The 62,165-nt window shown below is 32.4% G+C and overlaps 6 protein-coding genes and 2 non-coding genes across 8 annotated transcripts; 4 read left to right on the plus strand and 4 right to left on the minus strand.

Moving 5' to 3' along the window:
* The first annotated feature begins 1,693 nt into the window (after positions 1-1,693).
* On the plus strand, positions 1,694-2,513 carry LOC123909097. The gene has a single exon (XM_045959873.1). It carries the CDS (start codon positions 1,849-1,851, stop codon positions 2,425-2,427), a length of 579 nt encoding a protein of 192 aa, XP_045815829.1. The 5' UTR covers positions 1,694-1,848; the 3' UTR covers positions 2,428-2,513.
* A 2,478-nt stretch (positions 2,514-4,991) lies between these two features.
* Positions 4,992-5,946, plus strand: LOC123908993. Its single transcript, XM_045959758.1, has one exon. It carries the CDS (start codon positions 5,251-5,253, stop codon positions 5,836-5,838), a length of 588 nt encoding a protein of 195 aa, XP_045815714.1. The 5' UTR covers positions 4,992-5,250; the 3' UTR covers positions 5,839-5,946.
* Positions 5,947-6,971: 1,025 nt separating this feature from the next.
* On the minus strand, positions 6,972-20,281 carry LOC123909162 (ABC transporter D family member 1-like). The gene is made up of 27 exons (XM_045959938.1): positions 19,962-20,281; positions 19,651-19,809; positions 18,075-18,218; positions 17,061-17,337; positions 16,570-16,794; positions 15,578-15,775; positions 14,966-15,420; positions 14,676-14,814; positions 14,512-14,590; positions 13,850-14,088; positions 13,426-13,730; positions 13,215-13,320; positions 12,973-13,131; positions 12,258-12,357; positions 12,074-12,182; positions 11,786-11,876; positions 10,695-10,819; positions 10,245-10,394; positions 10,084-10,156; positions 9,455-9,635; positions 9,218-9,376; positions 8,909-9,067; positions 8,579-8,815; positions 8,063-8,226; positions 7,816-7,868; positions 7,634-7,712; positions 6,972-7,417 (listed from the first exon to the last, which is right to left on the minus strand). The coding sequence occupies exons 3-27, from the start codon at positions 18,134-18,136 to the stop codon at positions 7,331-7,333; spliced, it is 4,011 nt and encodes a 1,336-aa protein (XP_045815894.1). The 5' UTR covers positions 18,137-18,218; positions 19,651-19,809; positions 19,962-20,281; the 3' UTR covers positions 6,972-7,330.
* A 15,380-nt stretch (positions 20,282-35,661) lies between these two features.
* LOC123910298 lies at positions 35,662-37,962 on the minus strand. The gene has a single exon (XM_045961396.1). It carries the CDS (start codon positions 37,386-37,388, stop codon positions 36,069-36,071), a length of 1,320 nt encoding a protein of 439 aa, XP_045817352.1. The 5' UTR covers positions 37,389-37,962; the 3' UTR covers positions 35,662-36,068.
* A 10,444-nt stretch (positions 37,963-48,406) lies between these two features.
* Positions 48,407-48,478, minus strand: TRNAD-GUC. Its single transcript has one exon. It is a non-coding gene; the product is annotated as a tRNA-Asp (tRNA).
* Positions 48,479-49,074: 596 nt separating this feature from the next.
* TRNAM-CAU lies at positions 49,075-49,159 on the minus strand. Its single transcript is given in 2 exon segments — positions 49,075-49,110; positions 49,122-49,159. It is a non-coding gene; the product is annotated as a tRNA-Met (tRNA).
* Positions 49,160-55,593: 6,434 nt separating this feature from the next.
* LOC123904954 (uncharacterized mitochondrial protein AtMg00810-like) lies at positions 55,594-56,151 on the plus strand. The gene has a single exon (XM_045954557.1). It carries the CDS (start codon positions 55,594-55,596, stop codon positions 56,149-56,151), a length of 558 nt encoding a protein of 185 aa, XP_045810513.1.
* Positions 56,152-58,958: 2,807 nt separating this feature from the next.
* On the plus strand, positions 58,959-61,916 carry LOC123911445 (centrosomal protein of 128 kDa-like). The gene is made up of 2 exons (XM_045962859.1): positions 58,959-59,977; positions 61,614-61,916. Exon 1 carries the CDS (start codon positions 59,149-59,151, stop codon positions 59,911-59,913), a length of 765 nt encoding a protein of 254 aa, XP_045818815.1. The 5' UTR covers positions 58,959-59,148; the 3' UTR covers positions 59,914-59,977; positions 61,614-61,916.
* Positions 61,917-62,165: the final 249 nt, after the last annotated feature.

Here is a 62,165-nt window from a genome sequence, read left to right on the forward strand (position 1 = left end):
CCTTGTCTCATCAAGGTCTATCTTCGTCAAGGACTTAATATATCATAATGAATAAATTCATCTCCATGGAGCCCTCCTTCACAAATGCAGCTCCTTTGTTGAAGCATTTGATGTAATATCCAAAGGCTTCTCTTTCTTCTGCATGATTGTGGCCGATGGTGATAGTTGATTTGGAGGATTCCAGTGGCAATGTATCAAATGTTTATTAGAGAATGTATCATATTCTAGTAACCGACAGGGGAACTCCTAGGGTATTGGTGGTCGATCTACATCTCCACTCGAGTAAAGAGGTCCTTCTTTTGATTCTCATTCCGCTCAAGGCACTTGTTTTGTCTGCATCACCTGATACTGATTCAAAACAAGATCCTTGAGCTCATTGAGGAAGCATGTGGGAAAGGATGATAGATTGGTTTATGTAGTCATGATGGTCAGAGGAGGAACCATGACCATCGTGCCAAGTTGTAGAGGAGGAACTGTGGCCATCAGATCAGGTTGTTGAGGAGGAAGTGGGTACTGCGATTGGAGTCAACATGTGACATAAAATGTCTTACTTTATATAGTATATCTTATTGATAAAAGAGAATCTTTTGTACTTATTTTTCTAGCAAATGACTATTTTGTATGGTTAAATGTATATATGTACTAACATCAGAGAGTAGAATAGAGGGAATATTTTTTTTGGATTGGTGGAATAGCATATTTTCGTGTCTTCAATATATCTAAAACTATTTGTTTATAATGAGTTTTGAGTACTCATTGTACGCATTAAAATATTTTGCTTCTTGACAACATATATAGGTATTCCACCAATCGCACTACCATTGTAAACCAAAAACATATATAGGTAATCTTATCAGAGGCGCGTCAAACACTTAATATGAGTACTTATGTCAATCGAAATTCAAACATTGGTTTGTCGCATTTTGAGATTCTAATCCCTTCGGTTAGACTGTCATATAGTTCAATATTAGTTTATAATAGAAGAAACAAAAACGATACCATAATGATTTATGGTAAAGATATATCAAGTGTTACTTAAAGTCTCGCATTAGATAGAAAAATTTATATTAAGCAAAACATAGAGAACTCATACACGTAATGCCTTAATTTTTTTATGAAGATGTGGTGTCCAACCTGATGAGGATGATAATCAAAATAAAGAGTAATTCAAAATAACCCTATGATGGAATAACATGTCACAGATTACTTTTTGTAAGGTTAATGAGAGGTAGGAAAATTTTGCAATGTTTTTAATAATTGACACTACTACAACTAGCTACTGAGTTAGATAAGAATGCCTACTAGGTACCTAGCTTTTTAGATGGCTGATAGTTGAAGCCAGCAGCATTCAGGGCTTTTAGTTCAGTAAACTAAAAACCTTGTAATTAATTATTCTAATCTTACCTTTAGGTCCCTTATTACGGATTGCATTAAGATACTCTTTATTCTTAACCAATACCATATTGCGACTTGCAAGAGCCAAATTGGAAAATCTAGCCTTTTCAGATTCTAAATATTTTCTTAATAAGATATAATCTTCAACACAATCTCATGTGCCTGATTTAAGACTAAGTTGGTATTAATATATTCACAAAAAGCACAACTGAGAGATACTAGATCAATTATTATACAATACTATATCACATATGCTATATTAATATTCAAGGATAAGAGCAGCTTCATGGAAAGCATTTCCAATTTACTTTTTTCACAATATATAATACATCACATAGAATAGAACAACTCAAACTCAAACAAACACCTTCAATATAATTTTAGCCTTGATTTTCTCTCTAGCTACAAATACATAACAAGAAATAAACAACCTTTGCTAGTATCAATTTTTCAATGGATCCATCCCATATATCTGCTTATGCAAACTTCAGTTGTGAACTGAGAATAATACAAGCTCGAAACGTTGAATTCATCAAGTCTTCGGAAAATTTGTTTGCAAGATTGTATCTTCCAACAGGAAACAACAAAAGAATTCAACTCAACAGCAAAAATGTTTGGGACGAGTCTTTTAATCTAGATTGTTCGTGCCCTCAAGAATTCTTGGAAAACCTTAATGAACAAAAACTAGTGTTGGAGCTAAGGCAAAGGAAGATGTGGGGGTCAAAACTTATTGCGAAAAGTGAGATTCCATGGAAGGTGATTCTTGAATCACAAAACATGGAGTTAAAAAAATGGTTGAAGATGGATTTGGTGAGTGGAAGTGATTGCAAAGAGGGTATGTTTACAACACCAGAAGTGGAAGTGGAGATTAAAGTTAGAGTAGCTTCGGTTGCTGAGATGGAAAAACAGAATAAGAGAAGGTTGAATAATTGGAATGAGTGTGGATGCAAAAATGGACATGATCATCAAGCTTGGTGCAACACTGAAGATTGTGATATATTTGTGCTTGGTGCAGCTTTAGAAGCTTTTTGATTTTGATGCAAGATTATGTGATGCACATATGTACTAACATCAGCTAAATTAGCTTATGATTATAATGGATTGATTTTTTTGACAAATTTATAATGAATTTATTCTATATGATTAGAGTTTCCTTCTTTGTGCCTTGCCTGCTCTAAAATGATTTTGCAAACACGTTAAAACTTTTAATTTTATATGTTGGAATTGTATAAATGGTTTATAGTTTCTCTCATTCTGGTTTAACTTTGTGTCACAATAGTTAAATCTTCTCTTAATTGGAATTTCACAGACACATTTCGCATATCAAAATTGATAATTCATAGACTCGCAGTCACAATCAAGTTGAGGAATTCACAAGATTATAATTAAATCTTAAAGACAGCTGATACATACAAACTCACAGTCACTATAGATGAATCTTATCCATGAAGAATATGAGATAGAATAGATATGGTGTTTGACACGTTTGACCATTTGAGAGCTTCTCATGGCCAAAGGGTGATGAAACATTTATAGTGTTTATATGGTGTGAATTTGAGGGAATAGAAATTAGTGTAGGTTAAACATGAGTGAATAGTTATCTTGGCTTTTCAAAGCTTCACATAACTAAGGATGGATGAAGGGGAATGGTGGTGTCAATTGATAACAATGGTGTTAAAATGGAGGAAGAAAGTTAGAGTTTCGAGAGGAGAATTCGTGTAGAAATTCAGAATTAAGATGAATAGGTTGAATATGTCCCAACTCTTTAGAAAATTCAGTTTTCGTCGCTTCGTGTACGTGAATCCTCGACTTTGTACACACACGAAACCATGTAACACAAGGTTCTGAGACACGCTAAATGTGCGCGCACGAAATCAGAAACAAGGACATAGAAGTTACGTGTACGCGGGAGAACGATTCACGAAACGCGAGTGAGTCAAGAAGTGGAATTTCTCCAAAATTAAGGTACCTTAAGACCTATTAACCTTCTAATTACTAATTCTAAGACTCATAAAGGTAATTCCACACACCTAGGACTTACTCCACCTTTACAAAAATTCTAAGAACTCCAATGAGTTGATATCTGATTTGAGTTAGATATCACAGGAATTCTAAGTTCGAATTTCAGTCCATACATATACTGCAATGTTGCTATAAAAAATATTATGTCCACACACTGCACCTTACATTAATATATCTTTTATGAGTCTATCCGATTTGAGTTTGATATCATTAGTTGAGGCTGAATAAAAAAAATATAACACTTTTAGATAAAGTATTACTGATTCTAAGGTTTCTATCTTTTGCATGCATGCTTAACCAGTAAAAAGAATGTTTTGTATATTTAAATGTATCTTTTACTCATTACCGGGGTCTAATACAATACAAGTGGTCATGGTTTATTAATTGAGAGGTTAATTGAAAAACCGTGTGTTAGTATACAGATTGGTGGAATAACTCATCATCACATCTTCAATATGTTTGGAACTATATTTTGTAATGAGTTTTGAGTGTTCCGTATACACTTATGTGTTTGATTGTGAGTTTCAAAACTATGGCTACCCAAAAATCACGTCTCAATGCATTTTTTCTGCCGTGAAATGGAGAAGCTACGATTTCCAGCTTCACCCAAACATATGAATTTTAGCTCCATCCGTGGATCCAAACAGTCTATAAATGTAAATATTTCTTTTAGTCAAAATTCGAATATTAATTTGCCACAATTCAAATATTGGTTTGTCATGTTGTGAGAATCTAATCTCTTTCGATATATTTGTCACGAGTCGTTATCCTCAATATTAGTACTTTATAAAAGCCAAAAGAAAAAGATACCGCAAAAGTTTATTAGTGGCAATCAAAAAATTAAAGAGTAATTCAAAATGATATTCACATTATGATGGAATTACATGTCACAGACAAAGATTTTTGTAAGCTTATTAATGATAGGTATGAAATTTTTACAATGTTTTATAATAGACATACACTATTACAACTAGCCAAGTGAGTTAGATAGATAAGAATGCCTACTAGGTTCCTAGCTTTTTCGATGGCTGATAGTTGAGGCCAGCGTTCAAGGCTTTTAGTTTAGCATATACTAAAAACCTTCTTTATTCTAATCTTTGAGTATACTTTAAGGGTGTATTGATATGCTAAAACGCAAGGGACTACTAGACAATTATTGTTGTACTCTGTTTGATTTAGAAACTAGTTATGAATTGGACAAAATAAGTAGTAAGGGGCAGGATAAAAACAAATTTTCAAATATAAAAAATATTATCGTCATATCTCTCTCCAGTATAGCTTTGTCCTGTCATGTACTATTTTGTTTTGTCTTGTATTGTTATATTCAATACTTATTGTTTTGCGAATCAAACGCACCCGAATGATTCATGTTATGGATTGCATTAAGATACTCTAGATTCATAGTACAATACCATATTGCAACTTGCTAGAGCCAAATTGGAAAAACTAGCCTTTCGAAATTCTAAAGGGTTTCTTTAATAAGATATAATCTTCAACACAATCTAATGTGCATGACTTAAGATTAAGTTGGTATTAATATACTCACAAAAAGCACATATAAGATAATGGACGATCAATTTTATACAATACTGTGTAAGTGCTTTCAAATTTACTTAACAATACCAATACTATTATATTAGTGTTCAAGGATAAGGGCAGCTTCTTGGAAAGCATTTCCAATTTACTTTTTCCCCACTATATAATGCATCACATAGAACAACTCAAACATAAACAAACCCTTTCAAATAATAGATTTTTAGCCTTGGTTTCCTCTCTCTTTCTCTAGCTACAAATACATAACAAAAAGCAATCCTTGCTAGTATCAATTTTTCAATGGATCCATCCTATGTAAACTTCAGCTGCGAACTGAGAATAATACAAGCTCGAAACATCGAATTCATCAAGCCAACGAAAAACTTGTTTACAAGGTTGTATCTTCCTACGGGAAACAACAAAAGTATTCAACTCAATAGCAAAACTGTTTCCACCAAATCATTGCCGTTTTGGGACGAGTCTTTTAATCTAGATTGTTCTTGCCCTCAAGAATTCTTGGAAAACCTTAATGAACAAAACCTGGTGTTGGAGCTAAGGCAAAGGAAGATGTGGGGGTCAAAACTTATTGGGAAAAGTGAGATTCCATGGAAAGTGATTCTTGAATCACAAAATATGGAGTTAAAAAAATGGTTGAAAATGGATTTAGTAAGTGGAAGTGATTGCAAAGAGGGTATGTTCACAATACCAGAAGTGGAACTGGAGATTAAAGTTAGAGTTGCTTCGGTTGCTGAGATGGAGAAACAAAATAAGAGGAGATTGAATAATTGGAATGAGTGTGGATGCAAAAATGGACATGATCATCAAACTTGGTGCAAAACTGAAGATTATGATATATTTGCACTTGGTGCAGCTTTAGAAGCTTTTTGATTTTGATGCAAGATCATGTGATGTATATATATACACTAACATCAACTAAAATAGCTTATCATTATAATGAAATTATTTTTTGACAATTATAATAATGAATTGATTCTATGCCCACTCTAAAATTATTTTGGAAACGCGTTATTTTTAAATATTAAATGTTGGAATTGAATATATGGTCATGGTTTCTCTAGTTCTAGTAGAACCTTTTTTTCCATGTTTAAGTTTTACTTTTTAAGCAATATTAATGATATAGAAAACAAAATAATAAGATGTAATTCATAGATGAATTGCCACATGTGACTTGCAAACTCGTTATTTAACTTTACACATAATAAATAAATAAAAAATAGCCTATTGTAAGCAAATTTAAGTCAACTAGAAGTGTATTTTTAGACCATTATATTTTCCTAGGTTTTATGTTTCACCGGTCAAATTTTACATTGTTTACTATACAAATTTTGTTCTACGGCCTTTATTTTTGAATCTGGATCTTCTCGAGCATCTTAGCCATTCACTTATCTTTTTCTATCTCTTCTGCACTAATTTTTTTTCTTTATTGATCAACAACCGTTGGATTATAAAAATGAGAGGGCTAGACACAAAGCACATAAGATGATCAATTCCTTTTTTTTTTTTTAGGTTTTGAAGAAGCTAACAACCAAACTAAAGTGCATAGAAAATGGGTATTGCGTATTCTAATCCACGCAAAATTGCCATCAAAACATTTCCTAACACATTTTTCACAGTACACTCATTTGTTAAAATTTATATTAGTCTCACTAATTTAAAAATGAATATCACTAAATCATGTGAGTTCTACCTTTTCAACGTACACTCATTCTAAATAAATTTAAATCAGTCTTTCTTTATGACACCTCTTCAATGTGTCCAATGTTGGCCATGATTTTATTCACACCGGCAAAACTCGTCAACACAAGGGGGCTAAGCCCAAGGCGGTAGAGTGGCCGTTTAAAGTGAATCGAAAGGGGAGATGGGAGGATCTTTTTAAATTTGAAACAACCGACACTAAAAATTAATAAAAATTTGTAGATATGCGATCTCATAACAGCATAGTCCTGGCCATTGGGTGATATAAAAGCATTTCAGTTAACAAAATATCTCAAGGAGCTATATCTATTTCAAGCTATTTTTTTATTAATAAAACAATGGTTACAAAATATGAATAAATATCAACTACCTAGGAATATGAGGGGAGAGGCTGTACATGACTTATCTTTAATTTACTGCAGCGATCATGACATGGTTGTGTTTCGACTTCGTATCAACCATTTTGGTTGTTGCTGCTGTTTCAGTTTGTTTGCCCTAACAAGTCTATGGAGCAAAACTTGAAGCTTGGAGAATATAGTAAATGGTAAACCCAAAATGAAATAAAATAGGAATACCATCATTGGCAAACCTTATTATGTTCAAGACTCCACAATATCTCAAATAGTAACTATCAGAATCTGCTGCAACACTATTTACTGGAGAATCATTGCTTGATCGAACGGAGTTGCCAATTACCCTCACCATCAATCAGCCGCAATTCAGTGGAATGAAATGGTATTAAAGCAGGACGCTGAGGTCAATAGATAAGACAATTAGTTTGACCATATTTGGATTTGGATGGCTATTATTAATGTTTAATAACTGACTCAGCTAGAACTACATAAAAAATCACAAAAGGAATCCCATACCAAATGAGAGCAAATGAAAACTAACTAATGATCTTCTCTTAATACTGTATATATGGCTCAACAAAATTTTAAATTTGACATTTTAAGTAAAGTCTTACTTGTGAAGAAGTAATAAATGTGATATCCATTTCCTTCGCTAGCCCATATAGGTGTTCTTCCACATCAACACTCGTTGCACTGCAAATCATTTTTTTCAGGAAGACCGAAAAACAAGGTTAGCAACAAATATGAAAAAAAAACAATTCCTTAAAAGAAAAAGGCAGAGTTAAATTATACATACTTGGTACACTCGTCCAAGATACCAAATTTAGGCTTATGGAAGAACAAGCGTGCCTTATAGAACATAAGGTAAATGTTAAAATCCAAACAACAACAGAAGAACACCACAGATATATTATAATTATAATGTCCACTTTTGACTGAGTCAAGATCAAGACCGAGGTCTAGGACCTATATTAGTATATTATCGAAGAAACTAACTAAATCATTCTAAAATTACAAATTTATAATAGAATCAATCAACATACCATGCCTAATCTCTGCTGTTCTCCAAGAGAGAGAGTGTCTTCCCAATTTAGATTTGCATCCCAGCCCTTGTTGTCCCTTTCTAGAAGATAATTCAACCGAACATTCTCCAGGATACTTTCCAAGTGCTTGTCCAGCAACTTTACAGTGTCAGGATGTTTTTCACCTGAACTAGCAACATTACAACGATCAGAGCTAAAATGGGAAAAGCAAAATAAACTAAATGCATCTTTGAAATGATTACAAGAGAACAAATGAAATGATTACAAGAGAACAAAAGGAAGCTAAACAGTAATTTGAGCAACTAAATTTAAATGAAAGGAAATCTCAACGCTATCAATAACATATAATCAATTTCATGCATTATCACGTATCACAACTGCAGGGCAGCTCGGAAGAGAACATATTCTCAGGCGGTGGTGATTAATCAAAAGCAAAGCAGAAAGCATCATTTTAAACTAAAGTCAAATGAACCACTGGTGCTGAAGCCATTCATATTTTATGTGTGCTAAAGATACCTTTTCCATAAACCTTCAATGCTCTTAACTCTGCTTCCTCCCGGGATAGAGGGTATATAATTTGGTCCCTCAATGTTCCCAGGCATGTGTACGGCCGTTGAGGAACATAGAAGATGCCACAACCTGATCCAGCATCTAGATTCACATCTTCAGATGGTCTAGATAATCTTCCACTTGCAATTGGCCAAAGTCCTCGGAGAACTCTGAAAATGGAACTTTTCCCGCTTCCATTTGGACCTTTTAAAATATGATATGCAAGATTTAAATTCTATCAGAATAGAACTCCCTCTTCCAAATGGGAAAATATACTAAAATAGCAACTATACCAACCAGTAACAAGCAGGCTTCTCCCAAGCTCAACATCACATGTCAATTCCCTGGCCAACATCTTCTGTGTAGGGGTGACAATATTAACCTTAGAAAAAGAAATAACATCTTTAGAATGATAATCCGTTACTGCAGACATAGCACCGCCATTGATGAATTCCCCTGTACATAGAAGATATGATTAGCACATGATGACTATTATAAAGAATTACTGCTATACTAACAAGACATTTTGTTTTTTTTTGAACAGCACACAAACAAGACATTAAACGGCATTTTTGCATATAAAACAAAGTAATGATGATGAAGTACCAGACTGTGCTGCATCCAGCAGCTCTTCAAGCTCAAAAATCCGATTAATACCCCCAGAAAGCTCTACAAGCTTCCTATTCAATTCAAGAATGTCGCCGAAAGCTAAAAAGCTTTGAGAAACGACAGATGCTAAGAACCTCAATGCATGTGCCAGCTCACCTGTAATATAGTATTGTGTATATCAGTGGCGTACGAGAGAAATAAAGAGAGTAACTGAGAACGGTTCAACAATCCTACCCTGGGTACTTATCGCTGCACGGTCTCCTTTGTGTTCCATAGCATACAACAAGCTCAACAACCAAGTCACATTATGAGGTAGTTGTTTTGTGATGAAATCGTCTAGTATACCAAACAGCCACTTCTTTTTCAGAAGATACTGGGAGTGTGTGAGAAGGTCGCTGAATCTTGATTCAACCATCTGCACAATGTTAAGAAAGTAAATTTACAATCTACAATGATCAAAATGCATAAACTGCAAGTTGAAGAAAAAACAACAAGCCATACATTTCCTTTTGAACCTCTAAACTAGTCACATGCCCCGTATTAGAGCCTAAGATCATACAATTTTATAAAACAAAAACTCATGCAACAAGTTGTACATTTAGGGTTTGTTTGACTTAAATAAGGGGTAAATGAGAACGTGAGAATTTATGAAACAGACTGGAAATCACTCCTTATTGCTTGTTAAAAGGGTCACATGATGGTGTGTCCGATATTTGAGGAGTGGAGTGTAAATGAGTTGCACTTCATTCCACTTTCAATTGTTCCCCATTTGATTGTGTAATTAACTTTCAATCTTAATTTAACACACTCAAATAAGCACACCAAAAAGAGAAGACATTAAATATTGTAGTTGGGATGCTCACCGCTTTTTCTCGAGCACCGCCTCCGAAGAAAGCAACAGATTCAGCATGAGTACAGAGTCTTTCATGCATGAACCTAGCAGATGAGTAGGATTAAAAAAGGTCAGTATCATTTTCACAACACTCGTGCCATGATTGAGGCAGCCAAACAGTTATTGCTTTACCTAAAAATTCCTTCAAGTTGTTGTTCTTGGCTTATCAAATCACCAAAATCAGGAGTAACAGCTCTTAAAAACCCAAGGCCAAGTAACATGTAAACATAGAGGATGGCAACTCCCCTTTGACCAGTTAAAAGCTTCATTCTCCACGTGAACCTTGAAAGGTGAAGTCATAAATGAAAAGAAAAAAGCATCAAATATGTTGATTCAGGGAATGGATTCTCTCAAGTGTAATTTACACTTGAGAGAATAAAGTGTGGTTTGTTACCATTGATCAAGAGAGAGAAACATATAAAAATTTAGAGAAAATGAATTTAGATGGTGTTAAATTACACTTTATTCTCTCAAGTGTAAATCACACTTGAGAGAATCCATTCCCGTTGATTCAAGTGCTAGTAAAATGCATACCACTATACTAGTAATATAATAATTCAAATTTATGAATGGGTCACTCACCACAAAATATCTACAGTTGGCTTTACCAGTCCAGTTACCAGTCCAGACAAGTCTGTTGTTAACTTCTCCAAATCTTGAGTTATCCTCTGATCTGCATCAACACTTTTGCTTGCCATGTGGAAGACCTACAAAAATATGCATATAACAGAAATTTAAAACCAAATCCCAAAGTTCTTCCTGAAGAGCTTCAAAGCCAAAATGAAATACTAATACTATTAATTTGTAACATAATGACAGCAACAAGTCATAATTCCTATCCTAAAATTTAAACATAAGCAATGATGTTCTCAAACTGTTGGCTTAGGTACCAATGGGTATGTGACATCTTTTAAGATTCCTATGAATGAACCTTTTGAGAATTTTGAACTCTTGCATTTAAGAAACTCAATACAATGTATTCATGCCTTATTTTTCCACATTTTGTGGGAATATGAATCCTGCATAAACTAATATTTAACTATCAACCTACCAAGCTACCCCCATCAAAACTCTTATACTCACACTCTTTGCCTCCAAAAGAGTCCCTTTAGAGAAAAATGTACCATGTATTATCTGGTAAGTCGATAGCTTTTTAAAAAGCATCCATCTCCTTCAAAACTACCCAACTGTGGTCTGTAGTTCCTTATATTGACAAAAAAAAAAAAAAAGTATTTTACTCCATTTTGGAGAGTAACAAATTCCTCAACAGTTCAATTGTTAAGTGTTAACCAAAAGCAACAATAAATTGTTTATGAATACTAATGTATATTCCCATGAAAAAACAAACAACTGACATGCTTTCCAGTTTCCAGCTATTGTTATACACATGGCTCAGGATATAAATTTCAGATTCTGCATACCCATTGGTCAAGGTAAACTGAAGAGGTCAAGGAACCAAGATTAAAATGAGTTAAATTTGAAGTGGAAAAGTATAGAGCAATCATAACTACATAATAAACTGATCTGCAAAATTAGTCCAAGCAAAATGTTCACATTAAATAGTACAAATGGTACTTATCCGTGAGTTATCAAATAACAACTAATCATCATGCTTGTAATATTTAAAAAATAGAGGAAGGAACAAAACTAATGAAAAGTTCATATTAAGTTACCTTGTAAAACACATTGCTTCTCAAATAGTTCTTGAGTAGATGTTGTGTCAGACGAATCCGCCACCCAAGGGCCAGCCGTGCTGTCAAATGTCTGAGGAGCAACATAAATTCACTTAAATTTGCTATATGAAAGGCTTGTTAGACTATCTATTCAACTTTCTTTTCATTTTTACATAAATCAGAAAATTTTCCAGAAACGGATATGGACTTCTTCAGATATTTGAATGTTTCGTCGGCAACCATATGAAAAAAGAAACACAGATTCCAGATGGATTTGTACCCATTTACCTTATAGAAGGTGCAATGAAAGAAGATGCGGCACTTTGAAGTACACTTATACCAATTAACCGAATAAAGGCAACTTTATCCTGCTCCAAAACAAACTTCACAGTGGTACCTAAGAACATAAATTTTATTTAACATTACATACATGGATTCTCAGAATCATGAGTAGTCAAAGATGAGAAAATACCATTTAGAGATGCAATACGATCTGAGACCCATGTTCTTGAAACAACAAGAAGAGCAACGGCAAGCAGTTGTGCGCCTTGTTTATCGAATACAGTGGGTACCTGAACACAGCAGCAACAGTCCGCACATAAATTATATTGTAGCTATATACCAATCATCATAGTACATACATTATAATCTATATAAGAATGGGTGGCTCATCTTAAGATAATGCACAAACATGTATTTGCATCTATTTAATCCCAATAGCATTGTGTGATTGCAAATGCATTACTGAAGGTAAGTTCAAATATAATGCAGAGTCTGGTTTAAGTAGCACTATTATAATTTATTAGAAATATAATAAGTGATGGTCCCCATGAGCTTAGCTCAGTTAGTAGTTGGTAGGGACAACTGACTGTAAGTTAGTCAACCTAACAACAATTCTCCTATTAATGGCCAGTACATAAGTCAAGAGTTGTAGGTTCCAGGTGTGAACTTGAGTATATATTAAGTTGGTTAAGCAAATGTTTGTTATAATGCCTGGACTTATGATTACAACGGCCTAATATCAATACCTAAATTTTTTATAAATAATAAACCAAAAATGAATATAGAATTAAGCACTAATTTGCTACTATGGAAATCTCCAACTATACAGTTTATGCATACACACGCACAATGGAGGGAAAAAAAACTAAAAGCATTGTAAGATCGTATCTACAGAAGGTACTCACCAATACTTTGCACATGGCGGCTACTCTCAGTGGCAATATCCTTGTATTACCACGAAGTTGGGGAACAGTAGATGGCAAAATAGTCTGATTAGTAGATGGGGATGAATGTATCACATCTGCAATATACGACTCTGCTTTTGAATTTGAGAATGCAGAGTCCTGGAGAAGTGTTGAAATCTTTAAAACCAATGTAAAAGAAGAACAATGAAGACATAACAATCAGAATCAGAAAATATCAGCACCTTTTTATTCATGGCAAATGCTCGTTGAACTGCTTTTGCATCATTCTGTCGTTTTGTTTCTGACACCTTCATTGTATCAATCCCCATTTCAGTAGAAGAGTCCTCCCTGGAGTTTAAATCTTAATCCCATCAAACATAACTAGAGTTTTTTTTTATTAATAACATAATTATATAGTGGAACAATGATATACAACATAGCTAAGTCCCAAACCTTCTATAATGAACACTCCATCCTCCTTCACCATCTAAGGATAAAACCACATCATGGAATGCAACCAATGCTGGACGATGTGATATGGTAATGCATGATGTTCCCATGGCCCGAACTTTAGCACAAAATCGTTCTTCCATGTCAGTAGTGACAGCACTTGTGCACTCATCAAGAATTGCAAATTTAGGTTTGTGGTAGAAAAGTCTAGCCATGCCCAATCTCTGTTGCTCACCCAATGAAAGTTCATCACCCCAGTTTACTTCCTTTTCAGGCGGGTAACGGTCCAACAGGTATTCAAGGTCAACCTTGAACACATACACAAGCAATTTTAGTGAACGATAACAACACATCAACAAAATTATCAATAAACTGCTACATATGTATGTGGCATTGAGAAAGACATGGGGTTAGCTGTGAACTTTACATTTTTCAATAGCTCCACCATCCCATGCTTTGTGAGCGGTTCAACCTCTTGACTGGCAGTAAGAGGATAAATCAACTGATCGCGAAGTGTTCCCACAGCAGTGTATGGTCTTTGTGGCACATAGAAAATCTCCTTATTAAGATCAGAGCCAATACCAGGTTTCACAATATGTCCAGATATCAACGGCCAAAGACCGCCTAAAACCCGGAAAAGCGAGCTTTTTCCACTTCCATTTGGACCTACAACCAAAGAATCGTCAATAACATGTCAAACTGCCAACCCACTTGGGGTTGGTCGAGTGGTGTTGGTTTGGGCCCTTGGAGTATGCTCCTCTCAAGGTCTCAGGTTCGATTCCCACTGGTGCCAATTTCGGTGGGCTAAGTCCATACAGAGAAAAAAATAAAAAAAACTCTGGCTTTAAATGGGGCCCCCGCAAGTGGGCGGTGGGATTGGTCCCCTTGGATTAGTCGGTCCTAAGGCCGGATACCAAGTTTTAAAAAAAAAAACATGTCAAACAGCCAACAGTTACACATAATAGTTTACAGATTTTTGCAGCATAAGAAATGAATAATAAAATAACATCAATCATCAAGGCTGAATCATCCAAGGAGAAAGCAAAAAACATTAGAAAGTAATGCCATCAAGAGAGTTCAGATGACTACCTGTAATCAAAAGATTAGATCCTGGCTCAACTCTGAGAGTCAGATCATCCACCAGGACATTACCAGTGGGGGTCACAACCTGAATTTGGGAGCAACATTGCTATTAAAACATAAAAAATAAAAAACACACATGAATTCATGGATGATAGATGGTTGGGACTTGCCTTGACATTCGAAAATTCAATGTAGTTAGCTTCGCTTATGCAATTTCTACTTCCATTTCTTTGCAGGGATGATTTCTCATCCACCAAACTTAGCTCCCTTGATACAGCCATTAATTCGTAAATGCGATCAGCATACCCACTGTAATACATCATATAGGTCAGAACTTCTAGGCAGACAACATGAATCTAATGAAGAAATTGCATATAAGCCACGCTTAGTGAGTAGTGACCAATAAAAGCCTCTAATATCAATTTATAAAGACAGAAGAAAAGAAAGATCAAATATATACCTAAGACGATTGAGCCGTCTTGCACTGATAGAAAGAGTTCCTAGAGACTGAAATAAGGAAATTATGACACTTGTGTGATATCTTAGATTGCTTAACATCTCGGCACGCCCTAAAGTTGAACTATCCGGCCTTAGATGACCAGAAAAGAAAGGTTCAATAATCAAAATAACAGCAAAAGTTGCACCAAGGTATTTCAACAAAAAGTCCTGAATCATGCCAAACCACCAATGGTCATGTAGCACTCTACTCATGTGCCCAACCAAGGTTTTAAATTTCTGTTGAATATGAGATTCTTCTCTCCTCTCTCCACCGTAAAATGCTATACTTTCTGAGTGAGTCCTTAATCGTGAGTGAAGCTGTCGATACTCTCCTTCCAGTTGCTGTTCTCTGGACATAAGTTTCCCAAACGAAGGAGAGAAGTTTCTGATTGCAGCCCCAGCTCCAAGCACATAGGCCTGAAAAGGCCAAAACATTAGATTAAGAGGAAAATCATTGATTCTAACATCAGATCTAAGCTGAAATAGCCTATAGCAATCAGCAAAAACTCAAAAAGTACGAGCAGAAGCTTCTATGAGAAATCTATTTAACAGTATAGTTCAATTGCTGAGATACCAATATCCAGAAGACATATTTTGGGCTAGCATATGAACACAGCCGCCAAGTATATAGAAGTCCATCAGTCACTGCTGTTAGATCATCTTGAACAATTTCACTCAACTCTGAACAGAACTTTGGTACATCACTAGCAATTCTTTGCTCTGGGTTTGTTATCCGACCATCGACGTGTGATATTTTGTAATATACCATGTTCTGAAAAGCAAAATAAACAATAAATATACAAGCCACAACAACTAAATTGAATAATACTGTAACGCACTCATTAGAAATTACTCAGACGTTTCATTTCTTTTGGGCGTTAGCCCTCTACTATACCCAAAAAAAAAAAGAAATTACTCAGACAATTGTGACTATAAAAAATATGAATGCTGCCATTGCATACTCAAAATTTTAAAGTATCTATTGGATAATGGAAAATTATTCTGCTTTGAGAGGGTAGAATGTCTGCTCACAGTCGGAACATTCCCATCAAAGCAAGAAGATGTTGAAAAGCATCTAGAATGATTCTGGTCAGGACCATTCCAAGATCCTAAAGTTATGCCAGATGATAACTAGCTGGACAATCAAGCCCTGTTTCCTTTTTTTAATTATATTATTAATAAGATCATATTCCAGCAGACCAACTGTGGACTGTTAACCGAGCTAAAAGTCCATAACCATATACTATAAGCAAAAGAAGACAGCAACAGACTTTAAGGTTCTAAGAGGCAATTTCCAAAAATATTTTACAAGTGCATTTTCAAACATCAGACATAGAGATGACAACAGACTTATCATATAAATATGAAAGTGAAAAGAAAAAAAAAAAAAAAAAAAAAAAAAACAGAGTGAGGAAGGATAAAAGTTGATAACTAAATATAATTAAAAAAAAAATTCATAACTAAATACAGACACTTCATAGGGCAGTAGGAACTAGGAATACATAAATTAATTTATAGTTCAACACAAATAATCTAAACAGATGTATGCAATTCAACTATTTATACCTCAAAATAGTGGGAATGGATAAGTTTTGTCAATATTTTTCTGAAATGTAGACTCAGAGTGCCTGTTATATACTTTGATGTAGAATGAATGGTTGACAAGAGGAAGCACAAAATAATATTTTCTGAAATTAACCGAAAAAACAATGGTGCACGCCGAAGAAAAGCAGCACGAAATAGGAAGCCTTGCACTTTAGCTAGCCTGTTGCTTAAAGCAGTTCGCAGCACCTGTGAAAAACGTGAAAATTTAAATGTCATTGGTTTAAACTTTTTATTATTCAATTATTTTTTAGGTGGGGGTCAACTAAAATATTGCTTAATATGGCAAGCGAGGCCTCACTAAACCATGACTAGATTATACAATTGCAAAGATAAATAGAAGGAATCAAATACCATGATGCATACTTCAAAATGTATTAAATTATGGCTCATCTGAAAGGGAAAAAAAAAAAAGCAAGCACAAAGCATAATTACCACGGAAAAAACAGCCTTACCACTGTGGCAACTAAAGATAAAAGATTCTTCACACCTAATTGGCCCATCTCGGATAGAAGAATTGCAGTAAGGACTTTAAGTGATTTCAAGCCCCCTTTCTTTTGTTTATTTTTTGGTGCAGTGGAGTCATTCATAACCTCCTCCTTTGTTACTTCTTTATCATGGCTTTGCTCATTGCAATTGCCAAAATCATGTTTATTAACTCTAAACCTTGATTGCATATATGCAGCTGTTCCGCCAGCAATTAAGATACCAGATGTAAGTAGTATGGCTTTCCTGTCGGTAACCACGTGAAGAAAGCATCAACAATAATACAGCATACATGAAAACAAGTTACAAACCTAATGATTTTATTGGTAACATGAGCAACCCAATTATGAAATGAGTAATTAATACAAGGAAACATGGCAAGAATCAATGCAGAGGATAATACAATATTTCATGCAGAATCAACCCAAAAACAAGATGTGTTTCAGCCTCGGCCAGATTTTTCTCTTTCCTGAACCCACCTTATTGCAACTAAGCCTTATTGCAACTAAGTTTCTCTAAGCGTGACGAACAAAGCATATTAGAGAGAGAGTGCTGTTTGCATTTCTCTTATTCACAATTACTAGTTTCTAGTAGTTTCAACTATATAGCATCGAAAAGTCTTGAGATTGCAGCAGATGGATTTCGAAATAGTAGAACCGTTATGCTGCTGTCCAATCTTTTCTTTTTGGATGAAATATTTATCAGTCTACAGTTCTGTTGCAATTCCATTTTTATGTTTATTAACCTTTTTTCCCCCCATTTTCATTATGAGAATGTAATAAAATGAAAAACTTACAACTAAATGGAAACCATGCACAAATCAGAACTTACTACACATTATGAAAAAATAGCTGATAAAAGTAAAACAGTAAACTTGATATTTAGTAAGTCAACATGAAAACAAATTTAAGAAAATGATAAGGCAAACTTGATGCTACATATGAGATTAAGAATCACCAAATGAAACATGTATAGTTCAATACCTCCTCGAAGCCAGAAAACTCTGGCCATGCCGAGTTAGGTTCAACAGCTGAAGGGAAGGCATGGCAGAAGTTCAACCTCTCCCTTATTTACCAAAGAATAAAATAGTTGCAGTTGCTCCTCTTACAGTCAGGAGCACGAAAAATCTAGCTTACATGAAAATCAAACAAAAAAAAAATGATAGATAAGTAAATAAAATTGCAAGAATTATAAATCTTTAAGCAAAGTAACAAGCTATAAGGACATCATGCTCTCCACATTAATGAGGGTTCCATTTTCGTGTCAAACTATGTGAATATAATATTGTTATACAAAATCCCAATAACTATGGATCATAGTGCTCTACGCCTCTAAGGGCACATAAAACATAAGCTCACCAAATCAAAAGCTTAATTATAGAATCAAAAGTTTGCAATTAGAAACAAAAGGGCAAGTGTTGCAACTTGAAAGAGCTTTTTCTTTAGACATAATAGCACTTATAGACTTTCACTGTTTCACCTATAGAGAACATAATGTTTGTGAATCCAAAATCAAGCACTTATAGAGCTTTATCTTTATTCTCCTTTTTCCCCAATCTGTTTTCTTCTTGGTGGAAACAATTCAGTTGGGTTGTCATTTTCCACCATTACCAACTGTAAATGATCATCCTACCCCTAAGTGGATAACATATGCAAAAAAAGTTATTACGGGGAAGGGGGGAGAGGGTCAAAAGTAAATAATATGTTTGAGAACGTGATAAATATTTGTTAACCGTAAGATCAACACATTGTCCCAGTCTAAATAACACACTCAATCAATGCCCTGTCGCTGTTTATTTCACAGCTCAATTAACATTAGAGCAAACATACAACTGAATTAACAACCGGCGTGGGTGGGATGGGTAGCTCAATTGGTTAAGCTAATTGAGCTAAGGGTTAAGGAGTTGGAGGTCCAGGATTCAAGTCCTAGAACATAACATTGTAATATACTAACAATTAACTTGTATGCCTATCAAGACAGTGAAGTAAAATACCACACATGTGGCATGGTTATTCTTAACCAGTTGCCAAACTAATAACCCAATACTCAAGTACAAGCCAGTCCATGTAAAATACCAAACTATTCCACTAGGCGGTTTGGTTTGGTTTGGTTTGCTTCTAGAGGAAACAAACTATTACTTGTGCCTACTTCACTCCTTCAAAAACTTGTCCTACCATGTTTTAATATTTCTTATGATTTGGGACCTGGGAATCTGCTCCTCCTTAAGGTCCCAGGTTCGATTCTCTCTGGTGCCAATTTGGGTGGGCTAATTTAGCTTCTTCAAAAAAAATTATTTCTTATGATTTCAATTAATTTATTGTTTATACTTTTCGATAGTACAATATATCATGTTGTAACTTGTACCCACATACCCTAAGTTTTAGAAATTTTACAATACCCCTGTTGGTAGGTAATATTTTTTTTTTTTACGAATAAATTAAGTACTTAATTTCTATTGGTAGGTAATCATACCCGTGTACAACCAAACAAAACAAATTATAAATAAATCATCTAGGAACACTAAACCACCGTATTAATCATTAATCATATAGCACTAACCTTCAAAGCTGGATAGTGTTAACCATGCCCCATCACATAATAGGCTTTGAATTCAACCTTAAAGAATATAAAATCCAATCTCAGTACGTGGTGCAAACATTTGTAAGCATTGAAAATTGAGGATTATTTTCAAAACCGATCCGAATCAGGACTCAGAATCTGCAACAAATTATTCGATTAATCAACTAAAAAACCCTCGATTAACAAATCAGATACAGAACAACAAAAAAATGATTAAACAAAATTAGAGTACGAAGCTATGAAATCAATCAGCAACAAGTGAAAGAAAATAAGAGATTTGAATTTGATACCTATTGAAATGAAAATTGAGAAGCACACGAGGTGTTTGAAAAAAATCCGCAAGGGAAATGAGAAGATATATATTATACGATACGAGTGATGCAAGATAATAATAACGAGTTTAGTTCTAGTTTATGATCGGGTCGGTTTGTGAACGGGTCGGGTTTTCGGTGTTGGTAATGGATCGCATTGAATATTTATAGTTGAACGCTGACGGGTTTGGTATGGAATCAAAGTGACGTATGGGTACGGATATCTTCGGTGACGATTATTTTAACGACACCCGGATGATTTTATTTTTACCCATTTTTGGATGTAACGTGTAATCATTATCATAAATGGGTGTATTTCTTTTTAAGTAATCTCTTATTTTTTTCTTTTTAAGTACTACTACAGTAATGTTGATAGTAGTAGATATCTATATACATCTTTCATTAATGATGTCTTCAAGTTTGGATAAGTGGTAACTAGGGACGGATCTAGACCCGATTTATTGTTGTGGCTAAAAAAATATGTTCGCTAATTTTATAGCTGAAAAAAAAAATATTCACCTTTGCAGATTAGCTAAAAAAGTAGCTTTATCTCTCGAAAGTATAGAAAAAAAAATAACGGAGTAAAGAAATCATATTTGTAATTGTAGAGTTAAGAGGAGAAATGAAAGTCAAGGAATCAAATTAGTATAGGAGAGGATGCACCGCCGATGTCGGGCTGGGTGCAGTGGCGGCGGAGCTAGACTAAAAATATAAATTCAATTTGAAAATTCATAGATCATTTACATTCAAATAATATTGCAATGTTCAATAGCTTCTAAATTCATCCAAAATAATGTTGCATCGTTCAATAACGTCTAAAATAATTTAATATGTTATTGAGATTCATTAAAATTAACGATGTTCAATAAAAATGTATAAATCCTTAATATTTATGAATTTCAATAACATATCAAATAATTTTAAATTTATGTAAAATTCTACATTATATGAATATTAAATTTAACGGTAAATTTTATGAATTCTATACTAGTTAAAATGTTACTAGTATAATTTGATTTCTCTAATCTATTATTTATATGTTTAAGAGTTTTTTCTCAAGGAAACAAATCTACGTGTCACTTTTTTATGAACTTTAATTTTTATTAATCAAATGTGGCATCCTCTCATTCATCATAATCTACGTGGCAACAATTGATAACATATTTTCTATATGACAATTTAGAGAGCATCTTCAATAAAATTTATGTGCGGTACTCATATAAGGAATATTTTTTCTTTAGTGTTTTTCTGAATCAAAATTTAATGCTAATTTACAAATAATCATTCAAAATGAAACAATCGAATACGTTTTAATTTTTTTTAACAACATTACCAATTCTCTTTACAATCATTATGAATTCTTATTATTTATTTTTTTACCAATCCATTTTATTTTTTTAGAAAAAAAACTCATTTCATATTATTAAGCACACTTGAAAGACACAAAATAAAATAAAAAAAATAACGATCGTCAATATAAACTTCAAATATATATTTTTTAGAGAAATAATGTTAACATATTATTATTATTAATACATGTATACAGGTTGCTTTCACCGTAAAATAAATAAACATTAAAAAAAAATCAATTCCACAAATCAATCAAATGATTTCAACTAAATCAAATCAAGTAGTAATTCAAAATCATTAATACACGATCTCTCAATTAATGTGAATTCAAAATTTCAAATCATTTGTTACCAAAAAATAAATTCAAATCATTCCCCATTATTTATATTTATAGGCATGTTCTCACACAAAAAGAAATCTATATATTATATGTGGAATTGAGAAATTGATATGCTTAAAAAAAATGTGGAATTGAGAAATTGATATGCTTAAAAAAAAATTCTATTTCATTTTATTATTCTATTAATTATGGTTTACCTTAACGTGATTTTTCTAATAAAAAAAATACATAGTGATTTGTACCAAACAAAATATTAAAATATGGGGGTATTGATAAAAAAAAAAGAACCTACACGGAGTGAGACATACATTTGTAGATTTTATTATATAAAAAATACGATATCAATTGAAAGCAAGGAAAGTAACAATGATTTTATATATATAAAAAAAGAATTAAAAGCAATAATGAGAGAAGTTATTATACATAAGTGTAATCCTTATGCATGGTACATAAGTCAATAACATCCATTAGATTGAGCATCCACATGTAATAATCCTAGCCAATCTCAACTCACACACTCACACCTAATCTCACACCCCCCAAATTACTCGCGCACCCCCAAATTTCTCGTGCACCCCCCCAAATTTCTCATGCACCCCCCAATTTCTCGCGCACCCCCCAAATTTCTAGCGCACCCCCCAAAATTTTTCACGCACCCCCCAGATGACTTGTGCGCCCAATTTTTTTTTAACCCCCATATTTCAAGCCTAAACCATTTTGCTGTGGGAATGGTTTCAAAAATATACACTCCAAAACCATTAAGTGCATAAGATGGTTTTGAAGTACAACCTATAATTAGAATCATAATTGTTTTTTTTTGGTACAATTATAATCATTATTTAAAACCAGTTAAATGGTTTCAGATAGTTATACACTAAAACCATTTGTATTGTAAAATGGTTTTATGTGTGTTTTTATGGTTTCAAAAATTCTGGAAACCATTATGCTGGTTAAATGGTTTCAGATAGTTATACACTGAAACCATTTGTATTGTAAAATGGTTTTATGTGTGTTTTTATGGTTTTAAAAATTCTGGAAACCATTATGTTGGTTAAATGGTTTCAGATAATTATACACTGAAACCATTTGTATTGTAAAATGGTTTTATGTGTGTTTATATGGTTTTAAAAATTCTGGAAACCATTATGTTGGTTAAATGGTTTCAAATCACAATTATTGTTTGTATTCTAATTATAGGGTTGTACTCTAAAACCATCTTATACACTTAATGGTTTTGGAGTGCATATCTCTGAAACCATTCCCACAACAAAATGGTTTAGGCTAGAAATGTGGAGGGGACCAAAAAAATAAAATTGGGGGGCAAAAGTCATATTGGGGGGTGTGCGAGAAATTTGGGGGTGCATGAGAAATTTGGGGGTGCACAAGTAATTTGGGGGGTGCATGAGAAATTTGGAGGGTGTGCTAGTAATTTGGGGGGTGCACAAGTAATTTGGGGAGTGCACTAAGTAACTTATGCATGGTGCATAAGGATAGCTTATGTATAATAACCAATCCCAGCAATAATATCATGTATTACTTTATTTTTATTCTCCATACATCACTGTAAAATAAACAAATAAAAATAAAAACAAATAGATACATTTTTTAAAATTTGCACATTAACAAATGAGATATGCTTAAAAAAATTATATAATTTTTTTTTGTGTCAAGCAAATGACAAACAATTCTACTGTTCATTACTTTTATATAAATAATATTAAAATTAAAATCGCTCCATTTTGCTTCTCAAATGTGAGATTTTTTCACACGGGGACATGAGATAAAATACTCCTGAAGAAAACAAATGTCTAAAGGAGAGAGGTGACGATTAAGAACAAATATATTAACCGTTAGATTAGTTTTTGCATAATGACATTTTTTTTATGAAAATAAAAGAACAAATATATGAACATGTGAGTTGGGAACGGGGAGTGGAGTATCACTCTCCATTATGTCATTTCTCCTTAAAATCTCCAAAATTTGGATCTTTTATCATATTTAAATAAACTATTACATTAAATATAAAATTAATTTTACAAATAATTAAAAAAATCACAATATTAAAATTTTAATAATCCATATTTTTCATGTGTGAAAAAAAATGATCTATATTTTTCATAAAACATTAACCCGGGCGATAGCACGGGTAAGTTATACTAGTATATGTATATATGCAAATATATATTATTCTTGATCACTCCTTTGAAAAAAAAATTGACTAACCACTACACCAGGAACCGAATACAATTAAAAGCCAAAACAATACCCTGCAGGAACCAAACACACAACCATTGTGTATAAGGGGTGCTGCTTATAACCACTACAATAGAAACAAACTTGTGACAAAATTTGCTGGTAATAAGTAACAAAAATATGTATATATATCTAAAAATTGAAAATTCTGGTGTGCACACTAAGCCCTACCTAGATCCGTCCCCGGTGGTAACCATCCTAACCTCAAGGATTTTCTCTAGCAGCCATGTATACCTATTTTCTTTTGTTGTTAAGCATATACCGTTTGGCCTAACTTTTATTCATCTTTTTTTTAAAGTAAGAAGTTAAGCTAAATAATAATTTTTAGGGCCTGTTTGACCTAGCTTTTTTTAGATGTAGAAGCTCTTTTAATCATAAAGCTAGAAATAATAGTTTTTTAACTAAAGTTAAAATTGTTTGATAAATCTTAATTTTTTTATAAAAAAAATGTAAAAGTTGTTTTTTATTATAATAGGGTTAAAACATATATTTGATAATATATTATTATTTTTTCTAAAATATAGAAACTGTTTTTTTTTTACTATAGCTTTTAGAAATTGTTGTTTGGTCTAGCTTCTTACTTTTAAGTAAAAAGAAGAGGAAAAAAAAGTTAGGTCAAACGAACTCAGTAAGAAAAAAGGAGTTTCTATATTTTAAGAAAAATTAAACTTAAAAAAAAAAATAATAAGTAGTAGTAGTAGTCTTTCTTTTGTTGATTAAAAAAAACTATTAAAAAAAAGTAGTAATTGTTAAGTAGTTTGGTGTTTAAAAATTCATCTTTTCAAGTGAATAGGTATGAAATATTATGTTCGAATTCCAACCTCTGCACCTAAGAGTGGTTATGATGAGTCACTTCTAAGTTTCAACCCCGAAAAATGAGAAATTATTTAAATACACCCTTAAATTTTTTATAAAATTACAACGTACTACATATATTTGTTTGGCCGTTAAAATAATACTCCTAGTTTGAAAGGATAGTCTAATGGTTAGTGATCCACACATTTTGTCTAAGGTTGCATGTCATTGTGATTTTTACTTTAATGATATGTATTTGCTATTTTTACTTTAATGATATGTATTATGAAGTAAGTAATAGCAAAATGAGAAATTAATATGTCATTGTGATTTTTACTTTAATGATATATATTTGCAAAGGGTATTCCCTGAATGACAATGAATTTTTCAAAGAGAATTCTTTTAAACGTCAATGAGTATTCGTTTTAACAACATAGTGGTGATACTTGTACTATGTTCATAATGGATTGTGAGAATTGAGTCCAACTAATAACGTCCAACTATTTCGTAACGGATTGGGAGAATTGAGTCCCACTAATAATGTCCCACCATTTCGCGTTCTTGAAACCCATGTCATAGACCAATACCAATAAATCGAACACATTTTTCTAAAAATAGTTGCTTCCATATGTATATATCTACAATTAAAGTCCTCACCAAATTTTTGTGTGAATAGTTCAGAGTTCGACAACGAGGTAAGTAAAGTCTTACCACTAGAAATCAAAATCAAGTTCTTTCGAATGATCCGTCGTAAGAGAAATTCACTAATTACTTGAGCCCAAAATTTTAGTTAGATAGATAAATATTTAAAAGACATGAGTTCGATAAATAAATGTTTTAATATTGATATCTTACTCAAAAACAATAGCAATAAACTTGTCAAACAAAAATAGAGTATGGAAGAAAAAAAGCAACGGAGAAAAAAATTTTGTGTCTAAGTTTGTAAGATCTAGCTAACTCATAATGTCGATAATATGTTGGATATTTGACTTCCTTTCTACGTAGAAAATGTTCAAATATATTAGTTTGTCATGTCTCACTTATTTAACATAAGAGGGGAGATAGTGCCATATATGGTTACAAGAAGATAGTATTTTGGTGAGGAGAGCAACCAACCACCAAAGGAATAAGATAAATTGATTATTGTTTTTCTCAAATCTATCAATGTAAAATTATAATGCAAATTCGTTTACTGTTGAATCAACCTCATTTTAGTACAATAGGTTTCTGATGTGTGCATTTTTATTTCTAACTCTTACTCCAAGTATGGAGTGAGAGTTGGCTTCACATTGTAGTTGTGAATTTGGTATTTTTTTTTACGTTTTTTTTTATTTTAATATTCTTATATGTATGTAAGATTTTATGTTTTATTATATTAGTCGGTTGGTGCATTGTTCTTATTTGTAGGCAATATGCAAATGAAATTAATTATATTAAATAGGATAAATGATCATTTACCCCCTGCAAAATAAGGAAATTTTCGTTTACCCCCTGCACAAATTTTTTTTCTGTTTACCCCCTGCAAAAAATAGATTCTCTCATTTCGCCCCCTGGGTGTACAGCAGGACAAGTGACTGTGCAAATTTGCTGACGTGGCTTGTACACATGGAAAAAAATCATTTATATTTATTTTTAAATTCCACGTCAGATAATATTTTTTTCAAAAAATAAAAATAAAATATTTTTTTTCCTACAAAATTTAAAAAACGAATTTTGTTTTTTTTAAAAAAAATTTTAAAAAAATTTCCTAGAAATAACTTTTTTTTTCGTACAAAATTATTGAGTATTTTTTTCCTAAAATAAAATAAAAAACGAATTTTCTTATTTTACTCCAAAAATAAAGATTTATTTTCAAATCTTTTTGAATTAAAAAAACAAAATATTCACCGTAATCGTTTACTTCCACCGTCATGATTGTATTCGTCGTCGTCTTCTTCAATCGCCGAAATCATCTTCTACTTCATTATTGTCTTCTGCTTCTTTATATTTTTTTAGTTTTAGGGCAAATGGTTTTGATAGAAGAGGAAAACACCAATAAAACTTGTTTTTCTATTTTATTTTTTTTTTGAAAATCTTTTTCTATTTTTTTTAATTCAAAGAGAATAACAAAAAATAAAGTTTTATTTTTAAAAAATAAAGATTATGTTTTTTTTAATTCAAAAAGTTTGAAAATAAATCTTTAAAATTTTTATTTCGGAAATAAACTTTATTTCGGAGTAAATCTTTATTTTGGGAGGAATTTTTTTTTTGTTGGAAATTTTTTTAAAATCATTTATATGAAAAAAATAATAATTTTTTTTGTAGGAATTTTTTAAAAAAATTTTGGGGAAAAAAACAGAATTTTTTTTTATTTTGTAGGAAAAAAATTATTTTTTATTTTTTTAAAAAAATATTATCTGACGTGGAATTTAAAAGATAAATATAAATGATTTTTTCCACATGTACAAGCCACGTCAACAGGTTTGCATAGTCACCTGTCCTACTGTACACCCAGGGGGCGAAATGAGGTAATCTATTTTTTGCAAGGGGGTAAACAGAAAAAAAATCTGTGCAGGGGGGTAAACGAAAATTTACTTATTTTGCAGGGGGTAAATAATCATTTACCCTATTAAATAATGGCACAATATGTGCCTCAAACATAAAAGAAATTCACCCCATTTAAAACATAGCTTAAATGTAAAGCCAAAGTCATCTCAATGCCAAACTTAACCCATCAACACTTGTGACAAAGCAGATTGGCACCTATCCCTGATATATCCATACATAAAAATATTTTTAGCTAAATAGACTTATAAAAAAACATTAATTTGCTCTATTTTTGACCCGACTCTATGTAGACTGGGCATAGCCCCATGCAGGCCGATCTAGCCTATTTCCATCCCTAGACACTACTGACTATTGGATATTTGGAGAAAATGAGAACAAACATTTAAGCTATATTTTAAATGAACATTGAATTTTAAAATACGATACAACCAAGACACCCAAAATTAATTCAAAAAGTCTTTGATTCCAAAATCACTATTCTCTCTCTCAGCTCCCCAAACTCCTTCCCAACCACATACACAAGTCAAGTTAGCTAGCTTAAAATTAACCTCAATTGCTTCAAGGGTAAAGAACCTACTCTCATTGTTTGCAAAAATATAGTTGCTCCTTTAATGCTAAGCACCAAAGGACAACAATGACAACCTCCAGAAAAAAGATGAAGGACATCATCCCTACTAATAATAATCCAAATTCCACTCAACACAACAACTCTCATTATGCACAACATTTAAACCAATTCAATTTATAACCCAACGTTCCTCTCTCAATATGCTTTGCAAGTTGTTTCTAGAAATGGAGAAAAGATGAAAATGTTTCTAGAAAAAAATATAGGAGATAAATGTAAATTGTGTGCGGAAAATTAATTAAAGAGGTAGTAATAAAATTGGGGGTGTTAGTATAATTTATGTAATACTTCGAAACTTCGTTTTTATCGGGCCTCAATAGAGGTTAGCTACAAGCTCAACAGGCCTTTCAACTTATTTTTCTTTTGAAAGATTTTTTTTTTATACCCCATATATGCTCCTCTCACTCTCATATATTTTTCATTATATTCCAACAATTTCCATATTCCAAGACTTAAATGGAGGTTACAGTAGGGATGACAACGGACGCCCATGGGTGCGGGTTTGACACTTACCAAACCCACACTCGAAATCATCACCCAAACCCAAAGGCTGTTCGGGTGGCAAAACAACACCCACACCCATTGGGTTTGAGTTTTTTCCACCCAAACCCAAACCCGCAACACATTTGAAAATAATTTGCAAATTTAAGAAATTAAATTCCAACATAGACTTTGAATTAAATTACAACTAAAATTAAGGTATTCCAAGAAAATTCAAACATAGACTTTCAAGAAATTACAACATAGACTTTCAAGAAATTAAATTACAACTAAAATTAAGGTCTTCCAAGGAAATTGAGGGAGACTATGGGGGGTAATTAGGTAATTATAAAATATTTCGGGTGGGTGTTTGAGTTTCTGGTGTGGGTTTGACTGATACCAAAACCACACCCATATTATCGGGTGTCACCCGAACCCAATCCCAAACCCAGCCAAATCGGATTTCGCCCGTTAACTTGGGTTTGGGTTCGAATGAGTCTCTCGGGTTTGGGTTTTTTTGCCATCCCTAGGTTACAAATTATATGGTGTATACTTTGTAAATCTCAAATTTTAAGTATTGCGGGATGTATTAAATCCCATTAAAACTCAAATGGAGGTTTAACTGAATATTGTAAAACAGAAGAGCATGATAAATTTTACTTAAACATTACTCAATAGTAATTCACAAGAATTGTGTTAAGAAGTCTCACATCGGTTGTAAGATGACCTGAATGTGTATTTATAAGTGAGGATAATCCCCAACTTACAAGCTGGTTTTGTAGATATGGATTAGGCTTATCTCCCAATTCTAAGATGTTATCAAAGCCTCTGCAAGATCCGTTGGACCGTATTTTATCAAATTTACGCTATCGAGCCATCCACCATTTATATCCACACACCAAGCTCAATAATGGCGAAATAATAACCCTCGTAGGGTTGATGAACCTGCCTTTTTTGTTGGTGTGGGGTGAAAGACCTAGCAGAGAAAAGGCCGCTACTCCTCGCAAACTATGCCATGCTCTATATATTCGCTTGCTTGCTACTCACTGTAATTCACATTAATTGGCTTAAAAAAGGATGCGGTCATCGCGAGTCTCATTCCAACTCGGATAAGTTAGGCGATCTCCGAATTCTAAAAAATTGCCTAATGTTGTGAAGGTGCCTAATTTCACACGATAGTGACTTCTGGTAGTAATCTGATACCATAGCAATCATCACTTACCCAGATGGAGACTTTGCAACTAATTTAATGGCGATCGATAAGTCAAGTCACCATTATCATCAGTACACAAACACAGGACCAAAATTTAACGCTGATTTTTATAACATAATTAATACCCATTTGTTTTGCACATGAGGAAGTTTGTTTGAGGTTACTTGAGGTTCTGTTATGCTGCTGCAGACATACAGCCATATGGCCAAAGACACATGCCTACGTTACATTGCACCGACACATATGGTGTGTGTAAATTGTAATGTCATGTCGGTGCTCCTTTTCAATTACTATCATAGTCTCTCCTAGTACCTTCAATCATGTATCTTCAATTTATGTCTTAAAGAATTACTGACACATTATACACGCGAACAAAAATGCCAAGTTTTTAATTTTTACTCATGTTTAAAAATATTACGAGTCGAGATCAAATATAAATTGATCTAATTTGTAAGAGTCTGGGGTCTCTTACACTGTATTTGTTTATTTGATTTAGAAAATGTTGTATATTTTGGTAATATAATTTATTTTAAAGAAGTAATATTATTTATTATTAATTGTGATAAACATGTTTTAATACTTGGTCAATATGCACGTTACTTTACGTAGTTTTCATTCCTAATTACTAGCATTTATGGTTAGGAATGTGGAGATTAATTTGGGTGGCTCAATGCACACATATATGTGTCGAACAGAATAAAAAAAAAAAAAAGAGAATCACGTTTTGAAAAAAGGGCTCATCTCTCTTCATGCTTTGCACCAAAAACCCCACAATTAAAATAGAGAAAATATTTTTCTTTCCTGGTCAAATTGGAGTGTTATCTTCCTGGATTACATCACCGGTATCTATTAACTCTTGTCAGTTCTGTTACCTCTCATGGAGAAGGACCTGTTGAATCCTGGAGGATTTGCGCTTATGAGGCGGATAAATCCTTAAGGACAGTGCGCCTCAGGTATTATTATTTCATGGTTTACCATTCTCCTATTAGAGACTCGGTGGTTGCTTGCTTACTTCGTGGTGGTGCAGACAACAATATAAAACAACCATCAGATAAGTTTTGCTAATCTCTATTTTCAATTATTCTAATTAGAACCTATTTAAATACTCATATTTACACGTTGTTTATTATTGTGATTAGGTCCAATTTTTACAACAATCTTAAGGATTTATGCTCTTAAATTATGTTCAGAAGATTATAGAACACTAAAACCCCAATTTTGCAGCGAGAGAAGAATTACATGTTGAATACCTAAGTACAGTGCGTGATAAAGAATTGTGTGGATAGCTGGAATTTCCAATCCACGAAATGATGCTCAAATTCGATAGCGCATAGCATTGGGAGATATTATGGAGAATCTGTATCGTACAGTAGTCAAATTCATTGGACTCCTCACTGCTAGCATTCACTACGGGTAATCAATAATTTACCATATCTTTCTTCAAGTAAAGATCAATATAATCAATATAATGCATTCACATGGATTAAGTTGTGTTTAGTGTCTTTTGAGCAAGTAAAGATAACAACTTGATTACCATAATTCCTTTCTTCAAGCGGTTCAAGCATTTTTTGTTGATTATAATCACATTACTTTTGCTTGTTCGTGATCTATTATTTGCCTTGCCATAAGAACTCATCGTTTTGATTTTGTGTATGAGTGTACCACTCCTTTTGGAATAAATTTATTTGAAGTAAATTGACAACTATGGTTTTGATCAATAAGGGTTCAATTTTCTCTTCGGTGAAATTTTTTAACGGAACAATGAATATATAAATTTGAGATGTGAAGCTTATATATATGCTATAACAAAGATTTATTAGCTTGTTTATTTTGTGGCCTTCAAAAGTGAAGTTTCCTTTAACTGGTTTTAGCATGGAAGTGCAGTATGTTTACTACTACAAGCTTCATAGATTTGTAACGTGATATATATCTTTGACTCTAAACTGTGATTTTTAAATTCGGTGGTTAATATTTTGTTGTGTTAATTAAACATTCAATATTTATATTGTTCACTAATGTTATTCAAGTGAAGGGATGCAGTGATATTTGTTGCCACCGAAGCATGAAAACTTGTAGAGTTGAAAGAAAATTGAGGAGATGTCTTATTGAAAAATTTCATGACATTGAAGTATTCATAGAGATACCTATAAGCTATGCGAAAGAAAAATTGTCGCTTAGAAATATTATAAGTAGAACTGTATATGATTGTGATTTATGAAATATTTTTGAGATACTAATAATTATATACTATGGTATATTGTATTGTGGAGTATCCATTGTATTGAAATAATACAATGATGATGATTAATATATTGTGGAGTATCCATTGTATTGAAATAATACAATGATGATGATTAATATATTGTGGATTATCCATTGTATTAAAATAATACAATGATGTATGTGAAATTGTGGATTATCCATTGTATTAAAATTAATACAATGATGTTTAGTGAAATTTGTTTATGAGAAAATATATCTCAGTGTGCGGAATTATAAATTGTCCTTATTGAGGGGGCACCGTCACTTGAAATAATTAAAGTAGACCTGAATAAAAATTCACCTATGTTATCAAATGTGGGGGTGTCATCGCTTGAAATCTTTCAAGTAGACCTCTGTAATAAATCTAATTATAGATTTATTTTTCCCTTTGTGGAGATGTTGTCGCTTAGAATTTATCTAAGCAAACCTGGTGAATTATATTATAAATGTCGATTCGACAATATGTGATATGTTGTTTATAGTGGATGAGCCATTGTATTAAAATAATACAATGATGTTAATCGGATAAGAGCCGGTGAGAATAAATTAATAAGTGAATTTAACTGTTCTAAGTGAGAATGTTGTCGCTTAGTTAACTAAGCAAATATGTAAAGTTTTATCGCGGAGAACAAGTTATTATAGACTTGGATAAACTTATGAGATTAAACGACTTAGAGACGTCTTAGTCAATATTATATTGGTGAAAGAATTATGTTTTCATCAATTGTGTATAAAGTAGCTACTAAAACAAGCCCCTAGGAAGAAATAATTTTGTGACACACCGAGGGGAATTGGACTTAGCCAATTGAAATCAACAAGTGATAGGAACCCAACCTTTGTGATTGGAGATCCCATGAATAAGGTTCATATGGGTAAAAACAAGTTACTTGCTAGATCTGCTAGCACACAAAAATTAGTTAATTAATTTTTGTCTTAGTCCTTTTCCTATGGTGTGAGTGAGAAAGTGCTAGACACTGCATTATTGAGAGGGTAAGCAATAAAGCTTTTAATGATTTTCATATCCCTTATGGGTGGTGTATGATTTGCAGCATACACTTGATGAAATCACCTATGTGAGTGTTAAGTGGGGCCGCTTGTATGAGATCTTGGCGAAATCTCTAGAGCACTCATGAATAAAACCAGGCACGCGCACGGCCTATTCGCGCACCACAGCGTCAACAGCAAGAATGTGGGGTGTAATGCGATTGGTAGACCACTAACATACACCAAGTTTCATTGGTTCATATAGCTTGCTACACCAATGTTATTGTGTGTTAAGTACTATCAGTCTAGGACTAGTTCATATAGCTTGCTACACCAGTTTGATGCATTACATCAATGATGTTAATCCAGGAAATGATTTTTTGAGTATTCTTTTATACTTTAAAATAAATTGTGGGGGATTGTTGTATATTTTGGTAATATAATTTATTTTAAAGAAGTAATATTATTTATTATTAATTGTGATAAACATGTTTTAATACTTGGTCAATATGCACGTTACTTTACGTAGTTTTCATTCCTAATTACTAGCATTTATGGTTAGGAATGTGGAGATTAATTTGTGTGGCTCAATGCACACATATATGTGTCGAACAGAATAAAAAAAAAAAAAAAAGAGAATCACGTTTTGAAAAAAGGGCTCATCTCTCTTCATGCTTTGCACCAAAAACCCCACAATTAAAATAGAGAAAATATTTTTCTTTCCTGGTCAAATTGGAGTGTTATCTTCCTGGATTACATCACCGGTATCTATTAACTCTTGTCAGTTCTGTTACCTCTCATGGAGAAGGACCTGTTGAATCCTGGAGGATTTGCGCTTATGAGGCGGATAAATCCTTAAGGACAGTGCGATCAGCACGCCTCAGGTATTATTATTTCATGGTTTACCATTCTCCTATTAGAAACTCGGTGGTTGCTTGCTTACTTCGTGGTGGTGCAGACAACAATATAAAACAACCATCAGATAAGTTTTGCTAATCTCTATTTTCAATTATTCTAATTAGAACCTATTTAAATACTCATATTTACACGTTGTTTATTATTGTGATTAGGTCCAATTTTTACAACAGAAAATAGAGAAATAAGAAAGAGATAAATAGCAAAGAAATTAGCTATTTCTATAGTTTGGATGAGGAGAAAATTAAGGAAAGAGAGAAATATAATGGTTAGTAACTGTCAAAAACAAACCTCTCCATATTAAGAGAGATTTGTGTGACAAGAAGTGAAATAAACAATTTTACAACAATACACTTATTCAACTAATTAATTTTCTAAAACCACTAGGTTTGGTCTAGTGGTGAGGGGTTTGAGTAGTTCGCTATAGGTCCTGAGTTCGATCTTCAACTCATTGTAAACCAAAAAAACTAGTTAATTTTCTTGTAAAAAAAAAAAATGTTATTTTCCCATATGGACAACCATACTTTTGTTAAGCTTTATGTGTATTAATTATATGTTTGAAATCCTTTAGAATCCTGGGTCGTCAAGAGGGACAGTCGAGGAATCATCGATTTGATTTAAAAATAACTATACAAGTGAGTTGAACACCACACATTAACCAAAAATCTTAGGGTGCGTTTGATCTGCTAAAAAATAAGGGACTGGACAGGACAACTTCTGCTGTACTGTGTTTGATTTTAAAACTGTTCCCGATACTGGACAAACTGGGGGCCAAGGGACAGGACAAAACTTGAAATTCTTGTCCCCACAGAACCACGGGACAACTTTTTGTCCTCAGCACAAGTTGTCTAAAATACCAAAATAACATTTTATCCACCAAACATCGTACAACACAAAGTTTGTTTAATACCTTAAACGTTTGTCCTGTGCTGTTCTGTCTTGTACTGTCATGTACTGTTCTGTCCAGTATTTATATTTTGCAGATCAAACGGACCCTTAAGGTGTTAGATTTATGGTCCTCTCACCTATAAAGTGTTCAGCCTCCATTTTTTAAATAGTGTAGAATTTAACTCAAACAGTTAGCAACATCTTATTTAATTTATATGACTTAACCTGAATATATTTTGGAATTTATATGCAAAGATATACTACTTAATCTGGTCTAATAAGTAAGTAAAAGAAGAGGAGACCAATTAATTACACACATTCATCTGATAATTTATAGAAAGGGAGACAGATAAGATAACAACATTAGTGGACTGGAGACCACTGAGTAGCAACACGACCAGTAGTGTGTACTGCCGCCTCCACCCACCATGTTGTCATGTTGACATTCCTGACTCTTATTGCTAGAGGACAAATTAGAGTTACTACTTGTGATCATATAATAGACGTTTTTATATTTTAGAAGGAAATTCTTAAAATAGTAAATAAATAACGAATGTACAAATCACTATACAACGCGGCAACAGCTGAAACAATACTGAAAGACACACAAATGATATCCAAAAGGACCAAAACCATGTTAAGGAAAAGTAGAAATAGATTCAGCACTTTTCATTAACAACAAATGAAAAAAGTAGAGTCACATTCCACATAGGACATAACAAATTTAACTTTTTAATTCAAATCTTAACAAGGTAGGTAATGCTAGCTTGTGTGAGAAATATATTACGACTAGTAATAATGCACTCATGCACTAAAGTTTTAGTTTGACACTAAATTAAGATACGAATTAAGAAACGAGTATATTGATACGATATAAATATTTCTTTTGCGCAAATAAAAGATATTACGATGACCTCAACTTCATGGTTGTAGCTAGAGACCGTCTACCCAGAACGACTCTCTATGCGATGTAACGATGTTACATACTTAAATTATCATAATCAAATTAGAAGAGATTCGTATCATCTCATTTAAACACTCTTAAATACAATATAATTTTTTTTAATATGATGAATTGTAAAATTATAATCATATAACACTACAACCTATAAATGCAACGAACCTTAATGTTGGCTTAACTAATAAGCCAAAGCCTTGCGGCATTACATTAAATCACATTTTCCAATAAGATTGATACTCCATTCTATCATTATTATAAGAAAATTTTATTTTTTAAATTTATTAAATAATTATTATATCTAATTTATAATATTTTATAAATTAGATATACATGAAATTATTCAATCAATCTAAAGAATAGAAATTTACATATAATAGTATCCAAAAAAAGTAAATTACTCTTAAATAATCCGAATTCTTAATCCAAATGATGTAGGAAAAAAAGTAACAACATTGTAATTTTTGTAAGTATAGCTAATTTTTCTTCCCTTCTTCTCCACCTTCTTCCAAATAAGTCTTTTTCCTTCTCTCAGCAGTAGCAAGTAAACAAATAAGAAAAAAACACGTGGCATAAATCCCGTGAATTTTCCAATTAGTCTTAGGAGGTTGCCGCAACACCACTTTATGAAACACCGTCATATAGTAATGTAGCCCAACAGCAAAGCCCACAAAAGTTTGGGCCAGGCCCAATAACTTCGATCCCAAACCACAATCAGTTGAAAACACCAAAAGAAGATACATTACAAGCAATAGAAGATAGAGAAAATAAGCAAGTGTTTGAATAACCTGCAGGATAAGATAGGTGGACTGCGAAGTAGAGTAGAAAAACCTCAAAGGCTCAAGACCAGTGATTAAAGAAGAGAAACAAAGAATAGAAAAATAGATTGATAAATAAGCTTGAATGAAAATTAAGAGCTTTTGAAGAGAGAAATAAGCTTTAATTTTGTTGAAAAGAAGTGATGCTAAAAGTAAAGGAATTAAAACACATGCAAAAGAGAGTAAAGTTGCTATGGTTGGTGCGTATTTATTTCCAACGTAAGGTTTGAAATTTTTTGTGATTTCTTTGTTGGCTTTTGTGATGTAAGCTTTTGAAGTTGTTGAGATTTTTTCTAAATCTGGGAGAAGTGTTTGTTGGAATTTTATTGGTAGATCTTTAAACTCTGAAACGAAATCAGTGTCTTCTTCATCGAAGAACCAGTTACTAGGTTGTGTTTGTTTCTTGTTACTCTGTTTGCTGCTCTGTTCTGTTTTTGTGGCGGTGGGTTTTGTTGTTTTGTTCTTGTTGCCACCGCCACCGCCACCACCACCGCCACTTGTTTTCTTGACATGATCTAATGAAGTTGATTTTGTTGAGTTTTTGTTGTTGTTGGAAGAGGATTTTGATGTTGAATTTAGTTTCTTGGTTTTGAAGTTTGTGGAGTTGAGTTTTTTGAGTGAAACAGTAGTGTCGGTGGGTTTTGAATCTTTTGATGATTTTGTTTGGTTTTTGGAGATAACGTTGTTGGTATTGGATTTGATGGTTTTGGTTTGGTTTTTTGAGGAAATCAGGTTATTGTTTGGTTTGATCAACTTGGTTTGGTTTTTGGTACTACTGGATTTCTTTTTTTCAACTTGAAACTCTTGTTCTTCTTGTTCAGCTTCAAACTCTAACATTGTTCTTGTAGAACTTGTTAACTGTTTTCTATTGAGTTGTTGAGATTGAGAGGTGGCAGTGAAAGAAAGAATGGAAAGAGAGAGGAAGAAAAGAAGAGAGAGGAGAAGTTTAGTGCGACCAAAGTACAGTAGTGGAGCCATTGTTTGTGAAATGGTGCTACACACTGGTTGGTTTGTTTTGTATAGTGTAAGACTTAAAGATCTAAATGTATATTATGTACATATGAATGATGGGGAGAGAGGGAAAAAGGGTCGGCAGAGTGAAGAATCAGAGATTAATGGTAGTGATGAATGGTTTTATAGTTTGTTGAGTGAGATTGGAAATATTTATTGCGAAAGTGGGAAGATGGAGAAAGGTGAGACCCATCACATGGTGCATGGAGACAGTGAATGTATTACAGTAGTAGAATTGCTTACTCACACAAACGCGCTTTTACATGTGCTTAAATCCTTCTTATATATCTTACTCCCATTTTCTGTGCTAATCAAGTGTGCTTACTCACAAACTCTGTTCTCACTACTAAGTGTAAGTGCTAATTAAGTCGGCATATTTGTTCCATAAATCTTAGCTAAACTCAAATAAAATGTCAAAATTGTTAGGTCGGACGTCGTGACCCGGATTCGGACCCGGAATCAGTGGCGTCTACACATGTGCCACATGTGCTGGGTAGTAGTATTAATAAATGAGAGGTATAAAATTAGGGATTGTAGTCTTTTAAATGAGAGATTGTGTTGTCATGATATTTGAGATTATCAAGATTCTAAAACGAGAGATTTATTAGTTACTGCCTCCGGTGTTATATATAAGAAAAATTTTGCTTTTTAGGTTAATTGTAAAATGAATGTATCTAGACTATATTTAGATACATTCATTTTACAATGAACCTGAAAAGCAAATTTTTTCTTATATATAGGATTGAAGGGAGTACAAAATATCCTAAAAGATATTTTTCTATTGTGAATAATTTTTTTAGACGTTTTATAGCTAATTGTTATATTATAGTTTTATCAAATGGATAAAACTATAGTATAATAGAGATTGCCCTATTTATCAAATATTTTTTATAGTAGTGAAAAAATGATTATTTTTTAGTATTATCGATGTTATTTGTAATTTAAATCGATGATAATTCTTTTGATTTTTTTTTACATTTTTTCTCTTATTAGGGCCTATTTTTAATAATGCACAGGATCTCCAAAAAGTTGGAGACGCCCCTGCCCGGAATCTCACAATTATGTGAATTTAATTTCAGCAGATTTACCACTTCATCTGAGAAAAAAAATAAGTGGGCATATTTTAACACAAACTAGTCTTATTATATTTTGACACGCAACAATTTTTATTTATTTATTTAGAATGTTAATATGTGTCTGGAACACATAAAGAAGATAAAATAAAACTATGCATATCAATGATTCCGAGATTTTATTTAGTTTTTGACAAATTCACATATGTAATGGTTATTAAAATTTAGAATATATTTTGAGACACCATCGACACTTCATTTAAGTTGTTAGACTCATGAAACTCTTCAAGTTTGTAGATTCACATAATTATGTGTATAAAAAAATTTAGTTGAGAAGGGAGAATATGTCTTACTTTTATAAAAAATGACTATAAAAACTTCACAGAGAGTAATTATATTTTTAGGTTCCAAGATTGCACCAAACAACTCCTTGTTAGTTGTTAGTTAGCGGCATTCTCATTAATACCAGACAAATTACTTTCATAGGTCAATAATTTCGACAAGTTTGGTACCAAGTGACAAAATATTATGGGATTCTGCCTACCAACGTTAAGGGAATTAAAAAAAAATATCCATGCTTTCCTTTAATTCAAACAATGATTTTTTGTTTTTTTTTTTAATCTTCATGATTTCAACTAAATTTGACCATTTACCTAAACCATGGATCAATAGTAGTAAATTAATTTCTCAATATCTAAAGAACCAACCCAACAGACCTAAAAATCTATTTATTCAAAAATAGAAGAATGTTTTCTATAACATATATATAATAGTATTTCAATAAAACTACTAATATTTTAAAATTATTTTTATGTGTCTTAAAATACAAAATAATCAAATTAATGTAATTTAATTTAATATTTTATTATTTAATGATAAAATAAATTAATTTACTTTTTTAATGAGACAATATTAATTTTAATAATACTTTTATCAACTAAGTTAAACTTACATAACTACTCCCTCCGGTCCTTTTTATAAGAAACACTTTGAAATTTTTATTTGGTCCTTTTTATAAGAAACACTTTGACACAATTCCATTTGTACCCTTATTAAATACAATCAAATAATTCATTCTAATGTTAGTGCATTAATTAGAGAGGCATATTTCTCATGCTAGTCAAAAGTTAGTTTTGGAATATAACATAAAATGTTAGAATCATTAATGAGAAAATTTACCTTCCTTGGTCTGTGTGATTTTGTCAAAGTGTTTCTTATAAAAAGGACCGAAGGGAGTATTCACTTAAAACTTGATAAGATTCAACTAATTCTTTTTAATTTGACCGATCTCTCATTCAATTATCTGAATTCTGATTCATCCTTAATTTAGCTATATGCTCCTTTTTATAACTATTTTACATTCAACTTCTTTTTTATAAATAAAAAATGAATTTACTCAAAATTATTTTTTTATTGATCAAAACAGAATCAAATACTTCATCCGAACACAATTATAAAAAAACTACATTTTAGATTCATTAACAAAGTAATGTATATGATCAATAATATAGACTGAATACATTATTTTTTCAATGAATCTAAGTAAATATTTTTTTTGCTTATAATTATGTCTGGAGGGAATATACATTTGAGTCGTGGAAAATTTGAAATCTAGATCGAAAGTGATCCAATAAATGCAAAAACTATCGGACACCGACATTTGACAATATATGTGTCATTGACTTTCCTATAGTGTGAATCAGCATGTATTTCTGAGCCAGTAGCTCCAATCCTTTTTCGTGTTTTTAATTTGGCCTTGTATCTCTATTATGCTAAACTTATCCTAATAAAAATATGAGTACTATTTAAGATTTGATAATGGTCTTATCTATGTTAATAATTGTACGAAAACCTTCACTGACTTAATTAGAAGAAACAAACAACATCACAATTTTCAACTGCCGACGAATTCTTATGTCACGAAATAAATGTGAATTTAATATTGTCCCTGTTGGAGAATGGATCAGTGTCACCATTTTGTTTTCTTTGTTAACGATTATAGTTTGGTAAAGATTCTTTGTTTTTATATGACTAGCTAGGAAAATATATATACCCTTTTTGTTGTACAAAATATATACACCTTTTATTCCATAATGAGTAATTCACTTGACTTTTCACACCGTGGCGGATCCAGGACCCTGGGTTAGGGGTGCAAGTTTTTTCGTTCTACAAAATTTTTATTTTTTCCCTAATTTTTTTTTGCACATTTTAGTTATTTAAAACATCTCCATCTACATAAACGATCGTTTGCTATTAGGTTAATGTTGCTTCAATTTTTTTTTTAAAAAACTTGGTATCCGGCCCTCTGACTAACTAATTTAAGGGGACCAATCCTACCGTCCACTTGCTTTTATTTTAACTTTTTTGAATGTATTATATAATCATGTTTAAAAATTACTATGTTTTACAAAAGACAATTTATTTTTTAAATTTATTCAATAATTGATCTATATTATGATTCAGATATATCAATTATTGAATGAATATAAAATATTAATAATTCTTATAAAAAGCATCAAATAGTGTAACTACTAAAAAAATTATTTAACTCATTCTAACATTTACCAATTGGAATTTGAAAAAAAAATGCAGTATAGTATTATGGATAGTAGAGTCTATAGAGAGAGATAAGATGGGAAAAAACAAAAGAGAATAAAATATATGGTCAATATTATGAGGTGTTTTTTGAGGTATACTAATATTATGAGGAGTATTAAACTTACGATCCCATAGTATTTTTCTAAATTTATAAGCAAGTGATACTGTGACACTACAATCAATTTTTCAATGGCAGTAGCTTTTGCCTTTTGGCTGAGATGTGATGCATTTGAACCATGAGATGAGATAAATGAAATTTAAAATTATGTTTGTAGAACAATGAAAGCTCAGACGTGTTAGAAAAGATGATGTTTTCCGATGCAAAATGTCCGGTTGCGTTAGTTGATGGAGTTCTTTTGGGTCAAATTAAAAAATATTTGGGTCCAAGGTGCAAAAGAAAAAATTCAGGGTGGTCAAAATTCAAAAATATAAGATTATTAGTGCAATTTTTCAAAGTTCAGAGGGTGCAGGTGCACCCCCTCGTAACACACTGGATCCGCCCCTATTTTCACATATATGTGTATAATTTTGAGTATTAATTTCTTTAATTTTATATAGGAAAAGTTATAGAAAGAATAATATTTTAAAAATATTCATTGAAACAAATTCAATAATATCTTATACACCCTCCGTTCCAAAATAATTGTCACAATTTTACTGTGTGCACTATTCATACAAGCTACTTTGACCATATTTTTTTACTAATGTATAAAAATAAATATTAGCATATGAGATCTTGTTAGATTTGTCTCGATGAGTACTATCAAAATATCAAATTTTCATAATTTTTAACAATACACAACTTAAGATATTAATGAGCAAAATTATGCATCGACAAGTGTGCAGTAGTAAAATGTGACAATTTTTTGGGACGGATATGCTAATAAATAATAATACACATAATTAAACTGGATCACTTATTTTAGAAGTGAGGGAGTATTATATTAGTAAACATCTCCACTATGATTTATTCTAATTGAAACTTCCAACTTGGGATTAGAAAGTGTATATATATAGTAGCATTAATAATCTCTAATTGGATCATGTTAATTTCATCTTGAATAGATTGTATATTACAAGAATTAATGCACTAAATGCCTAGTCTAGCATCATGTTTTGAAAAAAATTGTGTATGTGTGAACATGTATTAGATTTTTATCTAGCTGGATTAATGAATTGCAAGAAGATTCGTAATCAGAATAATGTTATACTAATAGTCCACGATATATAGCTGGTTTTAATAATGTTGAAGAAGCTTCTACATCTAGTTTAATGTTTTTGTTCATTAGTACTAGTATGTATATGTATATACTATATAAGAAAGAATAAAAAGGAAGGGACAATCAAGTCCTGGACCCAGTGTCCCATACTTCATTAGTAGTAGTAGGGAGTTGGATTTTCCGTAGTAACAGTCGGATGTTGTAACTGATCCGGATCGTCCGATTTTTAATCAATAATTGAGATTTTTTATAATATAAAATAGATATTTAAATTTGAACTGTCTGATCTGCAATTAATGGTTGTGATTGCTTACAACGTCCAACTGTGTGGTTATGCTACATTAGTGAATATGTATCTAGCTAATAGTATTTTTATACAAGTACTAATTCATAGAGTATAGTATAATATAGTGCTGACTTCAAATAAATGTAGCTGATCACCATATTTTAAGAAATTAAATGAAAAGAGTCAAACATTTGAGATTCTTTTCGCACAAGGTAGTCACAAGCAAAATGGTATTAGATTTTCCTTAAATTAATTCATTTGGTACTGAAAATATGGGCAAACCATGATTTTGACTTCAATGTTTTTTGTTTCTATTCATTAAAAAAATGTCACTTGTTGTATGGTTGGTGTCTTGGTAAAATTAATAAACAAAAAATAAATACTACAACTAAAAACAATTTTCTAAACATAATTGCATTTCCAATGCATGTACTCTCTCCATTCCAAAATATAAGTAAAAGTGGGTCAAAGAAACTTGATGTATTTGGTTAAAGATTTGGAACAAATACATCCACTTTTGTTGACCAACTTTTACTTATATTTTGGGACGGAGGGAGTAATGTAAAAAAATATTAGTAGTACTAATTCATGTGATCAGTTTCGAATTAATGGAATTATGTGCTTGATCTGGCCCCAATGTTTGCTCAAAATTAATTGAATCTCAAGAAAACAGTGGCTCCTGATCCTGTAGCAAGGGAACATGAGAAGCCAATAATTTAATGAAACAATGAAAAGAAAGAAAGAAAGGAAGGAACAATAAGCCAATTATTGCGCAAACACGTTTGTTTGCTTAGATTTTACGAAGTCACAAGTTGATGATACTACAGATCAGTAGGTCCAACCTCTTCATATCACTCTTTCATCCTATGGTATGAGAGTGTGCAATGCAACCTTTTTTTTTAAACAAAGGGAAAAGGTGCCATTTTAGATATGGGACTAGAACAAAACCCATAGTAAACACTCAACGGTTTAAACATCATCTACCTTATTAAAAATCCTACAAAGAAAATTAAATGGGATAAAACTTTAGTGAAAAAAAAAAAGAGTGCAGAGAAAACAAAATATTGAGCCCTTAAAAAACAACAAAAACGATAATCAGATAGTCCTAATTTATTAGGATAAATAAATCTGAAACACTAAAAGGGATAGAATCCCACCAAATAAAACTAATACACCGGAGACCAATCGAAGCGATTTTATTTACACAACAATTGCCTTCTCTGAAAATATGAGAAATAATAAATCGTATGTTCTTGGTTAACTCAATGAAATTCAGCCATATGTTTCTTAACATCCAAGGAACAAGACCATGATTCTTAAAAGCCATATTAACCAATTGATAATCTGTTTCCAACTAAAGATATATTCAACCCTTTTTAGAAGCTAACCCAATTGCTAGCATAGCCCCAATGAGCTCAGTATGAAAAGCAGTAGATATGTGCAAGTTTTGAGCAAAACAACCCAAAACAACAACATTGTTATCTCTGAAAATACCACCACACGCATCTGGACCAGGGCAACCTTTTGTTGTGCCATCAATGTTGCATTTGATCCAAGAAACAATGTGAGGATGAATTATTATAGAAAAAGCTTTAAGAATCACAAATTCATGCATATTCGAGAAAGAGGATGCAACTTATCTTAGGTGAAATTTCGGACATTATTTAATCTTTAAAGGGTATTGTTCAATTTATTTTAAAAAAAAATGATGGTGGAGATCTAAATTGGAATGTCTCCGGTATAAATTGCACCGCAGAGGATCTATCTCATGTAGTTATCAAGCACTGTTGTATTTGGTTATAATTGAGTTTATTTTAACTTAGATGGTCTTCACCTAATCTAATCCTAACTAACTTTGGTCTTTCACGACCCACTTGAAATTTTTCCATAAAAATGAGATTGGAAATGTAATTCCAATCGTTAAATTGAGTTTTGTGAAATGGATGTAACATGGGGATGTGTAGTTGTGTACTAATGTAAAAGTAGTATTATTTTTTTTAGGGAAATGCTAAACAGTGTCTCCGGGGTACTGTTTAAGGAACCAAATATAATAATATCATATTGAAGTTTGTGCAGTCAACGCCTCAAAAGTCTAAAAAGTGTTATTTTCAATTTTAAATTTTTTTTTTTTGGTTTCCTTAACCAGTGTCCCGGCCACCGATTAACATGCTTTTTTTTATACTTTTTTTTTAATTGGTGTAAAATGGTTAAATATGCCACATATCATCATGGGACGGATGAGTAAATATGTACAGTAGGGTGTTGGCAATGCACACAGGTCAATAGTATAATGTAATGCCACATATAACATTATACTACTATGGCTAATACTATATATAAAAATGCTACACAATATTAGTGGTTCTTTACTGGCTGGTGATTTATTGGATTTTACGTGGGGTTGGTCTACTCCAATTTTATTGAATACCATAAAGCCTATCATTAGTGAACCATTATGGTAACAAAGTTTAAGTAATTGGGAAGATGATGGTATTATTTGGACTTCTGAGGCATAAAAGCCGTTTGAAAGGAGGGTTTTAAGGATTAGTCTTGACCAAAAAAATAAAATATTAAAGGATTTGTTATACGCACATTTTTTATTTTTTTTTTGATAAGCAAATATTGAATTATAAGGAGTACAAGGGGTACCCAACCCTTACAATTCTAAAAACAACCATTACATGCTAATAATGCAATTTAAAGGATCCTTACACCAATCTGAAAAAACACAAGAAGACTTACTAGCTATTTTACCTATAAACCAAAACCATGAAATATAAATAATCTTGTCTTCTAAGGCTTTCCAATTAATAGCTTCTCCTCTAAAAACCACATTGTTACGCGCACGCCATATACACCAAGTGATGGCCAACCAAATAACGTGACGAGCTTTTTCATATTTCTTATTTTTCAATAAAGCTCCAAAAGAGGAAAAATGTTTCCACCCGTCATCAAAAGAGATGAAATCCACATTCATCCATTTAAAAATCCTCTTCCACAACTTTTGAGAAAAAGAGCAATTAAAGAGCACATGAGATAATTCCTCTTGTTCTTCAAAACAAAAAATGCAACATAGCTCATGCGGATTAACAAGGATAGATTTTCTTGCCAAGACCATTCGAGTTGGAAGTCTTGATAATAATAACCTCCATCCAAAAATGCTTACTTTGGATGGAACATCATTTAACCATAATTGTTATACGCACATTAGTTGAATTTGTGTGTTGTACAAATTTTTTACAAAGATTAGTTACCGTTAAGCAGTAAAAATTATGTACCTACGTATATAATAAAAGTGTATTGCAAAATTTAAAGTATATTTGATAATACAAATGTTGGAAATGCAAGTGTCGAGTAATCCTGAGCAAGGGCAACACGGCCCTTTACCTAGCCTCATAAAATGGAGGGTGAGGATTGTCTTCCGTGACAATTTCACTGGATATGGTCCAGTGTTAATCCAACCTTCCATTCCTTTTTCTTTATGATTGTATCATGTGGAAACAAAAAAATTGAACGGCCAAAATTTCAATGGAAAAACTTTATAAGGGAGAGAATCCCTTCCATAAAATAGAGGACCTCAAATTTTTGATTTGCTGTATATATTTAAAATATTTGTTGAAAATAAATAATCTTAGTTAACTGTAAAATATAAAAACAATGTAGTTAATAACCTAATGGTTGATTAAAAAAAAAAAGCCTAATGGTTGAATAATTTGTGTTAAATGTTGCGTGGATTTATGGGTTTGATTCCTAATTGCATGTTTTGTATTTATTTTTATTAAGTGTACCATGTGTTTGCATTTTTTTGTATATTTTTTTATCAAAAGTTCTATTTTTAATTATCGAAGGAAGAATAGAATTTTGCCACAAAATTATAAAAGTTAAAAAAAATCGTCCGAGGCTTCAAAATGTGTCGAGACGACCTATTGATGGTTGAGTCATTTCATTAGCGTCATTTTCATTGGAGACTCTTATGAGAATTTATTGATGCTTAATTGTGAAAGTGTAGTGTCTCATCTTGCCACAAGTGCAGCATGAAGCAGAATGTTACACAATCTTGAAAATAATATCATCTTTGACATTCTGATACTCTAGTGATGTTGGTATTTATTAGATTGTTGTTGCATATATAGTTATGGACTATCTTTAAAGGGAGAATGAATTTTTTGCAAATTTTTTTCCTTATGATTTTCAATTGTTTCAATCTTGACCTTTAAATTCACCTTTCTTCATTTTTTTTTCCTTTTCTCTCCTCTCAAATTAATGGCTAAAAAAAACTTGAGCATAATGTGACATGAAAGAATTCTCTCTCCTTTAAAGCTCATTGTTGAGTTTCTGATCGATAAGGGAAGTAACAAAACGATGATTGTTTCAGATTCCCTTACACAAGCTATTATGAAGAAAAAAACAAAAACTAATTTATATAGTCAATATTGTTTGTTTGCCATGATTCTTTGACCCCATTAATCTGAATGTTGTTGTTCCTCCTGGGCATCACCATCATGCTCCATTAATAATTAATATAATGTATCTACCAACTGAGATAATATCTCACCATTAGGGATGAAGTTAAGTGTTGACAACAAATTAATCAAAGGAAAAACGAGACAATAAAGGAGGCTATATTTCATAATATTACAATGACATTACTTGTTAAATGGTTACAAGATAATATATAATAAGCATAAAATGCTAAATTATCCTTAGCCCAAATATTACAAAAGGTTGGTTACATCATTATAATCTCACTAATATAACATATTATCTAATGGTTAGAAGAGAGACTAACAGAGGCCATGGTGGATGTTAGAAAAGAATTATACTAATATGCTATCATATCTTTTAGGTTTTATTTGGATTGATGGAATGAAATGGAGTGGTATATAGTGGTATGAAGTGAGGTTCCATTGTTTGAATTCTTTAAAAATGAGCGGAATAGAGTAGTATATGATGGTATTCATTCCATCTAATTTCATCATTTTCTTTCATTTTTCTTCCCCTCCAATTTGGGGTGTATGACTATGAGATGAGATACAACATCTCCATAAAATGTCCAAACAATGGAATAAAATTTAAGTTTCATTCCATCCTATTCCGTACCATTCCATTTTATTTCATTCCGTTCTGTTGTGTACCATCAATCCAAATATAGCTTTAATATATTTTGTATTTGTCAACTTTAATGCTTTTAGAGGAGATTGAGTGAGATTATAGAAATTGAAGAAATTTTCTTCAATTGATAAAGATTTTGGCTTCTTATAATAAAGAAGACAAAGTAGTCATTGAAAATTTCTCTCAAAATGCAAAATACATTTCCCCAACTATTAAAAAAAAATTATATATATATATATATATATATATATATATATATATATATATATATATATATATATATATATATATATATATATATATATATATATATATATTTTATATAGGAAGGTACAAAATGAAATTAGAGAAGAGATTGACAATGAAAAGTTTTGTTTAACTTGTTGATAAAGCTCGTGATGAAATCTATAAAATACCAAATGATACTAGTTGTTAGATTTGTTGATAAAAATATACTATATGTCAAAGAAGGATCGTCTCACCATAGTCTTAATTTTAAGTATTCTTAACATTCAAAATGTTTCAGATCAAGAATATGACGAAGCTAGTAGTATACATGGAAAGTTAAACGGTTGTTTTCCCATGTAAGATCTAAATCAGTCCTTGATCACCATGATTCTCGATGTTAATGGCTTTGCCAAAACAAAATTTGTCGTATTTGTTGCTAGCAATAAACCACACAAAAAAAAATTTAAACGCCGTTGCCGGGGATCGAACCCGGGTCACCCGCGTGACAGGCGGGAATACTTACCACTATACTACAACGACAAGTTGTTGGTCTTTGAAATCTAATTAAGAAGACATCTTACTAAATGATTGCTGAATATAACAATTTTCATAAGGACCTGCTTGAGCAACTGTGTGCATATTACTACAAAAAACAAGCCATTAGGTTTGGTCTAGTGGTGAGGAGTTTGGGTTGTAATGTTGTAGGTCATGGATTTGATTCCCACTCATTGTAAATCAAAAAATATTACTACCAAAAACCGAAATTCATACATTCTAGAACAATTGTTTTGGAAGTAAACAATTGCTTAAAAACAAGATGGTCTGTAATTGTAAGAGAACTTGAACCATCCAATTGTTAATTTTACGAAATTAGATAAAGACCACTTGCATTTCCATAACAAACATATGTTTGGAAAGAAATGAACAGAAAACTGTGTTCCAATTTCTGAAAGAAATGTGGCACATGTATGATATATCTCAGTCACATGGCAAATTGTACATAAAAATGTAGATTGTTTTATGTTAGATTCATTTGTTTATAATTGAATAGAATGCAGAAAGCAGCAACTAATTCTAAAAATAAAAGGTACAGTAACTGGAAGTTCCAAGAACTAATTCTAAAAATTAAAATATTTTGGGGTGAGAGAGGCTCGAACTCTCGACCTCAGGATTACTCAGAAGCTATGAGACCTACGCGCTAGCCAACTGCGCCACCACCCCTTCGTGATGCTTGTTTTCAACTAATGGTAAATATAAACAACGGCTATAGAAAAGAAACAAACAGTTCCTATTTTGGGCTTTTGGGGCGTATAAATGCATGTCAATCACCTGATCTGGTTCGGGATCAATTCTACCATCAAGTAGCTCTAATCACTTTTCGATTATAATTGCGAAGATCGAACTGTGATCCTTTCTACTAGGTTCAGCGTCAATCACCACTGAGTCAACTAACGATCGGTATTCATGCCATTTTTTTTTTCACTTTACTATATATCTTTTTAATAGTTAAAGAGAATATAGGAAAAATTGTTCATGCGATACTTTTAATTAATTTTATATAGCGATTAAGTTTTTTGTATATTTTTAATTTGATCCTTTATGTTATAAAATGATAACAATGTTGTTCTTTTTTACATTAAAAATCTAAAAACTGGTAAAAAAAATCTAGAAAACTTATTGAAAATCTCATATCTTCATGCTAGAAGTAGGATTGGATTTAATTCTTGTTTCTAATGAAAGATGAATTTTGAGAGAGGCATGAATCAAAGAGGAGGATGGATGAAAGGGAAGAGCCTATTTTCTACAACACCCTAATCACTTCTTTCCACTCATAAATAAACCAACCATAATCACTACACAAGAAGACAAATTGAAGAAGAAATGGGTTATATTCTTGGAAAAAAAATCAAATCTAAATTCTAGAAAGGCTTAATTAGTAAAATGGTCCCTTAAAGACATTTTTGGTTTCACATTGGTCCCTTAAAGAAAAAAATGACCAAATAGGTCCCTTAAAGAAAAAAAGGTCCGAATAGGTCCCTTAAAGATATCTCCGTTAATCAGTTTGGTCCCTTAAAGACATCTCCGTTAATCAGTTTGGTCCTCGAAAAAATGGACGGAAAGGACCAAACTGATTAACGATGATGTCTTTAAGGGACCTATTCGGACTTTTTTTTTCTTTAACGGACCTATTCGGACCTTTTTTTCTTTAAGGGACCTATGTGAAACTAAAAATATCTTTAAGGGACTATTTTATTAATTAAGCCATTCTAGAAATTATTCTTTGCCATAGAAATGGAAGTGAATGTGCTTAATCTTAGGAAGGCCGGAGCTTGTGGAGTCACATAGTTCAAGGATTGATGAGGTATAGTTTGCTTTTTGCCATGAAGAAATGAGTATTTTATTTGTAAGAGATGAAGAATTCAGTTTTTTTTTTCTATTTTTTTTTTTTTGAAAAATATAGATTTCTTTGATGAAAATTTAGGATTTTGTTGAATATGAAGATGCATGGTATGAATAATGAATTTTTTGTTTTTTTATGAAGTGTCACATTTTATGTAAAAAAGAATTTATAGCAATGTTAGCATTTTATAACATAATAGATCAAATAAAAAAAATAAAGAATTGAATCTTTACTTAATGTTAGCATTTCCCTTCCAAATACTTCCTCCGACCCCTCTTAGTAAATCTAAAAAGTAAAGTTTCTTTTATACTATATTAAAGACCAGAGATTTTTTCTTTCTCTTTTAGTTAAATAAGTGCATTTTTTTACATGTATTTAGTGTTTCTTTGGTATTCTTTGTGATTTCCTCATCACACTTTATTTTATTTTTTTGTCTTTGTGCGGTATTCACTTCTTTTAATTCGAAGGATTAATTTCGATCAAGTGCAATTCCAACCGACGAATTTGGAATTTGGTGTCACCAAAGCAACAGATTCAGGAGCATATATATATATATATATATATATATTTCGGATAAATACTTCAAAAATACAATCATAGGTTGAAAATTGCACTGAAGAGATAACTACAGAGGCAGAGACATGAGAGGATCCAGATCCATAAGTAACAAAACCTAACATCACAACAAGGGCGGTCTTATGCATAAATTACTAGTGGGGTTAAATTTTTTTGTCTAAGAACTAAATTATTATATTGAATTTACTAAAAAATTATATTAAAATAATCGTAACAACTAAATTTACAAAGAAAATAGTCTATAATCCATTTATTAAAAAGCTATACTAAATTATCAAATCTTTATAATTTTAAGTTACTCCATTTGAAAATATGGGAATTGATATGGGCTAAAACATTAGGAAATGTTCTTTGTATATATGATGAGAAAGGACCGAACAAGATGTAAAAAAGGACCGTAGGCAATAGATATAGCCCAAGCACGAAGCCCTTCCTCATCTTTTCCCTGCAATTTCAATGACAAAGCCTCTATGCTTGTGGTGTGGGTGGGAGTACCTTATCTGATTTTAGGTCCTTTTTTTTTGTGTGTGTGTCTTTACCTATTTCAAGAAAATAAATCTGTTAAAATAAATTAATATTCATATATCTAAAATATTGTTGAGAGTTGAGACGTAAACACCTAAGTTATTAAATTCTAGTAAAAAAAAAAAACTAAGTTATTAAATTTACGTGGTTAATAAACTCCAACTAAACACAATTCATTCGGAAGGATATGATTTTAATTTTAAGTGAAACAATTATTAGTCATATTTTAATCACCTTTCAATTCAACTTTAAATCATCAAAATTCATTTTCTTCTCTAAGAAACTAGAGAGTTGGAGAAATAAATTAAGAGGTTGACTTGGAGATTAATTGTTCGGCCGTACCTTATGTGGTCGAGGCCAAGGGAAGTCTACTAACTATCTATAGGGTTAGGCACGGACCTATGTTGATCACTATGTGGGTTTTGACCCCCACTAAGTTTTAAGTAATTGTTCATGAATATACCATAATACTCTATTACTGTTAAGTGATAATTATGATCAGCATAATGCAACATAATGCAAGCTAATACAAGATAATTGTAACCAACTTGTAGAACAAGTTATTGTGTAGCTAGAGTAGTTTAGCTTAGCATAGATCTCAATACATGTATATATATAGATCATTAGTTGTACATTGTAAGTATTCAATTCAATAATGAAAGCAATTTTACTTTTAATTCTCTCTTTTCATTAGATTGTAACATGGTATCAGAGCCTTACCGATCCACCGTAACCGCTTTCTCTCTCCACCGTAACCGTTTTGCTTCCGCCGTAACTAACTCTTCTCTTCCGTTTCTTCTTCGTTTTCAATGGTTCGTCCTCCACCGGATCCGTTCTTGACAACTCTTCTCCTTACTATGTCCATCCCGGCGACGGTCCTACCTCCGTTGTTGTCACTCCTCTCCTCACCGGTTCCAATTACCATTCATGGTCTCGATCAATGAAGCGCGCACTTGGCGCGAAGATGAAATTTGATTTCGTTACCGGTGCTATTGTAATGCCAGACGATGATTTTGATCCTGCTTATCGTGCTTGGCATCGTTGCAATCAATTGATTTCCTCATGGATCTTGAACTCTGTTTCACCTTCCATTGCTCAATCGGTGGTGTTCATGGAGAATGCAAGAGACATTTGGAATGATCTGCGCGAACGTTTTTCTCAAGGAGATTTAGTTCGCATTTCAGAGCTGCAGCAAGAAATCTGTGCTTTGAGGCAAGAAACTCGCTCAGTTACTGAGTTTTACTCGGATCTCAAGACTCTTTGGGAGGAATTGGAGTTGTATCTTCCAATTCCTACTTGTACCTGTCACCATCGTTGTTCTTGCGAAGCTATGCGTTCTGCAAGACGCAATCACACTTTGCTTCAGACGGTTAGATTCATTTCAGGTTTGAATGATCGTTTTTCCACAGTCAAGTCACAAATCTTGATTATGGATCCTCTTCCTCCTATCAACAAAGTGTTTTCTCTGGTAATTCAACATGAACGCCAAGGTAATTCATCTGAGCTTGATGATTCAAAGATTCTTGTTAATGCTGCTAAGAATGGAAAGTTTGCTTCCAGTTCCAAACCTTCCACTCGATCTTGTTCATATTGTGGTAAAGATAATCATGTTGTTGAGAATTGCTTCAAGAAGAATGGTGTGCCACCACATATGAAGAAACCTTCATCAGCTCATAGTGCTGCAGTTGAGGGAGGCAATCATGATTCAAATGCAGCTACTCCTCCATCCATCTCTCAAGAACAGTATGATAAACTAATGTCACTTCTTCAGCATTCAAACCTTGCACCAAATTCTGTTTCTGCAAGCTCCAATCAGGTTGGTTCTTCTATGAACACTGATCATACATCAGTGATTCATAAAGGTATTAATCTCTCCCCTCATAATGCATGTGTTCTTAGTACTTGGATAATTGATTCAGGTGCTAGTCATCACATATGTAATTCATTGAATTGGTTTCAGTCATATATTGAAATCAAACCTATTAGTATCAAATTACCTAATGGTAACTCTGCAATTGCAAAATACTCAGACACTGTCAATTTTTCTTCAAAATTTGCTATCACTGATGTTCTTTGTGTACCAGAATTTTCTATAAACTTGATTGCTGTGTCAAAATTGTGTAGTTCATCAAATTACATTGTTAACTTTTATGGTACACATTGTGAAATCCAGGACAAGAAGTGTTTGAAGATGATTGGTTCTGCTGATGAACATGATGGATTGTATCACCTCAATCTTACAGATAAAGTAGCTCATGTGGCTTCCATTGATGGTTCTAACCACACCTCTATACCTAAATCTACTCTTTGGCATTTCAGACTTGGACACCCCTCCCATAGTAGACTAGTGAGCTTAAGAAATAAATTTCCTTATGTAACTGATGATCATAATGGAATATGTGACATTTGTCACTTTGCTAGGTTTAAGAAACTTCCCTATAATAGTAGCTTTAATAAAGCAAATTCTGCTTATGATGTAATACACTTTGATATTTGGGTTCCAATTTCAATAAAATCTATTCATGGTCACTCTTATTTTCTTACTGTTGTAGACGATTATAGCAGGTTCACTTGGATTATCTTAATGAAATCTAAAGCTGAAACAAGGCAACATGTAATTAGTTTAGTTAAAATGATACAAACACAACATAGTCATCAAGTCAAAATCATAAGGTCTGATAATGGACCAGAATTTTCAATGAATGAATTTTTTTCTTCAAATGGTATTTTGCATCAAACAAGCTGTGTGGAATCTCCACAACAGAATGGTAGAGTGGAGAGGAAGCATCAGCATATTTTGAATATTGCTCGAGCTCTTTTGTATCAATCAAATTTACCAAAACATTTTTGGTCTTATGCAGTCTTACATGCTACTTTCATTATCAATAGAATCACTACTCCTGTACTTCAAAACAAATCACCATATGAGATGCTGCATAATGACTTACCAAACTTACATGATTTAAAAGTTTTTGGCTCCCTTGCATATGCATCTACTTTAACTGCTCATAGATCAAAATTGTCTCCAAGAGGCAGAAAATGTGTTTTCTTAGGCTACAAGCATGGTGTCAAAGACACAGTTCTTTATGATCTTGAGTCTAAGGGAATTTTTATATCCAGAAATGTAACTCATTTTGATCATATTCTACCTTATACCACAGATAAAACCCAATTTCATTGGCATTACCATACCTCCATTGACTGTGATTCCCCAACTTCTCACACACCTTCACCTGATACTACTTCACCCCTACAACCATCTTTTTCTCCATCCACAGACACTAACCAAACTGACACAACAGCTACTAATATGCCTATCATAACTGACATTCCACCTGCTATTTCTCCAAATGAACCTCATGTTAGACCAGAAAGGTTGAAACATAGACCTTCTTATCTGTCTGATTTTGTGTGCAATTCAGCAGGTTCATCAACACAATCTTCATCTACAGGTACTCTCTATCCTATCTCCTCTTTTCATTCTTTCAATCAATTGTCTCCTTCATATAGTGTCTTCACTATGTCTCTCACACAACACACAGAACCTAAGAGCTATAATGAAGCTTGTAAATCAGAAGCTTGGATTCAAGCTATGAATACTGAACTTGAGGCATTAGCTCGTACTGGTACTTGGAAGATAATGGATTTACCACCCAACATTAAACCTATTGGTAGTAAATGGGTTTATAAAATTAAGCATAAGTCTGATGGCACTATTGAAAGATATAAGGCCAGGTTAGTTGCTAAAGGTTATAACCAAGTGGAGGGCCTTGATTTTTTTGACACATTTTCACCAGTTGCCAAGCTAACCACAGTCAGAATGCTTCTTGCTATTGCATCAATTAAAGGGTGGTTCTTACATCAATTAAATGTCAATAATGCCTTCTTACATGGAGATTTGCAAGAAAATGTTTATATGCAAATTCCAGATGGAGTTCAATGTACCAAGCCTAATCAAGTGTGTAAGCTTCTCAAAAGTTTGTATGGATTGAAACAGGCTAGCAGGAAATGGTATGAGAAGCTCACCTCCTTGTTAGTCAGGGAAGGCTATACACAATCAACATCTGATTACTCCCTTTTCACACTCAGTCAATAGAATAATTTCACTGCATTACTCATTTATGTTGATGATGTGATACTAACTGGTACTGATATGCAAGAGATCAATAGAATCAAAGCCATTCTAGATCACAACTTCAAAATCAAAGATTTAGGTGTTGTGAAATATTTTCTTGGATTAGAAGTTGCACATTCAAAAGAAGGCATCAGCATCTCACAGAGGAAGTACTGCTTAGATTTACTTAATGACTCAGGCTTACTTGGATCCAAACCAGCTTCCACACCTCTGGATCCTTCTATTAAGCTTCATCAGGACAATGGTAAACCATTTGAAGACATAAGCTTGTATAGAAGACTTGTAGGTAAGCTGTTATATCTCACTAATACTAGACCAGATATAACCTATGCTACTCAGCAACTGAGTCAATTTCTGCATAACCCAACTGTGACACATTATAAAGCAGCTTGTAGAGTGATTAGATACCTCAAACACAACCCTGGTAGAGGTCTTTTATTTCACAGAAATGCAGATCTACAGCTGCTTGGATATTCAGATGCAGACTGGGCAGGATGTATGGACACAAGAAGGTCCACTACTGGATATTGTTTCTTCTTAGGCACATCATTGATATCATGGAAAGCAAAGAAATAGACTACCATATCCAAATCATCCTCTGAAGCAGAATATAGAGCATTATCTTCAGCAACATGTGAGTTAACTTGGCTCTTATACTTGCTGAAGGATCTACATATTGAAAGTTCTAAGCAGCCAGTGATATTTTGTGATAATCAAAGTGCCTTGCATATAGCTTCCAATCCAGTCTTTCATGAAAGGACTAAACACATAGAAATAGATTGTCACCTTGTAAGGGAAAAGGTTCAAGAAGGGTTAATGAGGCTATTGCCCATTTCAACACAGGATCAGCTTGCAGACTTTCTAACCAAGGCACTACCTACTCCAAAGTTCAACAATTTCATATCCAAGCTTGGATTGCTTGATATATACCAAGCATCAGCTTGTGGGAGGCTGTTAAGTGATAATTATGATCAGCATAATGCAACATAATGCAAGCTAATACAAGATAATTGTAACAAACTTGTAGAACAAGTTATTGTGTAGCTAGAGTAGTTTAGCTTAGCATAGATCTCAATACATGTATATATATAGATCATTAGTTGTACATTGTAAGTATTCAATTCAATAATGAAAGCAATTTTACTTTTAATTCTCTCTTTTCATTAGATTGTAACAATTACTTTATTTAATACATTTTAGTTTCATTAACCTTTCATAGAGATAAAAAAAACATGAGAGCTGGACTCTGTATCTCTCACCATCTTGAGAGTGTTGGTTTTGTTTTCCTTAGTATGATAATAATGTAATAGTATATTATAGTAAAAATTAAAAGCTTAGTATTGCAAAAAGAAAAATAAATTAAAAGCTTAGAATTAGAAGGGATTAGCAATAGCAATTTGTACCAACAAAAAAAAGTTAGAAGGGATTAGCAATATTTCTATTAAAATTATAAAAATAAATTTAAATGTGTCTTTTAGTAGTTATTTTGGTCTTTAAATATGTTTTTAGGTAATTATTTAGTCTTTAAATGTATTTTTTGTTAATCAATTTAGTCTATACAACGGTGTAAAAAAAAATATAATGCCCCTATATAGGGCTACTCCACCCGAGTCACGGTCGCTCCACATGAAATGATGACCTCTCGTCAAATGTAGTTTTTAGAGCCTTTTTAGTTAAGTTTTAATTTATTTTTATTACTTTGATATTTAATTTAGAGTAAGTTTGAATAAATTGTGGTTTTTAAGTTCGTAAGTCAATTGAGTTTTTATGCTTCTAATTTCTTTACTAATCAACCATTTCGACTAGTTTTTGTCTTATTTGATTGATTCAGTTAAATAGGTTGATCAGTTGGCGGAAGACTACCGCTAAAGTTGCTTGGAAATTATTGATATATTGCCTTAATAGTGGAAGTGTGCAAATATGGATCATGAGAAGAAAATTACATGCCTTTTGTTGGCCCATGCCTTTGTGAATTGTGACACGTGAGAGGAGCATAAAATTCTCTTAAGTCTTGAGCATTTGAAAGAAATAAAATCACTACATGTGAGGAGAATATAAGCAGGCCTTACTTGTTGGCCCAAGAAACGTGGAGGAAATAGGTTTTACCATCTAATCTAATGCACTATAAGGGGGTGTTTGTTTCATGGATTATAAATTTATTCCCAGGAATGTGACTTTGAGAATCTTTAATTCCTATGTTTGTTTCAAGTTTTAAAAAATTATGCCTAGGAACTTTTTATTCCTTGGAATATAAATTACACATGACTTTCCCACTTTTTATTCCCATGTTAAATGGTGGGAATCTTACATTCCCATGGGAATAAGAGGTAACCACCCATAACTCTCCACTCTCCCATTATTTTTAACTCATTTATTTTTTTGTTTTAATATTTTAAAATATTAATTGAATTTATTTTAAAAATGTTCCAAGGAACTTTATTTATTTACCAAACATATTGATAGGAATAATATTCCCAGCAATAATATTCCAAGGAATAATAATCCTAGGATTATAATTTTAATCCCCCAAACAAACACACCCTAAAAGAAAAGAAAGTCACGCACGCACGCCGAGAGAAGGAGTTACACAGTACGAGAGACCGACGGCTTGCACAGCGGAGCAACTAATTGGTGATTCAAGTCATTCAACCGCAATTTTATGTGTAATTTTGAATACTATTTTTATCTCTGATCAATATTATGAGTAGCTAATTTATCAATTGTTAGGGATGAGTAAACCTAGATGACTATTCTTATTTTATGATTTGATTTATGATTATTGAAGAATTCTATTGATTATTTTTCTTATATCTGTGCTTAATGCTTTTATCGATTGATCACCGTTAAATTGATTTACGATTCATATTGTGATACGGGAGTTGAATTTATGAATGCTTTGATATAAGAAATTCTTGCCTTTGTAATTTAGGAATAGATGCAAACCCTTGAAACCAATTTAGAATTCTTGTTCATTCATGCTTAATTCTAATCTTAAATTCACTAAGGAATTAGGAATTATTTTAGAATTAACGACTCTGTCACTAAGGAATTAGGGCACGAATACTTTAGGGAATTCGGTAATAATTTGATAAATACCTTCAATAGTCATAATCAAGTCACTACATTAAGATAGTAGTCTAGTGAAACTCATCCCTGACATTTTTATTATTATCAAATACAAAGTAATTTTCGTTGTTATTATTATTATTGCTATTGCAACCAATTAAACTGAAACCTTTTGTTCAATCGAGTAAAAATCACAATTCAATAGTATAACGCGATCCTTGAGTTCGACACTCGGTCTTACCGTTTTAAATATATTACTTGCACGATTTCGTACACTTGCGAAAATCGCCATCAAGTTTTTGGCGCCGTTGCCGGGGATTGCCAAATCATTGTTGAATTTTTATTTTTGCTTAATTGGAATTTTTTGCTCTGCAACAAAATTATAGTTTTTCTTTTATTTTTTATTTTTTATTTTTGTTCTATTTTTGTTTTATTTGTTGAGATTACTAATGTTGCGTGCTAGTGGTGTCTTTCTTCTTTGTTTGAGATAATTATCCACCATATAGCATGAAAGACTTTGATGATTCTGTCCTACAACAAATATTGGAAGAGCTTGATACTTGTCTTCTAATTGCTCAATGTCGTATACTTGAGGGACAAATCACGAGAGATGAACTTGAACAAGAGCTTCTTCAGGTGCGATTTCTTAGGGATGATGTTTATGAAGAAGAATATAAGGATGAAACTTTTGATTATAATGTTCCACCACAAGAAGAAGAGGAGTGTTACATGAAAAAGATCAATTGGGAACAAATGTTACCTCCTCAAGTGTTACCGAAAGATTCATATGACAAGAACTCTCACATCAAAGATGTTTTGATTGAATTCATGAATATTAATCAAGGGTCAATTGACAAATTTGAAAGCCAATGTGAAAGGTTATCTGAACAAATTGTGGAATTTAAAAAGATGAATGAGAAGTTGGAGATTGGAGATGACCTCATTGATGTGAAAAAGAAAGATGAGGAGGAAGAATTAATAAAAGTTGAGGATGATCTAGTGGAAACTCAAAAGTCTCAACTTTTGAGTAGTGAATATGTCGACCAAGAAATTTCTCAACATAAAAACATTCCTCAAATTGTTTTTAGCAACAAGGTAGAGAAAAGAGAGGAGATTGATGAAGTTTTGGATGCCATTTATGCTTTGTTCATTAATTTCCACTTGAAAAAGTTATGGAAGAAACATCATCTATATCTCAAGTTCATGGAGTTCCTACCCAACAAAATGAAGAAGAAGGATGATGTGTTCTTTGTGTCATATATGCCGCCTTAATAGTGGTTGATGTGTCAAGCTAATGACGTTAAAGAAGCGCTGCATGGGAGGCAACCCATGAGAGGTAACTTAGCTTTATTTCAATTTCATTTTCTTATTTTTATGTCAATTTTGAAATTTTCTTTTGAGTCGGAATAAATACTTTTGAAAGAGTTTGTCACTTCCCGAATTTTATCTGTTTGAAATATTAATTTTCTTGTGTGGTTTGATTTTGAACACTTGACTTGACTGAACTGTTAGTTTGTATCTACATTAGAAGAAATTGTTAGCTTGCACAATTGATTGCTTTTTGATTATATTAGTCTGCCGATGATTTTGATGGAATAATATCTTTTGTTTGACATGATGCCAAATGCTCTTATTTCTCTCTATTATCCCAACTGTGAGCTTTTGAGCCTAAACACTTGGAATTTTTTCTTGATGTGTGAATTGTCCAGACATGTGTTTTTACTTCAGAACTTGCATTTATTCTTAACGGCATTGCATATGATTTTTGCATTACACTGAGGCATGTTTGTTTGGTACCTTGAGCCTTTTCTGACCACCTTATGAATAATATTATCCTTTGCTAAACCCCTTTGAGCCTGATACCCTTTTATTGTGTTACTGAGCCACATTACAAGCCAAAGACCGAAAAAAAAAATATTATCCACCTTACTTGGAGTTAGTTAGGGACTTCTCATTGAGTCTTGGTAAAATTTTAAGTTTGGGGTTGCTCATGAGATAGCAACCTTTAAGTTTGGGGTGACAATTGAAAGAAGAATGAATGGTTTTTGGAAGAAGAGAGCAAACACAAAAAAATTGAAGAACTGTGAAAGAGAAACAAAAAGAAAAAAAAAAAAAGAGAATTGAAAAAAAAAATCAAAGAAAGAAAGAAAAATTGGAAAAAAAGAAAAGAAAAGAAAAGAAAAAGCCAAAAATATGCATTTAAATTTTTGTGCTAAAGGTTGTGATTAGACAACAGTTCTCTAAGCTCTCAAGTTTTATCTTATTAAAGGTTTTGATGTGAATTGTAAGAAGTGGATACATTGAGATAGTCTATCTAACTCCAAGTCTTTAGCTTACTATCCAAAAATATCCCACCTTCACCTAAGCCCCGTTATAACCCGAAAAGTCCTCTGAAAGTGTATGCATAATTATATTGTGATTGCTGTATAGAATTCTTTCAAGACTATGGTAGGAGGATGCATGATCTAGGATTTGAGTGATATTCTTAACCCTTAAACACTTGAGAGAATTTGGTGAGATTGTGTGAAGAGAGAGATTTGAACCTGATGGATAAGTGTTGAATGAATTGCATTGCGTTCCTGATTGATTGTTTGTAGATGAAAGTGATCTTGAGTATGATGTTTTTGCTTGTTGACATGTTTGCTAATATTGATTATGAAGATAGATTGATAGGAAAGTTTGGTCATGTGTTTGAAGCTGAATTGCACTCTCACTTTTTGAAGCTTTGTTCCTTGAGGACAAGTAACAGATTAAGTTTGGGGTTGTGATGACCTCTCGTCAAATGTAGTTTTTAGAGCCTTTTTAGTTAAGTTTTAATTTATTTTTATTACTTTGATATTTAATTTAGAGTAAGTTTGAATAAATTGTGGTTTTTAAGTTCGTAAGTCAATTGAGTTTTTATGCTTCTAATTTCTTTACTAATCAACCATTTCGACTAGTTTTTGTCTTATTTGATTGATTCAGTTAAATAGGTTGATCAGTTGGCGGAAGACTACCGCTAAAATTGCTTGGAAATTATTGATATATTGCCTTAATAGTGGAAGTGTGCAAATATGGATCATGAGAAGAAAATTACATGCCTTTTGTTGGCCCATGCCTTTGTGAATTGTGACACGTGAGAGGAGCATAAAATTCTCTTAAGTCTTGAGCATTTGAAAGAAATAAAATCACTACATGTGAGGAGAATATAAGCAGGCCTTACTTGTTGGCCCAAGAAACGTGGAGGAAATAGGTTTTACCATCTAATCTAATGCACTATAAAAGAAAAGAAAGTCACGCACGCACGCCGAGAGAAGGAGTTACACAGTACGAGAGACCGACGGCTTGCACAGCGGAGCAACTAATTGGTGATTCAAGTCATTCAACCGCAATTTTATGTGTAATTTTGAATACTATTTTTATCTCTGATCAATATTATGAGTAGCTAATTTATCAATTGTTAGGGATGAGTAAACCTAGATGACTATTCTTATTTTATGATTTGATTTATGATTATTGAAGAATTCTATTGATTATTTTTCTTA

The sequence above is a fragment of the Trifolium pratense genome, linkage group LG2 (genome assembly GCF_020283565.1).
Source record: "Trifolium pratense cultivar HEN17-A07 linkage group LG2, ARS_RC_1.1, whole genome shotgun sequence".
Classification (NCBI taxonomy): domain Eukaryota; kingdom Viridiplantae; phylum Streptophyta; class Magnoliopsida; order Fabales; family Fabaceae; genus Trifolium; species Trifolium pratense.

Bases quoted from the DNA above. Each gene is read 5' to 3' on its own strand.
- LOC123909097 (XM_045959873.1), top strand. From the start codon at position 1,849: ATGGATCCATCCCATATATCTGCTTATGCAAACTTCAGTTGTGAACTG.
- LOC123910298 (XM_045961396.1), bottom strand. From the start codon at position 37,388: ATGGCTCCACTACTGTACTTTGGTCGCACTAAACTTCTCCTCTCTCTT.
- LOC123911445 (XM_045962859.1), top strand. From the start codon at position 59,149: ATGAAAGACTTTGATGATTCTGTCCTACAACAAATATTGGAAGAGCTT.
- LOC123908993 (XM_045959758.1), top strand. From the start codon at position 5,251: ATGGATCCATCCTATGTAAACTTCAGCTGCGAACTGAGAATAATACAA.
- LOC123904954 (XM_045954557.1), top strand. From the start codon at position 55,594: ATGCAAGAGATCAATAGAATCAAAGCCATTCTAGATCACAACTTCAAA.
- LOC123909162 (XM_045959938.1), bottom strand. From the start codon at position 18,136: ATGCCTTCCCTTCAGCTGTTGAACCTAACTCGGCATGGCCAGAGTTTT. The intron at 14,089-14,511 runs GTAGTCATCTGA...CTTTGGTTGTAG, and splicing joins ATCTAATCTTTTGATTACAG to GTCCAAATGGAAGTGGAAAA. The intron at 12,358-12,972 runs GTGAGTACCTTC...TGCTGTGTTCAG, and splicing joins CCGCCATGTGCAAAGTATTG to GTACCCACTGTATTCGATAA.